The following is a 72089-nucleotide window of genomic DNA, read 5'->3' as shown; positions in this document are numbered from 1 at the left end:
TAGTCTGCACAGATTCAGACTTCACCATTGGCCTTCAGTGGCGTAACTTTCGGCGTTTCCCATGGACTACTGTCCATAGGCTCTAAGATACCCTGCTGAATCAGTTTATCCAGCTCTGCATCTATTTTTCCCTTTAAGGCAAAGGGCACCCTGTGTGGCTTGATTCTAATGGGGGCTATGGTTGGGTCTAGCCTCAGAGAAATAGGAGGGCCTTTGTAGGAGCCAAGTTCTGGACTAAACACATCTGCAAACTCCTTGCAGACCCCAGCCAGGCCTGTTGTTTGCACGCTGTGTATTCCAGTCACCTGAATTCCCAGGGCCTCAAACCAGTCGAGTCCAATGAGACTCGTACGGTCTCCCCCAACCACAACTACATCCAGTAGCCCCTCAAAATTCCTACGCTGCACCTTGAGTGTGGCCTCCCCCCTCACGTTGACTCTGGAATTTTGGAAATCTGTGAGGATGAGGTTTGACGGCCTGAGTTTCACCCGTAGGCCGCTTCTGCTGCAGACCTTGTTAAAGGTGTCTAGGGAGATGATCGATAGAGCAGACCCAGTGTCCAGCTCCATCGACAAGGGGACCCCTTGCAACTTCACATTGATGTGAAGCTTCTTCCTAAGTGGCCTGTGGACCCCCGTTCTAAAAACGCTCCTACGTGACGTGCAGAAGCCCACCCTGTTCTGGCTGGGGACCCTGGTACCTTTCTGAGGCAATTCTTCTGGGTAACGTTCCTTCTGGCGACCCAAACAGACAGAGGCAATGTGGCCTTGCCTCCCACAGGCCCTGCAGATGGCGGAGCGGAAATGGCAGTCTGCACAGCGACGGCGGCCTCCACACCTGATGCACTGAGGGGATGGTGCTGGCTGGGGCCTTCTCCCTGGAGTCTGATGCAGCCAGTCCACTTTCAATTCTGGATCCTGTTTGGATTCTTTGTGAGCAACCTCTTGATGGATGGTGGCTGGAATTTGAGGGGGCTTAGTGAGCCGCAAGGCCTTCACAGCTTTGCCTGCTGCTTCTTTGGCTGAATCTTCCCTCAGGGCATCTTGGAACATGAGGCCTCCCTTCATGAAGAGTTTCTGCTGCAACTCCTGGCTTCGCAGGCCACAGACCAGCTGATCTCTCAGTCTCTCCTCCAAGTCTTTGAATTTGCAGGGCCTAGCTGCTTGTTGCAAGACCGCAACAAATTCTGCTGCAGACTCACCAGGCTTCTGGTCCCTCTGCTCGAACGCGTGTCGCCAGGCAATCACTGAGAGCTTGGGTTCAAAATGCTCTCGAAGCATCCTCTTCAATTCTGTGTAGATGATTGATTCCAGTGGTGCTGGGGTGACCAGATTCTCTGCAATCTTGAAGGTCTCTTGCCCACACACACACAGCAGCGTGGCAGCTTTGAGGTCATCTTCATGAATTTAATTCACTCGGAGGTAGCTCTCCACCTGGGCCACGTACAAGCTCCAGCGTTCTGGATGAGCTATGTCAAACTCTGAAAGCTGGCCTATCTTTGCCATCGTTTCAGCCCAGGAACTTCGTCCACGCCTGTTGCTGCAAGGATTGAGAAGGGGCCCCCTTTTCTGAGCTCACCTCCAGCATCTCAGTGCTGGCGGGCTAAGTCAATCTCCAGGAGCCACATTTCTCCGAGCTGCAAGCCCCCCTGTGGTGAGTCAGCTTGGCTTCTTAATCTGTTTGCCTTGCAGGCATCCCACCTTCGTCGCCAATGTTCTGTTTCAGGAAAAGAGGCATTGAGACGAAGCAATGAGTTCCAACAGTTCTCTTTTATTGCAAACACCAATAGAACAGGTTTTAAAATGGTGCGGCCCCCTTTTATAGCCCCCCTGCACAATACCTTGCTGGCCAATCATTGCAAAGGATCTTTTCCCGCCGTTCATGTGCACGCAAGGCTGGGAGCAGCCTTTCTTGTCCCAGGCATCCACGTGGTCTGCCCGGGCCAATCGCTGCAGCCTGTGCCTGCCGGCCCAGGACATAACAGCACCCATGTTCAGTGTTAAAATGTATTACTTATTTACTCAACCTATTTTGGGCTTTTGAGAAGAAAACAATTGCTGGCAGATGACCTCATTAGACCCCCTTATAGTTATGATAAGGGCAGGGGGAATTTCCAGAAGTGGAGTTCTTTCATCCCTAAAATGATAAACCTTGTCTGTCAAAACTCTCTCTGCTGTGTTGTTAAAGGTAATCAAAGCCTGCCCTTCCCTGCCTCTGTAATTTTTTCCCAGCTGGCAAATTAATACATTGATTTATTGCGAATATCAGCCAGTTATTGTGATCTTAGAGGAGGTATGATGGGGCTAGGAGTTCCAGGAGGAGAATGGGGCAAGGAAGACTAGCAGTGGAGCTACCCAGGCTGACTGGAGGAGCCCAACCAGGCCTGCTACTGTTTATCTACCTGATGAATGCATGTTATTTTGGAGCTTGGGAAGATACTAGGTATTGCACTAGTGCCCTAGTGTGGGCAAGGTGCCAGCAGTAAGGACCCAGTTATCATTGGTGAGATCCTGACCCCATGTTTGTTTGTATCCTAAAAGCAGAGGGGCTTGAGAAAGCATAGTCTAAAGTGAGAGCATAAGTTGGAGCAGATGCCTTTCCAATGAGCAGTGTGAGGGGGTGGTTTCATTGAATGGTTGTCGGATTTTTTGCTGTGGGATTGGAAGGCATATGGGTGGTTTGTGTATGCACTTGGAAGGCTTAGGGGGAAAAAAGGCCAACTGGTGGGTTGGCTTCCAGTTGATCGTTTGGCTGGAATTCTAAATAAATGTTTTTTAAAAAATGTATTTTGTTATTTGGGGTTATTACTTTTCAGTCTAATTCATTATATTTTTTTGGTCATTATTATTGGTTATTCTACTTCTCCCCATTGTGGGAGGTTAGACCATCAAGCTTGGGTGTGGTGTGTGCATGCAGGTGGGGGGAGCTATATTGATGCTAGTTGTCATGGGCTCAAGGAGATATGGCAGAGATTATTTGGCAAGCTGTTTTAGGGGATGGAGGATCCACAGTTTGTTATTTGTTATATCACTACCTCTGGCTCAATTTCTGGTAACCTTGGCCTCAAGCTTTTGATGGGAAATGCTGGCTTCATTTGTAGCAAGGCTCTTCTCATCCATGATTTAGTGGTTGATGAGCATATAGACCTGACATGTATTATCAAAACTGCTTGAGTGGGCACAACGATATAATCCTGTTAAGACATTTGTCCATCTTGATTCTAAAGTCCTTTACCAGCCTTATTGGCAAGGCTGGAGTGCAGCATAGTGTTGCTCTATAATGATATTTTGCTTGTGACTTGAGATTCTTCTGCTGAGGTAGCATGGTGCAAATGTTTGTATATTAAGTTGGGCCATAGAGACAAGATTTGAGATTCTGCTGGTATAATTGACCTACTGTTCAATACAATCCTTAAACTACTGGACCTGGTCTTGGGACTGGTGTTGCTGTCTCAAGGTCATTTGTCTTGGGCAATTGCAGGTTCCATTCCCTTGATCTAGGTGAGTTTAGTCTTTTATGGCATCCTTGGAAAACACAGGCTTGTCCCAGGTAAATTTGGGCCTAAAGTATGCAGCTGGCCACCTATTGGACCTCATTTTTAGCTCATAGGAGTTGTGCAATGATTTGGATATGGATGGTATAACATTTAGTCCTTTGCCATCATCAGATCACTCTTTTAGACGGCCACCTGAGTGACTGACACCTGAGACCTCTGTAGGAAGAACAGTATTATTTGCCCTTAGATATCTTATGGATCTGGATGGATTATCTGACAATAGAAAGCAACCCATATTGATCGGATTGGCTCTGAACAGCTTCCATCCCTGCTTCAGTCTTGGTTAGCCTCTTGGCTTATGGTGCATCTTTGAGATTTAGAGGCAGGAACAATGCCTGAAACAATGGTTCAGGAAAACAAAAAGTGAACCTGACCAAGCTGGGTACAAACTTTGATTTAAATTCCATCATGGCAAGAAGGGGGAAATGAAATGGCCTTGTTTAAAATTACAAGTTCCTTTTTAGGGCAGGTTGAATAGGTGGATTTCCTATCTGGCCACTGGAGTTCTTTTACACAATATTTGATTGATAAAGTCGCTCATATTTGTCAAAATCCTGATTCCTTATGGGCTGGCTCCCATAAAGTGTCTTGCACGTTACTTGGTATTCTTTTACTCCAGTGGACTCCAGTGGAGTGCAGTACTTTTTAGCACTGTTATCACATATGCCTTGGATTTCATACCTTTGGCTCCTTCAGGAAACAACTAAAGGTGTGGTTGGCTACATCCAGAAGATTGCCAATAGCTCTCTAGCTGGAGAGCATTCTGGCAGCATTCAGAGAGACTGTGGCACTCTCCCTCCTAAAGAGATACTTCCTGGAGTTAGCAATATTTTATAATTATAATGTTGGCAAATGTCCTAAAATAAATGATTACCCATTATAGTCATTTCTGTTGGGATTCAAGGCTAGGCATCAGATAGAAGTGCCATTGATCATATTGTTAGATTATCTTTACAGGTTCTAGGTGGAAGTAGTGCAGTCATTCTGGTCGTGATTGACCTTTTAGCAACCTTCAGTGTGATCAGCTATGATATCTTTGTGGATCCTCTGAATTAGTGGCAAGTGGCACTGCTTTATAGTGATTTTACTCTGCATAATTGAGGAACAAAAGTTGGCTTTGTAGGTCTTTGCATGTGAAGAATCTTAGAGATTAGTTTTATTTCAAATATCGTTAACTGTCAACATGAAATCACTGAAGAAAGTCATCCATCACTTAGGAGTACAATATCACCAATATACTGATGATGTCAACCTTGTTTTGCTACTCTAGCTGTATTGCTAATGCCACAGAAGTCTTATCTCAGTGTCCAGAGCCTGGATGGAAAAAAAAACTGGCTTAAATGAAACACAAACAATATGATGTTGCTGCTTGTTCATAAAGAATCTTGTTCAGTTCCAATGTTAACTCTCAAAAGGGTGGCACTGTTCCTAAGGGAAAAGAACCATGATTCAGGAATTCTCCTAAACCGGTTGCTTGGGCAAGTAGAGATCATGGCCTAAAGATTCCTTGATCAATTTCAGCTGATATGAAGGTTGCAGCCCTATCTAAACTGCAGGGATCTTGTAACAGTAGCTGGTACCTTTAAGGACTAAACTGCTGGTGTGTGTTCTACATGTGACAGGCTCAGAAGACCATACATACCATAGGTATTGTATGTATGGTCTACTGCAACGCGCTCTACATGGGGCTACCCTTGAAAAGTATTCGGAGACTACAGTTGGTCCAGAATGCAGCCGCGCGAGTGATAGTGGGTGCTCCTCGATACACCCACGTTACACCTATCCTCTGTGAGCTGCACTGGTTGCCTATTGGTCTTCGGGTCCAATTCAAGGTGTTGGTCATTACCTTTAAAGTCCTATATGGCTCAGGGCCAGGCTATTTGCGAGACCGCCTACTACCTCAAAGTTCCCTACGTCCGGTTAGATCCCACAGGCTGGGCCTCCTTCAGGCCCCGTCGGCCAAGCAGTGCCATTTGGCGGGGCCGCGGAGGAGGGCCTTCTCTGTGATGGCGCCCACGCTTTGGAACCAGCTTGCCCGCGGAGATTAGGACCGCTCCCACCCTGTTGGTCTTCTGTAAGCTACTTAAGACCTGGCTTTTCTGGCAGGCCTGGGGTTTATAAAACCTGACCCCTGGATGACTGTCTTTGCATTGTTTGTTTTGTTATGTTTTATGTGTTTTTTATTGTTAGCCGCCCAGAGTCCTTCGGGAGTGGGGCGGCTTATAAATTTTAAAAATAAAATAAAATAAAATAGGTTCTCAATTGATGCAAAATAAAATAGCCTGATTATTGGTGGATGTTGCTTAACAAAAATATTATTACCTTTGCATTTTAGGTCCTGCATTGGTTGCCATTAGGTTTCTAGGTATATTTCAAAGCACTGCTGGTTTAACTTATAAAGTCTTATATGGCTTGACACAAGGTACCTGCAGGATCATTTTCACTTTTTGAATCAGCGTATCCGGGAGAATATTTTATTTATTTCCACCTCTGTAAAGTTATAGAGATTCCATTTCTCCATTGCTGCATCAGACTTGCGGAAAATTCTCCTCATGAAATAAGGACCTGCATCCTTCCTCTCAATATTTTGGAAGCTGTTTAGGATGGAACTTGTTCTATTTTAGAATCAGAGACATCGAAGCGAGGCAGGAGTAACAAAACACAACTTCTTTATTGAGATCACAAACAGAACAGAACAGCAAACAAAATGGTGCTGGCTCTTTTATACTTCCCTTGCAGGGACAGCATCAGCCTATCAAAGCAAGGCTAGTCTCCCACCATGCACATGCTCACAAGGCTGGAGACAGCCTGTTTGGTCCCGGGCAACCATGTGGTCTGCCCGGGCCTTCTGCAGCCTCCTGAGCCTGCTGAGTCATTCAGCAGGTCCAGGACACAACACCCCTCCCCCCTTGGATAAAACAATAAGTGAATACTTACTGTTTTATAGCAGCATACATATACATGTGTTCAATTAAGCATGTTATTTCTAAACACAGTTATGCCTGCAAGCAGACAGACCCAGTCATTACATTTCTCATATTTACATGAATACCACATATTGTTTAATACTATCAAACAAAACACCCCAACTCTGAGTGTGCCCTGAGTTCAAGAGAACTATTCAGCCTCCCTTACATACATTCTATTTTTTTCACAAGACTATTAGGCCTTTCCTGGACTTGACAAGAACCTTACATAGTCTTGTAAATGCTTGGGGGGACCCCTTGTTCACTCTGATCTTCTTAGAGCTGTTGTGGGCGCTTGGCCTGCGAGCTTGCCTGCCAGGCTTGGCAGACCAGGACGTAGATGCCCCCTTGAATCCGGCGATCCTCCATCTTACTGACTGGCCGGTGCCTGTAACCCCAGACCAGAATTCCTTGGTGTGGTGGAATTCCCTGAGTCCACAATGGACCCCTCTTGGGAGCACTGTCCCGTGAGCCCAAGACCAGCAGATGGAGAAGCCTGTAGTGCCAGTTGATTGGCCAAATCCATAGACCCATTTCCCGAATCAGGAGCTGCTTCGTAGGTAGAACCCCCTTCTGGAGCCAGTGTATCCTCACTTTCACGGAGAGACTGTGGTCCATGATCATAATCGTGGTCTTCCTCCCCCCCCCCCCCGAGAGCAGAGCCAGGAGTGGAAGTGTTGCTGGGCAGCCTCCAGCGTAGTTGATCGATGTGCTGCCTTAACACATGACCATCGTCCAAGGCCCCTTCATATGACAGTGGCCCAGAGACCTTGCATACCACTGTGGTCACCAGAGATGTCCAGGTCCATAGTTCCTTGCCCAGACTGGATCGCCCACCTGTAGTCTCCTAGGTGCCCGCGGCTGTGACACCTGTGAAGCCACCCGGTCTGGGTGCAACCTGTCCAGTTTGGTAATGAGTCTGTGACTCCAGCGGAGTTCAGCTGGGCTCTTCCCAGTGGCAGTACAAGGTGTGGTGCAGTGGCAAAGAAGAAAGTCAGCTAACCTGTGATGCCAGTTGCCATGAGTAATTCTCTTTAAAGCATCTTTGGTAGTATGCACCATACGCTCAGCCTGGTTGTTGGAAGCTGGATGGAACGATACAGATGTGGCATGCTGGATCAAGTTGGCTTGAAGAAAAGCCTGAAACTCAAAAGACATGAATTGGGGTCTGTTGTCAGAGACAAGGACATCTGGAAGACCATGTGAAGCGAAGATTCCTCTCAGCACCTGCATGGTCCTAGCAGTACTAGTAGAGGAGACAGTAATTCAGTGGAGGTAACTCCAATCTTACATTTGTCTTGCTTCAGTTTCAGCCCTGCTTGGCGGAAATGCAGCAAGACAGCCCTTAGCCTTTCAGCTAAATTCCCAGATGACTCCCCAGCAATGAGGATGTTATCAAAGTAGGGACAGTCCCCAGGAATACCATGGACCATTTGCTCCATCATACTTTGGAATATTCCAAGGGGCCACATTAACCCCAAACTGCAGCTTTTTACCTTAAAGGCTCCCCGGTGCATCACAATTGTTTGGGCCTCAGCTGTTGCCTCATCAACAGGTAGCTGTTGATAGGCCTGAGCCAAATCAAGCTTTGCAAAGATTTGCCCCCCCTTGAGTGAGGCCAGAATGTGGCTCACCACAGATACCGGGTAGGCATGCTGCTGCAATGCCTTATTAAGTGTACATTTATAGTCTGCACAAATTCAGACTTCTCCATTGGCCTTCAGTGGCGTGACTATAGGGGTTTCCTATGGACTAGAGTCTACAGGTTCTAAGATGCCCTGCTGGTGCAGCTTGTCCAGCTCTGCATCTATTTTGTTCTTTAGGGCAAAAGGCACCCTTCGGGGCTTCATCCTGATGGGTGTGATGGCTGGGTCTAAACGTAAAGCAATGGAAGGCCCCTTGTACGAGCCAAGTTCTGAACTTAACACATCAGCAAACTCCTTGCAAACTTCTGCAAGGTCTGACGTTTGCAGATTGTGACGTCCAGTCACTTGAATTCCAAGGGCCTCGAACCAATCGAGTCCAATAAGACTCGTAAGATCACCCCCAAGTACCACCACATCTAGCAGCCCTTCCAAACTCCTACGCTGCACCTTGAGCTTGGCCTCCCCCTTCACGCTGACTCTGGAATTCGGGAAGTCAGTAAGGATTAAATTTGAAGGCCTGAGTTTAACTCATAGGCCACTTCTGCTGCAAATCTTTTTAAAAGTGTCTAAGGAAATGATCGATAGAGCAGACCCTGTGTCCAACTCCATCGACAAGGGAACCCCTTGCAACTTCACGTCAATGTGAAGCTTCTTTTTAAGTGGCCTGTGAACCCCGGTTTTGAAAATGGCCCTACAAGACGCGCAGAAGCCCACTCTGTTTTGGCTGGGGACATTGGTACCTTTCAGAGGCAATTCTTCTGGAGACCATTTCTTCTGGCGACCCAAACAGACGGAGGCAATGTGGCCTTGCCTTCCACATGCCCACAGATAGCAGAGTGGAACTGGCAGTCAGCACTTATGGTGTCCTCCACACCCGAAATACCAAGGGAATGAGCTTGTCTGTTGTCTACCTTCCTGAGGCCTTCTTTTTGCTTGCTGCTGAAGCCTGTCTACTTCCAACTCTGGATCCTTTTCTGGAATCTCCCGAGTGACCTTGTGATGGACGGTGCTAGGCTTGGGGGGTTCTTGGCAAGCTGCACGGCCTTCACAGTTCCTCCCGCTGCTTCCTCAGCTGCAAGCTCTCTCAAAGCATCTTGAAATGAGACATCTTCTTTTGCGAAACGTTTCTGTTGCAGCTCATGACTGGGTCACTCAGCAGGCCCAGGACATAACAGAACTCTTCTATGAGCATCTGGTGACTAGTTGTTGGTTGTTGGTTTTTTTGGTTTGAGTATTTATATCATTGTATTTTCATTTTGCTTTGTATTTGTTTGTGTTATTTGTTGTTGTTTTTTAAATAATTTTTTATTAGTAATACAAAATTAAAAACACATTGGACATAGATATGACGTCACTGGTTCCATACATCTTCCAACATTTTACAATAGTATTAGTACTCATATAGACATATAGTTCTTGAACTTTGCTCACTATTTATAATATACTATTAACATTTTTCCCTTATTTCTATATATCTATTTATCTTTTAAATATACATTTGTCTATAATCTATATTTTATTCTAGAAATATACATTTATCTTGGCTACCCTCATTGTCTATCCATACTGTTGTTAATCCATATTTATTGTTGTTAATCCATACTGATTGCATTTTTTACTTTAATGATGCTTACCATGTATGCTTAACTTGCTTGTAAATTTTTACTGGATTCCTATAAACTACTACAAGTCTTTATTGATTTGATGGCATCGAAATAGAGCAAATAAATAAGAACAGGGGAAGTGGGACAGACAATAAACTTCTAAAGATTTTTCAAGGAGTGCTCCCTGTTGAAGAAAAGAAGATACAGTAGAGAACGGGGTCTAATGGGACTTTTAAAAGTCTGTAAGATTCATCTTTTACTACCTCCTACTTTAGATGGTTGTAATGCTGGGAAAGGTGGGAGGAGAGAGAAGAAGAGGGTAATCAGCAGCAAGGTGGATGAACTCGTTACAGTGATGGTGAATGCACAGTTGGAAGATCTGAAATACTTAGTTAGCAATAGATGACAATCAAGAAGAAAGTTTGCCTATTGTCCTTGGTTGCTAGAAGTCAACAACAATTGCATGGCAAGTAATTGTGGCATATGTGTTTCAGAGGTAATCAGTACTGTAATAAATAATGAGTCCAGACGGCATTTTATAAATAGGACAAATTCCATGGATGACTATTTTCCTTCAATAATAATTAACCTAGGGCAGTGTATGCCCACAGAGATGAAGCTAGAACGAGATCCCTGAAAACAAGAGGAAAGTATGAGCATGTTTAGAAGATTTATAAAAGTAATAGTAATAGTAGTAAAGTTGGAAGGGACCTTGGAGGTCATCTAGTCCAACCCCCTGCTCAGGCAGGAAACCCTACACCATTTCGGACAAATGGCTGTCCAGTCTCTTCTTAAAAACCTCCAGTGTTGGAGCATTTACTGCTTCTGGAGGCAGGCTGTTCCACTGATTAATTGTTCTCACTGTCAGGAAGTTTCTCCTTAGTTCTGTGTTGCTTCTCTCCTTGATTAGTTTCCACCCGTTGCTTCTTGTCCTGCCTTCAGGAGCCTTGGAAAATAGCTTGATTCCTCTTCTTTGTGGCAGCCCCTGAGATATTGGAACACTGCTATCATGTCCCCCCTTGTCCTTCTCTTCGTTAAACTAGATATACCCAATTCTAGCAACCATTCCTTATATGTTTTAGCCTCCAGTCTCCTAATCATCTTTGTTGCTCTTCTCTGTACTCTTTCTAGAGTCTCAACATCTTTTTTACATCGTGGTGACCAAACTGGATGCAGTATTCCAAGTGTGGCCTTACCAAGGCATTGAAGAGTGGTATTAATACTTCACGTGATCTTGATTCTATCCCTCTGTTAATGCAGCCTAGCACTGTGTTGGCCTTTTTGGCAGCTGCAGCACACTGCTGGCTCATATTTAGGTGATTGTCCACTAGGACTCCGAGGTCCCTCTCACAGTTACTACTGTTGAGCATGGTGCCACCTATACTGTACTTGTGCATTTGGTTTTTCTTGCCTAAATGTAGAACCTTGCTTTTTATCTCAAAATACAATCCAAGAAGTATGGAACATATTTAATTGGCATACAAGGTTGATGAGAAGTCTTGGATGAGTTGCCTATATCTTCCAAATGTTGCTGAACAATGGCTGCCATAATTTCTCTCCACCGGCTATGCTGTTGGGGATTGCTAGAGTTGGAATTTCTCCATCCGACTATACAGATTCTAAATAAGAGTAGTGCAGGCATACATAGAATTAGCTGGAAGCTTTAATATATCTCCTTCTGGAAGCTAAGGCTCACATTGCCACATTTTGATGCAGTTTTCTTGTTTCTATCAATAGTGTTTAGCCTTGAAAATTACATGAAAGCAGAAATACTGGCCAACAAAGGGGACAAAAAGGATTCTTAGCAGCATTCCTTCACTGAAAACACTTGGAGACACTCATCATGCTATTAGGAAGCATGTCTAAAACATTAGAAAAAAGGCAAAAACAATTTAAAATTCCTGGAAAGATTTATTGGTTTGCTTTTTGTAGCAATTCCTGGAAAAATTGTGTTAATTTTTAATTAACTGCAAATGAGGGCAGCAACAGAGACCAACTTTTTTCCTTTCTTAATGAACTTCTAATTCTGAGACTCTCCAAGGATATTTTTTTAAAATGCAGGAGCCACTTGATATATGGAATAAATGCTCCTTCAAGTGCTTGGGTTTTAGAGCAGTTAGAGGTTTAAAAAGTGGAATGCACCCGTAAGAGGATATCCAGCCTTGTCAATAAAGTGCTTTTAAAATAGATATAGGAGCATGAACCTAGAAACATACCAGTTAAAAGCCTAGCTGCCATCTTGTGCAAAAATTAAACTTTCAAGTCATCTTCAAAGGCAATCTTGCATTATAACACATGCCAGTAATCCACCTGGAATAACTGTGCCAAACACTAATAGCAAACCAATATTAAAGCACACAGGAACCTTATCCCTGTATTGAAGTTTCCCAGATTTAATGGGATCACACATCCTGATATTTCCAACCTCAATATACCTGAAAAGTGCTACTTTGGAGAAGGCAGCTAAATAAATACCACTTTATAGAAGTACTAAAACCATTAGAGTTGGCTCTATTCTTTGAACTGCACAGACGTTATTAACTGTGGGTGCCAATCTTCCAGACTTTTCCCTGCATTCCACTCTGCTCTGGAAGTTCTGGTTCCCAACAGAAGGCAGGTCGGGAAGCAAAGAATCCTAAATGATTCCATGATGAGGACTAGTTGAGATCACTACCCTTTGGGAAGATTTACAATAAGAACAATAAAGGTGAATTTCAGCACACCTGCCTAACCTCTGGAATGTTCATAAAACAGTTGCCAAGGTGTGGTACATGGTTGCTAGGTGGTGCTGAGTACAGGTGGAGCCCAGTGAATCATGTGACAGACGGTGAATAAGCTCAAGTGCTGTGGGGCCAAAGGGTTTCGGGGAAAAGTGGGTGAGGCCCATGGGCGAAACTGGAAGAGTGGGAGAGAAAGCATCAGGCAGCAGTTACTTGTGTGAGAAAGTGGGAAAGAAAGTGTTTTTCAGTGATTTTCCAGGAAGAGACCAGCTTAATAAATAAGAGAATGTATCTATGCTGAGTATGAACTTAGTGACAAATATTGGTTTGCTTGTTTGTTATTTTGTTAGCTTGTTATTCCAAATCCTAATTCTATGTGTATGCTTATGTACACCTAATGGCCACTTGATTTTCTTATATTCCATTCTGTATTGCCACTGAAAAGAATTAATGTATTTGGCTGACCTGAAAATCTTTTCTGACCTGGCACTTCCTTATACCAATAAACTTTTGATGTTAGTGTCATTGGGAAATGATTAATCTCTAGCAGCTTACCCAGCCATGGCCATTTTAAGATAAGTGGCATGAGTGAGCCTCGATGGGGTGTGTCATACTGAAGGCAGCTAATGGACTAAGAGAAGATTCTACCTCCTCTCTTCCTTGCCATATTTGTAAATTTTGTAAATTTTGATGTTAATATTTATTATCATAATATTTTAATATTTTAGTCTGGGGCTTTTAACTTGTAAACCATCTAGAATTGCTTCTAGGCGTGATGGGCAGCATATAAATGTAATAATAAAATAAATAGAATTCATTTCATCCAGAATTCCAGGAGTTAAAGTCCACGCATCTTAAAATGGCCTGAAGTTGATAAACACTGACCTATTGTACAAACCAGTCTGTTTGTCAACAACATGCCATTATTATTCCTTTGTGCTTACTGACCTTTATTCAATTATGCAGGTGTTCCTTGCCTAACAGCAATTATTCAGCAATGTTAAAATTTGGGATGATGCTAATCCAAACTGGTCCTCATACTTATGTGGTCACAGCATCCCTCATGATCACAATTTTGGGATCTTTGCCAGTTTTCTGCAAGTAGTCAGTGAAGAAGCTGACAGGAGGTCACAAGATGGTCACCAGCAGACGTCCTTGCTTAACACCCCTGGGCCATTCACTAACAACAGCAGTGGAAAGGCCAGAATTTCCCGCAGTAAGCGGCATAGCCATGTGACTTCATGCCTTCCGACAACATTGTTGCTGTTAACAGAGGACTAGCTGTATTCATCTTGGATAATATGCATTATAAGCTGTACCACTCTCATGTCCTGTTCCAGGAAAGTGTTCAGGAAAGCTGGTAAGTTCTGAGAGCAGGAGGGAGTGTCAGTGATTCATATGTGGCATGACTGCTATGGGATTGCTGCTGGAAAGGGAAAGACAAAAGTCTTTCTGTGAACTTCCTTAAGTTAACTTATCAACTGATATGGTTTCGTCACAACTTTGCTGTGTTTGTGGTGTGCTCTCCTCCTCCTGCTATGGAAGACCATGCAAGATGGATATCTTCGAACAAATATTTCCTCCTTCCTAGCATTTTCACATCTCAAATCTGATGCAGATGGCTAAACAGGCATGTGGATTAGAATGCCACAGGCATCTTTTGGAAAAAGAACCATCCCACCAATCTGAATCCAGTTTGCAGCCACATCTGGAACAAAAATGAGGCTGTGAAATTTTTTGCTCCCACCATGCCAGAAATTTAGTCTAGAAATATTTAGCTCTTGACAGTTAAACACTACATGTAATAGCTTTCATAACTGGCTTATGTAAAGCCCAAACCTGCCACCTACTGGAAAATTCAGACTGTTGCATTAAAAAAGCAGGAAGGCCAGTTAGAAAATGAAGAATGAAGAAAAAGCAATGGTGGCATCATGACTAGGGTCGTATGTGTACTGAACATACAAAATTGTCATCTTCTCTCTTTCATTTCTGAGTCAACCATAACAATTTATTTCTGAAGCTTCATTCCTGCTGCTGCAACTAGTTGCCTTGCTCAAGCTAAAGCTCAGAATGTATGCAGATCACATACTACTAAAGCATCCTTCAACAGCCTTCTGAAGTACTGGGGTACAATTCCTTGCCTGCTTACCAGGAATCCAAGAACATCTAGTGGATAGTAGGATGGGAAGACCAATAAAATGAAATGCTCTCTAAATAGGAAAGAGAACACGAAGCTCTTGATGTAAATGGCATCTGTCTGGTCTCAATGCTCATGAATTCCAAACAGCTATTTTATTTTCCTGGACTCCAAGATCACCGCAGATGGGGACTGCAGCCAAGAAATTAAAAGACGCTTGCTCCTGGGGAGGAAAGCTATGGCAAATCTAGACAGCATACTAAAAAGCAGAGACACCACCCTGCCAACAAAAGTGCGTATAGTCAAGGCCATGGTTTTCCCAGTTGCAATGTATGGCTGTGAAAGTTGGACCATAAGAAAGGCTGAGCACCAAAGAATTGAGGCTTTTGAACTATGGTGCTGGAGAAGACTCCTGCGAGTCCCTTGGACTGCAAGGTGCTCAAACCAGTCAGTCCTAGAGGAGATCAACCCTGACTGCCCTTTAGAAGGCCGAATCCTGAAGTTGAAACTCAAATACTTTGGCCACCTAATGAGAAGGAAGGACTCATTAGAGAAGAGCCTAATGCTGGGAAAGATTGAGGGCAATGGAAGAAAGGAACGACAGAGAATGAGGTGGCTGAATGGAGTCACTGAAGCAGTAGGCATGAGCTTAAATGGACTCCAGAAGATGGTAGAAGACAGGAAGACCTGGAGGAACATTGTCCATGGGGTCACGATGAGTCGGACACGACTTCGCAACTAACAACAACAATCTATATTGACTAATGTGAATTTCTGTAATTCTTAAGCTGGTTCACAAATACATGCATCTTAATTACTCCGTTTAGCATATGGTATTTTTCAGATAGTTGTATAGCTGGGTCTGCAAGCAGATGTTTAAAAATCCATAAAACATCCCAAAGCAATTTAGAGCCATGATAAGAAGCTAAACTGATGACTCCAAGCTGCCTACTTCTGCAACAGAATAAACTTACTGTGAGTCAATAAAATTGGAGGGGAACACCAGTGAGCTCATCAGATGTGGAACCATCTCTGTCTCTTTCTATATCTATCACTCAATGACTCAAGGGTGAATATAGAGATTATTATTGAGAAATATTATGTAGTAGGTAGAAAATTTGTGGCTGAATCCAGACTTGGTCACAGAAAATGCTCAGTGAAACTAGAAAAGTCATTACTTAATTCCAAGTTTCATTGATTTCACTGTCAATTCCAAATACAAAGCTGCATCCAATCAGCTAACCATAGCATTGGATAGATAATTTACTACTTTTATGTAGTAATATTGAAATTATTTAAAGAACAATGGTGCTTTTCCCAAAAGGCAACTGGACTTTCTGGGACTTTTCTTCTCTGAAAATGTTTTGTTTCTATCCAAAAAGCTTTTTCCATTCTTTTTGAATGGGAAGTGAAATATTTTCATAGAAAAAAGAAATCAAGAAAATCCAATTGCCTTTTGGAAAAAGTACTTTTGGGACAACCATGACCTGGATGATTGAGAATGTCATAGACATTAAAGAAAAGTTGTAATGGTATTGATCATGAGTTTAAAACAATCCAATTCACAAACCCACAGGGATAATACTTTGAGGGTGAAAGTTCATTCTCCAAACTATCCTAAGCTCCACTTAAGATGCTACTTAGCCTGGCAACGAAACTTTCAATCCACAAGCTTGGAGAACGAACCTTCCCCCTCATCCTACATCTGAGCTACAGATATTTGCCACTGTAACACTTTTTATTATGGCCCCCATAATTTTGTAATTGCAATCTTTCAAGCTTTTCTGAACATTTCTTCAAATAAAATGATAAATACATAGAAAAAGAGGAGGAAATATATTAAACTGGCATGAATACCTGTTGCAATTTTCTCTGTTTTTCTAGATTTTTGTCATTTTGCTTAAGGATGGGTTCTGAGACCACCTAAAGTCTGCAGATGATAACTGACCAATTAAGGCAATACCATTTTTAACTTAGCAGGTAGCCAAATGATTTTGTTCCAATATAGTTTAAAATATACTGCGTCTGAGGTTTCCCCATCCAATTAATTATTATGGTTCATCGCACAGTCAACCAGATGTTCAGACTGGATTTGGCATTTTTGTCCACATATTGAGTCCTTCCCAAGGAACTGAGATAAGCAGATATGGATGTTTGGTGGTGTTACAGATATTGTTGCAGGATGTAAACTGTTTTGAATAAAGCTGCCTTTTGTAATTGACTGATGGTGAATCTGTCAATGCTGATGGTATCTAAGTGATGCTCCAATTATTTCAGGATTGTACTCAACATACCTATTACTATTGGTAATGACCTTTGCTTTTTTTTTTGCCAGAGTCGTTCTATTTCTATTTGCAGGTCTTTGTATTTTGCTATCTTCTCCAATTCTTTCCCTTCTATTCTGCTGTCTCCAGGTATTAAATTTGCCATCTTTGTCATCATGAATAGTTGTCCATGTGCAGACTGACATTCTCCAAATGTTACTAGACCAGCATCCAGAGTTTCCCAGCCAAAACTGTTCCTTTTTCAGGAATTACAAAGGCATGCTTTCTCAATATCTCAAGGAAGAAAATATCACAGATTTTGGATGACAGCAGCAAAAACTTACCCTGAAGACAGACAGACTAGGAGAGATTTTTTATTAAAATATAGCTATAACTAATAAAAAAATCTGTACAAAATAAAATGTTTAAATTAACTGAAAAACAAAGGCAGCTCTTTGAATGTAAAAAAGAAAACACTTGATGAAATTGTTTTAAAATACCACTGCTTTCAGAAAAGCTAACGAATAGCCCATTAACTGCAGGTTCTCAGTGCACACGTGGGGAGAACATGAGCGTCTTGGGAGTCTGATTCTTGAAAAGCTCCAAGGCAAGGTTGAACACAAGGAAAGCCTGGGATGTGTTAGAAGATTTGCAGCTGACCTACAAGCATTTTCACCCTCATTAAAAAAAATAGTAACAGTAGAAAGAACTATTGCCCAGTTTTGTGGGATGAGTGACATACATAAAATTTTATGGATAAGTAAAAGATAGGAGTAAAACCTGCACATGAATGACATTAAAGCAACTCTAGTCCTGAAAGCTAATTATTGAGCTGAACATGTCCCCAGTTCTAAAAGTGCAGAGCCCTCATCCTCAGACCATTTTTCTCCATGCTCACTTTTCATGTTTCTTGTGTAAGAAACTGACTCCTACTTTCAGAGGAAAGATCTGACTGTTTGAACTTTATTTACTTAAAAGGAAATTAATCTTTAATTTAGAATGATTTGCTCCCTGGACACAAAAGGGAAAGTAATACACACAAACACATACACACATACACACAATTTTTGCAAAGGTCCCCTATCTGGCCTGTCTCCTATTCATCTATACACCTACATGTGAAAGCATGTAACTGTGCTTGGGTGTATACACACAGATCAAAAGTTGCTCCAAAGAAATTTAGGGCTAGAACTACAAAATAAATTATCAGTTAAATTGCTAACTACTTTAGTCAAGTAAAATAATATATTATAACATTAATTCATTTCCTATATGCATATGACGACCATTCTATTTTTTCACACCAACCACTCTCATATGCAGAACCACATAAACCACATTTACACCTCCCTTTTTCCAACAGTAACAGGAAAGACAGAAAACGATGGTAAGATGGGAAGGGAAAAGAAAGAAAAAGAGAAGATCAGAACTGCAGAGGGGAAAGATCCTGCCTTCCCAAAATGAGCCCTCCCAATAAGGCAGGAGAAGGCATGCCATTGCTTTTGTCTGAGAGCAATTATACTATGAATATTTGTGTATGTTGTCTAGGGACCTATGTTGTTGTTAGCTCTTTTGTGTTTGTAGTCCATTAAATTGGGTATAGTGAAAAGAATCCATGATGTTGCAGATAGATTATAAGTTCTCTGCTATTGTTGTTGTTGTTAATTGCGAAGTCGTGTCCGACCCATCGCGACCCCATGGACAACGTTCCTCCAGGTCTCTGCTATACACAGACTTAAAAGTTAATTATTGGGATTGTCCTCCCTTTGGGCAAACAGGGTGTTTAATCCCATGAAAATCTGGAATATGGAAAATCCAGTTATGCACATACTACTTGTGGGTGCTTTCATAGATGGGTAAGAACTTTGGTTCCCAACATATACAAGGTCACAAAGCAAAATATATAAAACCAGAAATAAGTGTAGCATCAGCTTTTTCTTAGTCCTTTGTGTTGAGATTTTTTTTTTATTCCAAGCCCATTCACAGTACTTTTTAGAAATGAGGTTCCACTGGGAAGTGGGAAGGCTCCCTGGATTAGCTCAGAGCTGTTCTTGTTTTACCAACCCACTTGCAGGAGAGGAAGTGGATCTAAATATTCTGCAGAGATGTTCTGCTGGTGGAACTTTCCCAGTCTTTGGAGATATTAAGGTACGTGAGGTTCAAAAGACACAGAAAATGTTGGAATCATATCAAAATGCATCTTGCCAGTTCAAAGTCTACTTTGGTAGGTCCAAGAAATCAACAGTGCCTTCCCTTCATCTGCAGATATTATGGGAAGCATATTGCTCAATCAAGTCTCTCTGTGAACAAAGAACAAAGAAGATTAAAAAACATTTTTGCAGCCGTTCTACAGGGACAGTGTGTGGATTATCTTTTCCAGGTATTATCCACCACTAGGGGTTGGAAAATCAATGAAAAAACTTAATTTGCTCACTGCTGCTCCTGCAGGAACCATATAGCATTCACAACAATAAATTGCAAATTACAGAACATTGAAAGAGGAAGAAGACAAGAGGAGAAACAGTTGTGCATACATGAAATTTGAAAAAAAGTTGAACTGAGCTCCTGCAGCCAAAAGGTCAGACAGACACACTTCAATATAAGCAAACTAAAGACAGACATGCAAGGGAAATGAGACAACAAACAGCGATGAAACCCAATGTAGGGGATATAGGCAAGAATGAGCAATGGAAGGTGAACAATCAGTCCTTCAGTTTTGTGGTCAATTACCTTCGTCACCTTTGTCTCCTTTTGATCTGGGCTCCTGCCACCATTCAGACAAAAAACCCTCTTCATAGTCACCAATGTCTTCAAACTCGGCATCAGATGGCAATGCTGGTTCTTTTACCCCATTGACTCTTTCATCGACCTCTCCCTGAAGCAGGACAGAAGAACTAGTCAGAAGCAAAGCAATCAAGAACCTAGACTCTTCTATCTTCTGTAGATGGACTGTTTCAGATGGATTATTTGGTACAGAATCCAACATTTTAAAAAATAACCATTTACAAGTTTCTAGTCTTTCTAGTCTTTATTTTCCCTTTATGGATTACTGCCTTGTCGTGGCGAAGGGACTTGCGTAACTCAATGAAGCTATAACCTATGCCGTGTAGGGCCACCCAAGACGGACAGGTCATAGCAGAGAGTTCTGACAAAATGTGATCCACTGGAGAAGGAAATGGCAAACCACTCCAGTATCTTTGCCATGAAAACCCCATGGACAGTAAAAGGCAAAAAGATATGACGCTGGAAGATGAGCCCCTCAGGTCGGAAGGTGTCCAATATGCTACTGGGGAAGAGCAGAGGGCTAGTACTAGAAGCGCCAGAAAGAATGAAGCGACTGGGCCAAAGCCGAAAGGACGCTCAGTTGTGGATATATCTGGTGGTGAAAGGAAAGTCCGATGCTGTAAAGATTTTTTCTCTATAGGAACCTGGAATGTAAGATCCATGAATCAAGGCAAGCTAGACGTAGTCAAAAAAGAGATGACAAGACTGAACATCGACATCTTAGGAATCAGCGAACGAAAATGGACAGGAATGGGTGAATTTAACTCAGATGACCATCAGGTATACTACTGTGGGCAAGAATCCCTCAGAAGAAATGGAGTAGCCTCCATAGTCAATAAAAGAATAGGAAAAGCAATACTGGGATACAATCCCCAAAATGACAGAATGATCTCAATTCGAATCCAAGGCAAACCATTCAATATCACAATAGTCCAAATCTATGCCCCAACCACTAGTGCTGAGGAGGATGAAATTGACCGGTTCTATGAAGCCCTACAGCACCTTATAGAATTAACACCAAAAAATGATGTCCTTATCATCATGGGGGATTGGAATGCTAAGGTAGGAAGCCAAAAGATAACCAGAATAACAGGCAAGTTTGGCCTTGGAGTACAAAATGAAGCAGGGCACAGGCTGATAGAATTTTGTCAAGAGAATACAATGGTCATAACAAACACTCTTTTCCAACAACCTAAGAGATGGCTCTACACATGGACATCACCAGACGGTCAACATAGAAATCAGATTGACTATGTGCTCTGCAACCAAAGATGGAGAAGCTCTATACAGTCAGTAAAAACAAGATCAGGAGCTGACTGTGGCTCAGATCATGAGCTTCTTGTTGCAAAATTTAGGCTTAAATTGAAACAAGTAGGGAAAAGCACTAGGCCACTCAGGTATGAACTAAATCATATCCCTGATGAATATACAGTAGAGGTGACAAATAGATTTAAGGAATTAGATCTGATAGACAGAGTACCTGAAGAACTATGGATGGAAGTTCGCAACATTGTACAAGAGGTAGCAACTGAAACCATCCCAAAGAAAAAGAAATGCAAGAAAGCAAAGTGGATGTCTGAGGAAGCATTGCAAATAGCTGAGGAAAGAAGGAAAGTGAAAGGCAAAGGAGAAAGAGAAAGATACACCCAATTGAATGCAGAATTCCAGAGAGTAGCTAGAAGAGATAAGAATGCCTTCTTAAATGAACAGTGCAAAGAAATAGAAGAAAACAACAGAATAGGGAGGACCAGAGATCTCTTCAAGAAAATTGGAGATATGAAGGGAATGTTTCATGCAAAGTTGGGCATGATAAAGGACCAAAATGGCAGGGACCTAACAGATGCAGAAGAGATTAAGAGGAGATGGCAAAACTACACAGAAGAACTATACAAGAATGAGCTTAACATCCCAGATAACCACAATGAGATGGTCACTGACCTCGAACCAGACATCCTAGAATGTGAAGTGAAATGGGCCTTAGAAAATCTGAGCAACAACAAAGCTAGTGGAGGTGACAGTATTCCAGTATTCAAAATCTTAAAAGACGATGCAGTAAAAGTGCTACACTCAATTTGCCAGCAAATTTGGAAAACTCAACAGTGGCCACAGGATTGGAAAAAGTCAGTTTACATCCCAATTCCAAAGAAAGGCAATACCAAAGAATGTTCAAACTATCGCACCATTACACTCATTTCACATGCTAGTAAAGGTATGCTTAAAATCCTACAAGCTAGACTCCAGCAGTATGTGGATCGAGAACTACCAGAAGTACAGGCAGGATTTCGAAGAGGCAGAGGAACTAGAGATCAAATTGCCAACATACGCTGGATCATGGAGAAAGCTAGGGAGTTCCAGAAAAACATCTACTTCTGCTTCATTGACTATGCAAAAGCCTTTGATTGTGTGGATCACAACAAATTGTGGCAAGTTCTTAAAGAGATGAGAGTACCAGACCATCTCATTTGTCTCTTGCGAAACCTATATGCGGGTCAAGAAGCAACAGTGAGAACTGGACACGGAACCACTGATTGGTTCAAAATTGGAAAAGGAGTCCGGCAAGGCTGTATACTGTCGCCCTGCCTACTTAACTTATATGCAGAGCACATCATGAGAGAGGCAGGGCTAGATGAATCAAAAGTTGGAATTAAGATTGCCGGAAGAAATATCAACAACCTAAGATATGCAGATGATACCACTCTAATGGCAGAAAGTGAAGAGGAACTAAAGAGCCTTTTGATGCGGGTGAAGAAGGAGAGTGCAAAAGTTGGCTTGAAACTCAACATTAAGAAAACCAAAATCATGGCATCCGGCCCTCTCAATTCCTGGCAAATAGATGGGGAAGAAATGGAGGTAGTGACCGATTTTATTTTTCTGGGCTCCAAGATCACCTCAGATGGGGACTGCAGCCAAGAAATTAAAAGACGCTTGCTCCTGGGGAGGAAAGCTATGGCAAATCTAGACAGCATACTAAAAAGCAGAGACATCACCCTGCCAACAAAAGTGCGTATAGTCCAGGCCATGGTTTTCCCAGTTGCAATGTATGGCTGTGAAAGTTGGACCATAAGAAAGGCTGAGCGCCAAAGAATTGAGGCCTTTGAACTATGGTGCTGGAGAAGACTCCTGCGAGTCCCTTGGACTGCAAGGCGTTCAAACCGGTCAGTCCTAGAAGAGATCAACCCCGACTGCTCTTTAGAAGGCCAGATCCTGAAGTTGAAACTCAAATACTTTGGCCACCTAATGAGAAGGAAGGACTCACTGGAGAAGGGCCTAATGCTGGGAAAGATTGAGGGCAATAGAAGAAGGGGACGACAGAGAATGAGATGGCTGGATGGAGTCACTGAAGCAGTAGGTGTGAACTTAAATGGACTCCGGAAGATGGTAGAGGACAGGAAGACCTGGAGGAACATTGTCCATAGGGTCGCGATGGGTCAGACACGACTTCGCAATTAACAATAACAAAGTCTTTATTTCTGAAAATAGAGGTATGGGTAATGCCAGGTAGAAGCTCAAAACCCTGATGGCAATCCTTAGGTAGCCAAATCTTTTCTTTCCAGCTGAGAAAATCTGAAAATAAAACATTTCCCTTTTGTCTTATAGATTTATCTAGAACTTGCCATCCTCAAAGTAATTTAGTGGGGCAAAGTTGGACTAAAGGAGACAAAAGCTAGCTCTTAATTTATCACATTTTTATCTGTCTCCCAAGTTCTCACCTCATCATCCGGCTGGAGATATTGCCTGGCAAACTCCAAGAGTTTCTTCTGTGTGGATGTCCAGTTATGGTAATGCAAGGCCTCCTAAGAATATCAGAGAGAAAACAATCAGCCAGAACAGGTGAGAGAACAATAAACAATATTTGTACTTTATACAATTGGAGCCTGTGTTGGTGCCAGCTACAATCTACCAAATAGACTCAAGCATGCAAACACTTGTCTAGCCTCCAAGTTAGAACAGCTCTAGACATTACTGCAGCTGCAAATCATGTGGTCTTAGGGCTTGGACACTTCCAGTTGTAAAGCTGCAGGAGCAATGAGGTCATTGCACTAGAAAAAGTAATTGAATAGTGGGAATGCATCTAACATGCACCCTTCTGACAAAGTTTCCATTTGATATAGCAGTATCAATATGGAACAAAAAAAATGAGAGGCCTTGGCAGACCATGTTTGCTGTCAGTTACTGAAATTTCAGTATCATTTTTTCTATTTATCTCAAATTTCGTATTTCCCACAACTATTAGTCTTCTTTCCTTTTGAGTGATAATCAAGTAATCAAACTTGTTTTGCTCACTTCCATCCTCTGGTACCCTTGTTTCTCTTTATTCTGCTATTGACTGCCATTCTAGCAATTTTCAAAAGCTCTTTGTGACAGGGGCTTGTTTTATTACAATAAGAACCATAGACAATGATGGCACTACAGGTTATACAAACTATCCAAAATCCAAAGTGGTTACTCTAAGCCATACTGTACAATCTACCTTGCTTTATCCCATTGAGGTGCACAAACATCAAGCCCCAATATCAGAAACTAGAAAATATGACCTGCAACATTTATGCAGCCCTCCCACCTTTCTGTAGACTCTCAATGCTTCAATCTCTCATCTTCCCCAGCTCCCATTGCATCCCTTTTACAGATTCTCAAATAACTAGATGAGAAGACTAATTGTTACAAGTTCAGGAGAGAGGTGAGATTGATACTAAGTTTTTTCCCCTGAGTTTGGAGCTATGTCTTTGACAATCAAGGGGAAAAAATCTAGAAAATCACATTGTCCCTGGAATGCTGTAAAAGGGTCCCAAAATACTGTAGCCAAAATATATAGCTGAAACAATATAGTAATTTTTAACCCGACCACCATTCCTGTTCGTACTGGTCGTGGGTTGAAGTCATCCTCTTCCAGATGCCAACGCTCACGGTAGAAACGATAATAAACCAGGTTTTGCTGCATGACTTCATCTCCAGGATCAAAGAGCATGTAGCTAGCTACACTCTGTACTGCATTCTTAATATCATTCACTGTGCAGAGAATAATACACCAGATTAGTGGGAGAGACACATCTTAAGCACAACATGAAAAAAAAGAAGGGAAGGAAAAAAAATCAGGAAAGATAGCTTTTTTCCCAAACAGTAAGTCTTTATAAATATAGCCTGAAAGTAATATTAACCTCTATTGGTCTTATCAAATTTTAATCACAATGTACTCAAAAAATTGCTGAATTTTCTTGAAAGAGGAAAAAAATGATTTAGTCTCTGTTTTTCCAGGTTAGGGGCTATGTGGCCATCCAGAAGTTTTGAACAAGTTTTGAAAGGGGATAGTTCACTAAGAGAATTTCTTTTTACAAGCTGAAAAAACAGGTACAGCTAGAAAAACTTTGAAATGTCGTTGTGAGATAGCATAGGTGAGGCCAGATGAAAAAGCACTCTGACTTTTTGGTTTCCAAGCCCCAGGTTTTATGTTCTTGCTACAGACAACATTATGTTGTTCAATTTGTAAAACAAAAACAAAAAAACAACCAAACCTAGAAATTCTTCTACTGTAGTAGGTAGGGGTTAGGAAGCAAAGGAGGATATTGGAAAAATGTCTACTGTCCCATCCTATCTCAAACCACCAGTAGATTTTGACCCAATGCTTCCACAAGATGGTACTGCTTCAAATCCTACCTCTCCTTAAATCAAGCCTCCAAAATCAAGTCAAGAACTCACATTTGTAGTATGCAAACTGAAGATAGTGATACATCGTAGCCACAAATTTCTCGACAAAATAGCCACCTACATTTGGGGTCAGGTCAACTTCACAGTCCACTTTACACTGCAGGACATAAACGAAATGATCTGGGAAGAAAGAAAGAAAGAGAGAGAGAGAGAGATAGGGAGGGAGGGAGAAAGAGAGAAAACCAAGTCACTAATCCATCATCACCGCTAGCAAAACAGCTTTTGCATCCCAGTTCCATTCATATTTACGTGGATTCAGTGATTAACGTATTCAATAGGGCTTCCATATAGAAGCAGCCATAATTTCTTGTTAGCTTCTCCAACAGCTTTGATGTTCTCACTAAACTTATTTCCAGTGTTTCCAAGTTCTTTTTATACATATTAATATACTGACTCTTATAAGACAAAATTGCATTTGCACACATTTATTAATATTATGAGGTTATCCCATTTTTTTTTCAGTGAATGCAACTGACCAGCCTCTTCTACACAGTTGATTAGGGATCTTGTTTTAGAAGTGAACACAAGGCTGTATTTATTTACAGAAAGAGGTGCTAGGACTGGTAAGGGAGAATTAGTAATATTTCAGAAGTACCTCTCTGAAAAAGCAACAGGTCAGGAGGGATAGGGGAGTATTGGAAATTTTGCAGATATGAAGATGATTGCCAAGGTCAAAATAAACAATGTAAATTTTTAAAATGTGTATCACTGAGAACAACTCTGTATGCAAATGAACTAAGAATGCTGTAGAAGTGGAAGTAATTCTCTTTTACTCTGTGCAATAGCTCTATATACTAAATCCTGCACCTGTGAAAATCCTTGTCCCACCCAAAACCAATTAAAATTAGGAGAAATAATTTTATTCATTTGCATAATTGACATTTCAAACTGTACACCAGCAACAAACTGGACAGTGGATCAGCATACGTATGATAGCTGATCTGTCCCTGGTGCCCTTACCTGCTATGGCTGGATAGAAATCCTTAAATTCACAGAGCTCATAGCTACCCTCGCAGCCAGCTAGGCAATTTTCATAGGCCTCGTAGTATTTGGACAGTGCATGCTCCATGTCAGCAATGCTACTCCTAAAATCTCCACTATTGTAAAGTTTCACTGCTCTGACAAAAACCGTCTGCAAAGAATAAATTGAAAGTAACAGGTTGAGTATATAGAGTTATGTTTTTATTTAACTCTTTAATCTTAAATTTAAATTAATAATTTTCCCCTTTCTAGTTCCTGAATTTCTTAAATTGACTTAACAAAGTCAATTTATTAACTTTTTAAAAATGCTGGCAGACTACATAAGGTTGCTTCATGGGCCACATGGAAAATCAGCAGCCCTCAGAACAATTTGCAGGAAAACCAGTAATCGACATTATCTAATCCCTTCTACTGATCATCAGCGCCATAAAATTGAATTGATTCATTCCTGAATATTTAGAGCAGCATTCCCCAATTTAGTACCTTTTACTTATGGTGATTGCAACTTCCACAACAGGAATTGCAATTCCAACTCTTTTGGAGGACATCAGGTTGAGGAAGACTGATATAGAGTGGAAGACATCAATTTAGCAAGCAAAGATTACTAAAATGACTTTTTCATATAGTACATGTGACAGAAAGAAAAGACATACAAAAAGAGCATTGAAGTGTAACCCTCCAACACCAGTCTGTTTCATGTTTAAAACACATTATTATCTTTACCAGGTTTTTGTTGATTTTGTTTGATGATTGCCGCAATCTTCTTTTTGGACTCTAAAAGATTTCAGGCAACATTATATGCTGAAGAAGGAGATTCTCGAGCCCCTAATTAGTTGGGCATGAGAAAGAATCTGTATTTGTGATGCTGGTTGATGGTGTTACTGGGATCTAGATATGGGGAGTGGATTCCTATTAGACCTCTTGACTGCTTTTGATACTATCAACCATGAAATCCTTCTAAACTATCTGTAAGGACTGGAGGCGCTATGTTTGAGTAGTTTCACTCCTTCCTTTGTAGCCAGTTCTAGTTGACAGGTGCAGAGGAAAAGTTGGCCCCAGTGGCTTACATGTGGAATACATAGAAGGCTTGATACTGTTGCCACTACTTTTTAATGTTTACACAAAGTACTTGGGATTAATTATCCATTAGTTCAGGTGAGGTATAATCACTCTGGGCCACTCTGACAATGCAGCTGAAATCTCATTCGAATATCAGAAAGTTCCAAGAGTATAGATAGGTAGGAACAGGCTGGAGTGAAATCCAAGTATGTGCAAATTACCATTTCTTCCCTGCTAGCTCCGATAATGTTGCCTGGAGGGATGGAATTACTCCTGGAGCATGTCCATGATTTGAGGGTCCTTCCCACAACTACTGCTAAATAGGTAGGTGGAGGCCATAGCCAGAAGGCATTTTACTAACCTACCTGAAATAGCAGAGTCTCACAATTTTAACCTATCGCTACCTGGTTGGACTATTGAAATGTGCTCTAGACAGGTTTGCCTTTGAAAACGACAAAGAAACTATTACAAAATATAGTGATCCACATGCTAGCTTACAGCTAGACTCTATAAGCATATTACAACTGGGCTCTCAGTCAGTAGCTTGCTTCGGTTTAAAGTAATGTTGCTATGGTTTAAAGTGCTGTTCTTAGATTATCAAGGTCTATATGGTTTCAGGGCAATCTCCTTCAACCAAAATGAACCCATTCAATATAAAACTCAGGAATTTTCTTTAGTAGTTCTCCAGTATTGTGAAATTAGGTGGGCTTAAGCTAGAAGGAGATGTTGTGGTTTCCATTTTGTAGTACAATTTTTCAATGGATATTACATTACCCCAAATCTGCTGATTTTCTGGTAGCAGATTAAAAGAGAGTGCTTCTAGATACCATTATATTATTATATCATGGGTATTTAATAATTTATTAATTAGTTGACTATGGCAGTCTAAAACTAATTAATTAACAAAATATTTACTACAAAGAGACCTGCAGACCCTATAGAGCTAATTGATCTAGCAACTCTTTAAAGCTTTCAACTGTAGCCCCATCAGGGGGATAAATTTTCCTCTCTATAATACTCCAAATAGGTACCTCATATGGTTGTGCTTCCAAGTCTACAAGGTACTCATCTACATCCACCATAGTCTTGTAATAATTGAGGTACTTTTGGGTCATCTCATGCTTGGGATTCTTCTGTAGGAATGTGTGAGCAGCTGATACAGCTTTCTCAACCTTATTTGCCTGGAAAAAAAATATATACATATATATATATATATATATTAAAAAAATAGAAAGTAGGACTAGGCACACTTTAGGCTTCTGGAACCCACTTTATTCTTTTGTTTCTACCAGAACTCAATAGAGTCTTTTGCAAAGGCATATGTTTAGAGTTAAAGAACTTTAATTGCAAGTGCTTTTTCTGAGTTCCAGAAACCAAATTGTTCAGCACAAATATCCACTACTGGTTACCACAAGTATTTTAGCAGCGAGCCACGTGAACTCACAAATCAATCAAATGATCTAGGCTTAGTCCAGTACACACTTTGTCTGAATATCCGAATGAGAGTAGAGGAGCTTGCTTAAATAAAATGTATTTAAAACAGAGATATTAAGTTGCTTTTAATAATTGCAACAGTTTTGAAGATACATATTTAATATATCATCATCATCATCATCATTATTTAAATCAATCAATTAATTAATGCACCTGAAATCTCTTTCGAATATCAGAAAATTCCAAGACTATAGATAGGTAGGAACAGGCTGGAGTGAAATCTAAGTATGTGCAATTACTATTTCTTCCCTGCTAGCTCCGATAATGCTGCCTGAAGGGATAGAATTACTCCTGGAGCATGTCCATGATTTGAGGGTCCTTCCCACAACTATTGCTAAATAGGTAGGTGGAGGCCATAGCCAGAAGGCATTTTTACTAACCTACTTGAAATAGCAGAGTCTCACAATTTTAACCTATCGCTACCTGGTTGGACTATTGAAATGTGCTCTAGACAGGTTTGCCTTTGAAAACGACACAGAAACTATTACAAAATATAGTGATCCACATGCTAGCTTACAGCTAGACTCTATAACAGTGGTTCTCAATCTTTTTAATGCCGTGACTCCCAACCGGTCATAAGTCGAGGACTACTCAACCGGTCGTATGTCGAGGACTACTCAACTGATGCAGCACCGTTTGCAGAATGGGACTTTTGGTGGGCTCAGCAGGGCAGAGACAGCCTGGACAATTCCTATTGTCTTTTGAAAGCCAATAGAATTAGACTCTATTCAAGAGAGTCTATTCTATTGGCTTTCAAAAGCCAATAGAATAAAAGGGAGTAACACAGCTAAGGAAAAGGGGAAAAAAATGGTGGACTGCATTGTTTGGCGACCCCCGTGAAATGGTCGTTCAACCCCAAATGGGGTCCCGACCCACAGGTTGAGAACCACTGCTCTATAAGCATATTACAACTGGGCTCTGGGTTAGTAGCTTGCTTCGGTTTAAAGTAATGTTGCTATGGTTTAAGTGCTGTTCTTAGATTATCAAGGCCTATATGGTTTCAGGGCCATAATAATAATGTTGGAAGGGACCTTAGAGGTCTTCTAGTCTAACCCCCTGCTCAGGCAGGGAAACCCTATATCATTTCAGACAATGGTTGTCCAGTCTCTTAAAAAATTCTAGTGTTGAAGTATTCACAACTTCCGGAGGTAAGTTGTTCCATTGAGTAATTATTCTAACTGTCAGGAAATTTCTTCTTAGTTCTTTATTGCTTCTCTCCTTGATTAGTTTCCATCCGTTGCTTCTTGTCCTGCCTTTAGGTGCTTTGACTCCCTTTTCTTTGTGGCAACCCCTGAGATATTGGAACACTGCTATCAAGTCACCCCTAGTCGTTCTTTTCACTAAACTAGACATACCCAGTTCCTGCAACCATTCTTCATATATTTTAGCCTCCACTTTCCTAATCCCCTAATTTCAGAAATGAAAGTTTACCTTGGGCTATTTAACAGGATTATTGTGAGGGAAAATGGGAGAGCACTATATGCTGCCTTGAGCTGCTGGATAAAAAATGCATGGATAATATTTTGTTTCACACCTCAAAGTTTAATCACTACCAACTGCACATTCAAAAAGTGAAAATTTGACCAGGTTTGCATAAGGTATGATCTATTAAACTGAGTTTAGCCTATTAGCCATAGGCTTACATAAATAGGACATTTTTGACTGCTGTCTGCAACTGTCAAACATTCATTTAATCAATGAATCTTTCACACTTTGTGCAATTTTAGAGAAGGCTTTTTATATTCATCAAGCTGACTTTCATCCCTTTTCCACCCTCATTCGCCTCCTCTCTGAAACTGAAAACAGAAAATAAAATTGGAGCTATGTATGCATACTTATGTCAATTGCCTTGACCTTTTTGATTGTGGTGAGATGGACATGTAACATTTATAATTTATAAAGCTATAGAGGGATCCACAGCTGGTAGATGCTATGTTGCTTTGAATAAAATATTCAAAACAAGAGGTTATAAAAATATAAAAGGGCAATTCAGAAAGATGGGGGGACTGAAATATTAATATTGAACTTAAGTTTAACCTTATCAATTTTAATAAAAGGCAAATGTGTGGGACAAAATGGAGCTATGCTGTAAATCCACAGTACAGAGAAATAAGGAGGGAGAACCATAATATTGGAATTTTGGATTCAAACAAGAAGGAGCTATTTAGTTTTTCAGAGCCATCTAGTCAGCAAGTTTTTAACTAGCCTATCTAACCTACAGTAATCTGGTTTTGTTCTGATCATATCAACACCTACTAAAATTTCAGCAGCAAGACAAGTAGATTTTAAAAGGGAAAAAGTCTTTGTTCTAATTTTGGGGATTTTCCTAGATAATCCTCAAATATTATTTCTTTTTCAGGTGAGCATTGGCATTATACTCTTTCTTTAAAGTGAAAGACTGCCAATCTTTGCAGGCACAAAGGATATTACAGGGGATCTCTCAAAAAGATTGTTGTGGGGAAAAGGCAAGTAGGAAGATTTCAAAAAGATGACTTGGCTGCAGTCATCCACTGTTCCTATTTTTTAAATAATATTTAGAGATTTGTTTATTTATATATCATATTTCCAAAAAAATAAAAAAAGATTTTGAGATAAGTGCCCCTAACTATAACGTATAAATATAAATAATTATATATTATACTCCGTAATCAAAGTTAAGCACACTTTTAACATAATTAGAATAAAATAAATTAAAACATTGAAAAAATAAAATACAATATTGAAATAAACTTCAAGAAACAACATTAATTTACAATAAATAAATGGATAAGAATACTGTACTGCAAATTATTGAAAACAAACTTTAGTAAAATATTTACATTTAATTTCATCCAATAACCAATGCTAAAGCACAATTCTAAAATAATTAGAATTAAATTACAGACATCTGAAAAGATTGAAGAGCATGAAATTAACAGACTAACACAAAAAAATCTAAATGTACAATAGAATATTGAACAATACAAAAACTGAAACTGAACAAAGCTTTAGAACAGTGTTTCTCAACCTTGACAAGGTTGGACAAAAGTCCACATGCCTTAAAATTGTCAAAGTTGAGAAACACTGCTTTAGAACCTGATGGCTTCTCTAAAATATACCATAAGAACTGTCAATATATTTTGATTAAACCAGTAACCCAGGCAATAAATTAGATACAGCAACATGATGAAGGAAAGAACATTTCATCCCTCTGATCTACAGAGAGGGGGACAACTCAATCCACCATATAGACCTATTGTCTTATTAAATGTAGATTTCTTTTTTACAGTAATGCTTGCAGAGAAGAAATGATATTCCAATCCTGGTCAGATTGGAATTGTTCCAAAGAGATGTATAACATACTCTATTAGAAATATCTTGAATGTTATTGACAAACAAGAGGGCAACAATAATGTTATTTAATGTGAAGAAAACTTTTGATAATTTGGAATTGGTCTTTCAGTCTTACGATTCTGAAGAAAATGAATTGTAGTTCAAATTTATTTCATATGGATACAGAGAATTTATGAAGAAAAAAATCCAAGATGATTGTAAATGTGCAGGAGGGGTATTACAAAAATATATTATAATGAAGAGAAGTTTGTGTTGTCTCTTTCTTTATTCTTATCTGTAGTCATTGGCAAAGAAGATGTTTAAAGAAAACAAAATTTCAGGAACTAAATTAGCAAATTAAGAAAATAAACTAAAACTATTTGCAATTGACATTGCAAATAATAATAAAGATTTATTTAAAGATTTTCTCTTCCAAATGATTCCAATCAAAATATAAAATATGTGACTGGCAGAAACAATTAACACACTTTACATGGTGCAGATAGTAAAAGAACAAGGTAGCCTGATAGTTCTGAATTTCAAATTATATTAATTACTTAATCAAAATTACAAATTGGATTGTATCACTTTATTATTCATTTATTTCTGCTGAGAAAGCAGATCTCCCAAATGATTTGCACAAATAAATGAGGATTGATACAGACAAAAATATACAGCTCAATAAGCAGCCCATTGATCATTTGAATAAATACAGGAAAAAAATAGCTGAAACTTAAAACATCCAACCTCAGGACTAAGTATTTATTTTCATAAAGAGGAAAGCACAAAGAAATTCACTCAGTGTAAAGACGGCAAAGATTACAATATTTAATTGCTGACAATATGAAGATGAAATTATTTTCTCTTTAGACTAATCATAACTAATTGAATGATTTCAACACTTCCCAAAGAATTAATAAAAAAGGGGACCACTCAGAGATCTGACTGAATCTGAAAAATCTTATAACACAAAACTTGGAGCATTTACTGAACCTAATAAATAGTAAAGAACTATTTAATAATAATATTTACATCAAAATCATTCTGCTTTTCTAGACCTCATTTGATAATTATTTTGTTTTACCTTACCTTTATGCCTTGTTTTACCTTACTTTTATTGAAAATGTAGAATTTAAACACAATAATTGATATACAATGTGAGATTTTCAAAGGAAGAAAACATTAAATATATACTAAATATTATATGATATATTTATTATTGCTGATATATATTGCTGATATATTTAGTATTGATTACTAAAATGAAAACTCCTGAAAACTGAACTGTCAGGAGCAACTGTCATTGCTTTTTCATATGTTGTGACAATTTTGGAAAATGATTTATAAACAAAATCTAAGAGTTGAATTTCCTTTCCAACTTATTTCTTAATTAAATATCGCTAAGCAAAATATAACATATGTGCCAAATGCATTTTATATGTGGTTACTGCCACAAGTCATTTTATGCTTCTTATTGGAAAGTACACTGTAGGCATAATTCCTTTGTAGATGAATGGCTAATTAAGGTTATGGAAGTATGCCTTAATCCAGCAGTCCCCAACCTTTCTGGCTTTGTGGACTGATGGGGGGGAGGGGATAGTTCCATGCAAGTGGTGGACGAGCGTACACAATTCCATTTGTGCAAGCAGTGTGTTCGTGTGCCTACCCCTTGCACAAATGGAACTGTGCATGTGTTCGCTTGCTTGCTACTTGCAACAAATGGAGCTGCTCGTGCGTGCTCATCTACCACTTTCGCAGCCCAGTTCCAAACATGCCACAGCCCAAGGGTTGGGCCTTGATCCAAAATAACTTCATATTCAATCTGGCACAGACTTTAATTCAATTGGAAAACCATTTTTGAATTATACTTCTATATATGGGCTTGTACCACACCCCAAATCTATGTTTCTCTTAATATAAAGTCTTAACATGCTAATGTTTCAATGATCTGTTAAATAACAATGGATCTTCAAGTGTTTGAACAGAAGGTAACTATAATTCCTTATTGTACATATATGATTTATACTAGTGAAAAGTGCTGTATTTGCAGTTTTTCAAAATTTATATGCAGTCATAAGGAATATTGGCTGGCAGGGACTAGAAGCGACTTCTCTCTCGTAGCCCCTGTCCTGTGGACATTCTCCCTTCAGAACTAAAGATGACCTCGATCCTGTTGGCCTTTTGCAAGGTTTTAAAGATCTGGTTTTGTGTTGGGGCCTGGGATCCCAAGTGCGTGAAGAGCCTGTTTCCTTAACTAGACATTTTTTGTTAGCTGCCGTATATATTTATTTTTGTACCATGTCACAATTATTTCTACAGTAATTGTTTTATGACTGTTCACTTCCTAAAGTCACTTGTTTGAGACAGGCAGCTATAGAAATGAAAAATAAAATAAAAATATCTTAACTATTGAAGTATTGAAAATTCTTATGTAATAAATCTAATTCTGTATAATTTCATGTTGTTTGCATATATTCATGTTGTACAAATTAAATTAAATTGTGACTAGGTTTCTAAGAATTCTAAGTGATGGCTGCTGGAAGATAAACAGTAATAACTTAGCACAATATTTCTATACAATCATCATTTTACAATTTTGTCTGCAGGGGCCACAAGAGTTCTGTTGAATTGGAACAGCATATATACCACAGTAAAAAGAAGGATAAATAAACTAAAAAGGGGAAAACTAGGCTATAGGTAGACCTTGACTTATGACAATTGAACCCAAAATTTCTGTTGCTAAGCAAGATAGTTGTTAAATGAATTTTGCCAAATTTTACAATCTTTCTTGCCACACTTGTTAAGACAGTGAATCACTGCAGTTGTTAAGTTAGTCACATGGTTGTTAAGTGAATCTTGTTTCCCCTTTGGTTTTGCTTGTCAGAAAGTCACAAAAGGGGATCATTGTGACTCCAGGACACTGCAACAGTCCTAAATATGAGTCAGTTGCCAAGTGTCTGAATTTTGATCATGTGACCCTAGGGTTGCTGCAACATCCTAAGTGTGAAAAATGGTCATAAGTCACTTTTTTCAGTGCCATTGTAATTTCGAATGCTCACTAAACGAACTGCTGTAAGTCGAGAACTAACTGCAGACTGCTTTGTGGCAGACTTTGATCAAACAGACTTTGGCAACTTAACTGGAGATCATTCCTAAGAGGTCTGCTTAAGACCAGAAGAATAAGACTGGCATCTATTATGCACTGCCTAGTAATTAAATGGTCTGTAATTAAACCTCTGCACTAGCTTGAATAAACAAGATAGTGAAGAAGGACACTGGAGTAAAGTGACCATAAGCAACATACTGCCTCCTTCCTTTGAAAAAATAAATGGGGGCAAACACAGATTCTCAGAATGCAAAATTCAATAAGTAATAGTAATACAGTGCAATACATTCCAGGAACCATCCTGATACTCTGGCCTTTTCACCAGCTGACTTGTTTCTCCATTAACACTGAGAACCTCTGAGGCAGTATCATGAGTCAAAATATCTATGACTGAAGTCATCTGCCTGCTACCAAAATTTGCTTTGCAGTCTCTCCTAGACATGTTGGAGAAATATTTGCCTCTAATGAATTATCTCACCAGTAAAGCTTCTCCAGCCCCCACCAATGTCTGTTTCTGTCATCATCGTTTAGAATTTCAGGGTGCTATGCTCTTTGCGGAAAGGAAGGCTTGTGTCTGGAAGTCTCTCATTTGCTCCAGGCTAAGAAAGAAACTACTGTCCTGAGTAGAGCAGAGCATAGAGGCAGCCTTCTATCTGCTGACCTGTTTTCCGTCAACCATGCAAGGGAGGCTGGGAAGGGTTTTGTAAATACGGTATGTGCACATCAGTCCTTCCTTAGCTATCTCTTCTACTGAAGTCCTAGTCATACCAATATTCATGGATTTCTTGACAACAATTTATGTCAAAGGTGATAGAACTAGAAATATATCTTAATCATTGAGACTTCCCTTAAGACCACTCTTTTGTAATCATGGCTTTGAATTCCTCATCAGAGGGTGGCTTCCTAAAACATTATAGGACTGTCATGCACCCAATCTATCATGAGGCAAAATTTGAGTAAAAGATACTAATTTCAGGTATGGCTGAAATTATTACTTTTCTAAGATTAAAGCTGGGCATCAAGATCTTTAAAGGTAATATGAGTCAGGGTTTTTTAAAAAATTAAATATTTTAATTTATTTCCTTCTCTTCCTTCCAAGCATTTAAAAAATGTTCATCTGTATTGTTTTAGGTGCTTTAAAATGCTTTCCAAACATTTTAAATACCTTCCTCTATCTTGTATTAGTCTGCTTCCCCCCCCCCAAATTCATCATTATGTGCATTCAACAGATTATGAACATGGCGAGAAAGTCAAATAAATTTACCTTTTATCAGAATGACTCAGTATTAAACCACAGCTTTGAAGAAAAAAGGAGACATTTCCCTCTTTGTATATTGCAAAATGTGCTCATATATTTATGTGAGTGTATGGAAATTTTATCAAAAATATGAAACAGAGGTTCTCTGTATGGTCATAAACTAGACCAGTATTGTTTAACATAGTGCTTCCAGATGTCTGATGTTTCAATTCATACTATTTTAGTAGATATGTTGCTGACATTCATGAAGTCCATAGAAATCTATTTTAAATTTTGAATGCGTATCAGCTTGTACTCTGGCTTGTAGGACATGTATGTTGGCTTGCTAGACAATTTCTAAATTAGAGATCCTGGCTTGCACAGAATAGCATGAGCATGCATTGGGTTTTGATAGTACTTATTACATACTGGCCAAATTATGCCCAAATGTATCAGCTTTGCCCTTACAACTAATAGGAAACACTATAGGTGGATGGTTACTATTAAGGCTGGTAACTTAAATCTATTCATTCTATTTCCAAAAAACATTATGTGAAAGCATTGACTGACCAAGGCGTGATAGGTGGTACATGACAATTAAAGATAAATCTGATGATGGCACACTAATATATACCTTTGGCAAATATCTGGCTAGACAGATGTAATATGCTCTACTTGGGGCTGCACTTAAAAATTACTCAGAAAATATAATTGGTAAAAATACAATGGTATATGTATATTCTGGCTCCTAGCGTTGAGAGCATATGGCCAATGAATTTCTGGATACAAAATAAAATGTTGGTTTTGATTGATATTATCCTTTATGATTTGCAGTTACCTACATGATCATCTATTCCAATTAACACTAATGTGACTTTCATGTCAACAAGAGAAAATAGTAGAACCAATGCCATAGCACAGAAAGAGATTAAGGTAGACCCCCCCCCTTTGCTGATGTTCTAAAAATGACTGAAGTCATTTTTTGAGAGTCTTTCCCTGATTTTAAAATGTCATTTTTAGTTTTCATTTTCATATTTTTATGAATAGAATAGAATAGAATAACAGACTTCGAAAGGACCTGGGAGGTCTTCTAGTCCAACCCCTGCTTAGGTAGAAACCCTATACCATTTCAGACAAATGGTTGTCCAATCTCGTCTTAAAAACTTCCAGTATTGGAGCATTCACAATTTCTGAAGGCACGTTGTTCCAGTGTTTAATTGTTTTAACCATCAGGAAATGTGCTTTGGAGAATAGCTTGATTCCCTCTTCTTTGTGGCAGCCCCTGAGATATTGGAACACTGCTATCATGTCATCCTAGTCCTTCTCTTCATTAAACTAGACATGCCGAATTCCAGCAACCGTTCTTTATATATTTTAGCCTCCAGTCCCCTAATCATCTTTGTTGCTTTTCTCTGCACTCTTTCTAGAGTCTCAAGATCTTTTTTACACCGTGGTGACCAAAACTTTAGGCAGTATTCCAAGGGTGGCCTTACCAAGGCATTATAAAGTGATATTAACACCTCACATCATCTTGACTCTATCCCTCTGTTAATGCAGTCTGGAATTGTGCTGGCTTTTTTGATAGCTGCAGCACACTGCTGGCTCATATTTAAGCGATTGTCCACTAGGACTCCGAGATCCCTCTCATAGTTACTACTATTGGGCAAGGTACCACCTATACTGTACCTGTGCATTTGCTTTTTCTTGCCTAAATGTAGCTTAATTTTTTCACCATTGAATTTCATTTTGTTAGATAGCGCTCAAAGTTCAAGCCTGTCAAGATCCTTCTGTATATTAAGCTTATCTTCTGAGTGCTGGCTATTCCTGCCAGCTTGCTGTCATCTGCAGACTTGATGACTTCCCCATCTATCCCCTCATCCAAATCATTGATGAAGATGTTGAAGAGTACTGGGCCTAAAACAGAGCCTTGGGATACCCCACTGCATACTTCCCTCCATGTAGATGCAATTCCATTGAGGATTACACCACCATCTGGTGATGATATTGTCTAACCCATATTTTTCTATCTTAGAGAGTTTTCTATCTAGTAGTAGGTTGTGGTCTACTTTATCAAATGCCTTACTGAAGTCCAAGTAAATTATATTCACAGCATTTCTCTGGTGCACTAATTTTTTCATCTTGTCAAAGAATGCAATAAGATTTGTCTGGCATGATTTGTTTTTGACAACCTATGTTGGCTTTTGGTTATGACTTTGTTTGCCTCTAGGTGTTTACTGATCTGTTACTTGTTTGCCTCTAGATATTCACTTGATATTCGTTGCTTGATTATCTTTTCTAGAATCTTCCCAGATATTGAGGTCAGGCTGATAGGTCTGCATTTCTTGGATCTATTTTTTCCCCTTTTTTTTGAAGATGGGAAATACATCAGCTCTTTTCCAGTCCTCTGGTAGTTTCCCAGTGCTCCAGGATCTTTGAAAGATATAGTTCAGTGGTTCTGAGATCACGCCTGCCAGTTTCTTCAGAACCTTGGGGTGGAAGCCATCTGGTTTGATGCTGTTCTTATTTTTATTTATGAAGTTCTTACATTGTTTGTATCCTTGTACTGTTTTATGAGACTTTCAATAAGATTGTATGTGAACACTATCTGATAATTTTAAACTTTATACCATAAACATTGAGTAGGAGCTTTTTTTAAAATTGATGTACTCAGCATTAATATCGGCTGTGACAAACTAAGTTATTGCAGAAGTGTGGTATGCTGATAACAAAGAATGAAAATTAAGCATGGAACTCTCAGCATATTATTTTAGCTTTCCCAATCATAATATAGACAACCAGTTAGTAAAACTGAGAGCATTTACTGCAAAAAGATGGAAGAATTATTAAGAATATAATGTGAAAAAATGCTTGTTTCAGTATTTACATTATCGAAATAGTCTCATATGAAGTGGCTATTGTTGACTGGACTAGGGCCAGAATCTGGAGTAGCAAAAGAGAGGGGAAGCCAACCCAAAATCACAGATTTGTTTTTCCTTACAAGATCCTTACCTGAGAGTCTCAGCTCACTGAGATCTTCACCTAACTGAGAGCCAATTTGGCCTAGAGATTAAAGCATTAGGCTAGATTGCAGGAGATTGTGGGTTCAAGTCCCACTTTAGCCATGAAAGCCAGGTGGATTACTTTGGACTTTACATCCCAGGGTTGTTTTGTAGAGAAAGTAGGAGGAATGTGTGTTGGATATGTTTGCTGCCTTGATTATTTGTAAAAATAATGCAGGCAGGATACAAATAAATAAAATTAATGAATTTTCTTTTAGACAATGCTAAATTGTCCCAAGTGAAGATCCTATATAGTGCTGTCACCCACAGCTGATCATTAGTACTCCACTGTATGTTTACCACAGAGCCAATTGAAACTGGATTAATCTAGCCAAAGAGTTTGCCTGCATGGATCAATAATCATATATACATATATATATATATACGATTAAAAAGGTTAAAAATATGAACCCTGGGGGTATACATGGTGAAGAAATAAAATGAACACCAGGGTAATAAAAACTATAAACGTTTTTAATTAATTAAAACTATAAAAGTTTAATTAAAAGCGCCAAGCTTTCGCCGTCACCTGCCGGCATCTTCAGGGCTAGCGCGCCAGAGAATGAGGAAGTCCTTTATAGGCGTATCAAGGTTTGCGCCCGGCTCCTTGATCTTGTTATCAGGCCTGATTGATTCAATTGCGTACGGTTAACCTGTTTTTCCTTTCTCTTTTTGGTTACATTTCTATCTTCATCCATCCTTATTTCTCTCAACCTTGGGGTGGTTGGGTGGCAACTCCAGTTGTTTCAGTTGTCTTTGCATTCTGACCTCCCCCCAGGTTCAGGTGGTAGTGCACATTCCACGTTCCTTTCACAGCCATGTCCTACCCAATTGTTCCTTTTAGAGTAACTTTCCTTTTTAGTCCCAATACTTTCATTTTTGGTGCGCCCGTCATCCGGATGGTCTTGCGAGCTGTTACGAGTCAAATAGGGCATGGGGGGGTGTTCAGCAGGGTGGAGGGGTCGTTTCCTGGTCATCGCCATACCCAGCTGTCCTGCGCGCGTCCTGCTTCGGGTACTCGGTCCGGGGTGTATGTGTGTGGTAGTCGAATCACGCTCCTTCTGGCTGTCATAACGTTCCTCTTCAGCTCTCCCCCTTTCTGCACTGTTGGTGTTCGTGTGCGTTCCATGGGAGTCCTCGGGATCGTCAGGTAGGGGGCATGACGACTCAATCCCTCGCACTCCACCGCTCTCTGATCTTCTCCCCTCCTCCCTGGCGGTGCTCGGGGGTTCGTCGTTGGCCATGTCCCGTGATCTATCCCCCCTGGATCCGATCGCTCTGGCTGCGCGAGGGGGTCTTCTCCTCCCTTCCGGACCGGCCACGATGTTTCTTTTAGCGCGCAGGCGAGCTGTTGCGTTTGGCGATTCCCCCGCGCCTCCACCTGCCGTATCCTCCTTCGTCTCGTTCTCACTATCAGAACTCCAGATCTCAGTTTCCACCACCCCCCTAGTCCTCTGGGATTGCGGTAGCCTCACTGGGGTGGTCGGGGTGTCCCGTAGTTGCCCTTCCTCCTCCAGATTGCACCAGGTCTGTTGGACAGTTTGCCCTTCCTCTTTGGTATTACCGGGATTATTATTAAGCCATCGGGGGTGTTGCCGCTGATTATTAATACTCCATGATCTTAAAGCCACGTATGCCGGTATACCCAGACATCCAATTTACTCTGGAAGAGGAAGATCAGGGTAGTTTGGCATTCCTGGATGTATTGGTGCAGCGCCAGGTGGATGGATGTCTGGCCACCAGGGTGTACCGAAAACCAACATGCACGGACAGGATTCTCCACTTTGGGAGTAATCATCCGATGGCCCATAAAGTCAGCTGTGTCAGGACATTATTTAAACGGGTGGAGACACACTGCAGCACCGTCAGAGCCAAGAAGGAAGAGAGAAACCACCTCTTCCAAATGTGTAGACGTAATGGTTACCCGGTAAAGCTTATCAATCAGTTCAGTAAACCACCTGGACCCCGGGGTAACCTTACATCCCAAGAATCCATACCTCAGGCAACCACACGTATCACCCTCCCCTATATTCATAATGTATCAGAAGCCACAGCGAGGATCCTGGCACCGTATAACATACAGGTGGCCCATAGACCAAACCAAACACTGCGGGCGGCTATAATGCGCCCCAAGGACCCGCTCCCCAACACTGAAAGATCGGCAGCCGTTTATAGGATTGATTGCATGGACTGCCAGTGCAATTACATTGGGGAGACTGCTAAACGGATCAAGACCAGGGTCCACGAACACAGATTGGCAGTGAGAAGGGGAGATTGTTACTCCCAGATATGGGCACACACGGTAGATCTGGGTCATAGGTTTAATTTTAGTGGCGTCAGCGTATTGGCGAATGATAACACCAAAGGGGGCCGCCTGCTTAGGGAGGCATGGCTCTCGGATAATAGATCTATTAATAGACATGTCGACCTATGCCCGGCATACGTGGCTTTAAGATCATGGAGTATTAATAATCAGCGGCAACACCCCCGATGGCTTAATAATAATCCCGGTGATACCAAAGAGGAAGGGCAAACTGCCCAACAGACCTGGTGCAATCCGGAGGAGGAAGGGCAACTGCGGGACACCCCGACCACCCCAGTGAGGCTACCGCAATCCCAGAGGACTAGGGGGGTGGTGGAAACTGAGATCTGGAGTTCTGATAGTGAGAACGAGACGAAGGAGGATACGGCAGGTGGAGGCGCGGGGGAATCGCCAAACGCAACAGCTCGCCTGCGCGCTAAAAGAAACATCGTGGCCGGTCCGGAAGGGAGGAGAAGACCCCCTCGCGCAGCCAGAGCGATCGGATCCAGGGGGGATAGATCACGGGATATGGCCAACGACGAACCCCCGAGCACCGCCAGGGAGGAGGGGAGAAGATCAGAGAGCGGTGGAGTGCGAGGGATTGAGTCGTCACGCCCCCTACCCGACGATCCCGAGGACTCCCATGGAATGCACACGAACACCAACAGTGCAGAAAGGGGGAGAGCCGAAGAGAAACGTTATGACAGCCAGAAGGAGCGTGATTCGACTACCACACACACACACCCCGGACCGAGTACCCGAAGCAGGACGCGCGCAAGACAGCTGGGTATGGCGATGACCAGGAAACGACCCCTCCACCTTGCTGAACACCCCCCCACGCCGTATTTGACTCGTAACAGCTCGCAAGACCACCCGGATGACGGGCGCACCAAAAATGAAAGTATTGGGACTAAAAAGGAAAGTTACTTTAAAAGGAACAATTGGGTAGGATATGGCTGTGAAAGGAACGTGGAATGTGCACTACCACCTGAACCTGGGGGGAGGTCAGAATGCAAAGACAACCGAAACAACTGGAGTTGCCACCCAACCACCCCAAGGTTGAGAGAAATAAGGATGGATGAAGATAGAAATGTAACCAAAAAGAGAAAGGAAAAACAGGTTAACCGTACGCAATTGAATCAATCAGGCCCGATAACAAGATCAAGGAGCCGGGCGCAAACCTTGACACGCCTATAAAGGACTTCCTCATTCTCTGGCGCGCTAGCCCTGAAGATGCCGGCAGGTGACGGCGAAAGCTTGGCGCTTTTAATTAAACTTTTATAGTTTTAATTAATTAAAAACTTTTATAGTTTTTATTACCCTGGTGTTCATTTTATTTCTTCACCATGTATACCCCCAGGGTTCATATTTTTAACCTTTTTAATCGTGAATATAGTAGAGCAGTTCTGCTCAGAGCCAGAAAATGGGAGAAATCCGCACGGCGCGTCTCAACCAACTACTGCAAACTAGCATTTCTTCATAGCTGTATTAAGGAGAATTTAACGCCGAACTCATTAAGAAGAAAACCAACGGTGGACTCCTTGGAATGCCGGCAAGCAGTCCGTCAATTCCAACGACGCACATTATATGCGCTGGTCAATGACCAACATAGGAGAATACGGAACCTAAAGAGATGGATCCAAGATTATCGGGACTTTTGCAGTACAGAACTGAGTAACCAGCATTTTAGGATGCTAGACCAACATATCCGGCAAACTATGGTCCGGGTGACTCAGCATATGACGAGAGTATTCCTGAAAAGACTGAATTCGCTACGTGAGTCTTGTAATAACAACTTACCGGGAGTGGTGCACAATCTATCTTCAAGGGTGTTAAGTCAGCCACAACTATCCGTGTTACAACGGGATACAGGGTACAACCTTACTGATGCGAACACGCTGGACTTTGTGGCAGCATTAGAGCCCGCCCTACACCGCACTGGGGCAGGGGAAGAAGCCAAGAACGTGGTCAGGCAACAGGTTACGAGCCTAGTCATGAGCCACAGACGCTGCCAAACGCTATCGGCAAAGCAAAGGGTGGCTTTAAGCCAACTTAGAAAGGATGACACTATTGTCATCCTCCCAGCCGATAAGGGGAGGGCAACTGTTGTTTTAGACAAAGAGGTGTATGTAAGCAAGGTATTGGATTTACTTCAGGACGGTGCTGCGTATAGAGTGGTTAGTAAAGATCCCTCCACCACGTTGAGAAACCGTACGAACAGACTTCTTGATGACCTAAAACGTAAGGGGAGGATGGGGGAAGAGGTGCTAAGAAAGATACGCCCTGGCGACTCAGCGCTCGCCAGATTTTACGGCTTACCAAAAATACATAAGCCCAATGTCCCCCTCCGCCCCATTGTAGCATTTAGGGGTACCCCTATCTCTGAACTTGCCAAGTGGCTGAGCACACGCATCAGCCACTTGGCAAATAACAGCAATACCACTGTGAGATCGGCGGAAGAATTCCTCAATAGAATTAAAACCCTGAGGGTGGAAGAAGATGAGCTCATGGTCTCCTTTGATGTAGTTTCGCTGTTTACTTCCATCCCGCAGGAACTTGCGGTTACGGTCCTAAGAGACCGGTTAAATCAAGGAGACCATGAGCAGCGCCAAGACTCCCTTCAAACGGAAGATCTTGTAAAGTTGATGGGAGTATGCCTCAACACCTATTTCACCTTCCAGGGTACTATATACGAACAAATTAAAGGAACACCAATGGGGTCGCCGATCTCCAGTGTGGTTGCAGAGATAGTACTCCAACAGTTGGAACACGTAGCGATGGCCCGGTATCAACCAAAGTTCTGGGCCCGCTATGTGGACGATACGTTTGCGGTCATCAAGAAGCGACACAAGACTGACTTTATGGGCATTTTGAATTCGGTATACCCAGACATCCAATTTACTATGGAAGAGGAAGATCAGGGCAGTTTGGCATTCCTGGATGTATTGGTGCAGCGCCAGGTGGATGGATGTCTGGCCACCAGGGTGTACCGAAAACCAACATGCACGGACAGGATTCTCCACTTTGGGAGTAATCATCCGATGGCCCATAAAGTCAGCTGTGTCAGGACATTATTTAAACGGGTGGAGACACACTGCAGCACCGTCAGAGCCAAGAAGGAAGAGAGAAACCACCTCTTCCAAATGTGTAGACGTAATGGTTACCCGGTAAAGCTTATCAATCAGTTCAGTAAACCACCTGGACCCCGGGGTAACCTTACATCCCAAGAATCCATACCTCAGGCAACCACACGTATCACCCTCCCCTATATTCATAATGTATCAGAAGCCACAGCGAGGATCCTGGCACCGTATAACATACAGGTGGCCCATAGACCAAACCAAACACTGCGGGCGGCTATAATGCGCCCCAAGGACCCGCTCCCCAACACTGAAAGATCGGCAGCCGTTTATAGGATTGATTGCATGGACTGCCAGTGCAATTACGTTGGGGAGACTGCTAAACGGATCAAGACCAGGGTCCACGAACACAGATTGGCAGTGAGAAGGGGAGATTGTTACTCCCAGATATGGGCACACACGGTAGATCTGGGTCATAGGTTTAATTTTAGTGGCGTCAGCGTATTGGCGAATGATAACACCAAAGGGGGCCGCCTGCTTAGGGAGGCATGGCTCTCGGATAATAGATCTATTAATAGACATGTCGACCTATGCCCGGCATACGTGGCTTTAAGATCATGGAGTATTAATAATCAGCGGCAACACCCCCGATGGCTTAATAATAATCCCGGTGATACCAAAGAGGAAGGGCAAACTGCCCAACAGACCTGGTGCAATCCGGAGGAGGAAGGGCAACTACGGGACACCCCGACCACCCCAGTGAGGCTACCGCAATCCCAGAGGACTAGGGGGGTGGTGGAAACTGAGATCTGGAGTTCTGATAGTGAGAACGAGACGAAGGAGGATACGGCAGGTGGAGGCGCGGGGGAATCGCCAAACGCAACAGCTCGCCTGCGAGCTAAAAGAAACATCGTGGCCGGTCCGGAAGGGAGGAGAAGACCCCCTCGCGCAGCCAGAGCGATCGGATCCAGGGGGGATAGATCACGGGACATGGCCAACGACGAACCCCCGAGCACCGCCAGGGAGGAGGGGAGAAGATCAGAGAGCGGTGGAGTGCGAGGGATTGAGTCGTCACGCCCCCTACCTGACGATCCCGAGGACTCCCATGGAATGCACACGAACACCAACAGTGCAGAAAGGGGCAGAGCTGAAGAGGAACGTTATGACAGCCAGAAGGAGCGTGATTCGACTACCACACACACACACCCCGGACCGAGTACCCGAAGCAGGACGCGCGCAGGACAGCTGGGTATGGCGATGACCAGGAAACGACCCCTCCACCCTGCTGAACACCCCCCACGCCCTATTTGACTCGTAACAGCTCGCAAGACCATCAGGATGACGGGCGCACCAAAAATGAAAGTATTGGGACTAAAAAGGAAAGTTACTCTAAAAGGAACAATTGGGTAGGACATGGCTGTGAAAGGAACGTGGAATGTGCACTACCACCTGAACCTGGGGGGAGGTCAGAATGCAAAGACAACCGAAACAACTGGAGTTGCCACCCAACCACCCCAAGGTTGAGAGAAATAAGGATGGATGAAGATAGAAATGTAACCAAAAAGAGAAAGGAAAAACAGGTTAACCGTACGCAATTGAATCAATCAGGCCCGATAACAAGATCAAGGAGCCGGGCGCAAACCTTGACACGCCTATAAAGGACTTCCTCATTCTCTGGCGCGCTAGCCCTGAAGATGCCGGCAGGTGACGGCGAAAGCTTGGCGCTTTTAATTAAACTTTTATAGTTTTAATTAATTAAAAACTTTTATAGTTTTTATTACCCTGGTGTTCATTTTATTTCTTCACCATGTATACCCCCAGGGTTCATATTTTTAACCTTTTTAATCGTGAATATAGTAGAGCAGTTCTGCTCAGAGCCAGAAAATGGGAGAAATCCGCACGGCGCGTCTCAACCAACTACCGCAAACTAGCATTTCTTCATAGCTGTATTAAGGAGAATTTAACGCCGAACTCATTAAGAAGAAAACCAACGGTGGACTCCTTGGAATGCCGGCAAGCAGTCCGTCAATTCCAACGACGCACATTATATGCGCTGGTCAATGACCAACATAGGAGAATACGGAACCTAAAGAGATGGATCCAAGATTATCGGGACTTTTGCAGTACAGAACTGAGTAACCAGCATTTTAGGATGCTAGACCAACATATCCGGCAAACTATGGTCCGGGTGACTCAGCATATGACGAGAGTATTCCTGAAAAGACTGAATTCGCTACGTGAGTCTTGTAATAACAACTTACCGGGAGTGGTGCACAATCTATCTTCAAGGGTGTTAAGTCAGCCACAACTATCCGTGTTACAACGGGATACAGGGTACAACCTTACTGATGCGAACACGCTGGACTTTGTGGCAGCATTAGAGCCCGCCCTACACCGCACTGGGGCAGGGGAAGAAGCCAAGAACGTGGTCAGGCAACAGGTTACGAGCCTAGTCATGAGCCACAGACGCTGCCAAACGCTATCGGCAAAGCAAAGGGTGGCTTTAAGCCAACTTAGAAAGGATGACACTATTGTCATCCTCCCAGCCGATAAGGGGAGGGCAACTGTTGTTTTAGACAAAGAGGTGTATGTAAGCAAGGTATTGGATTTACTTCAGGACGGTGCTGCGTATAGAGTGGTTAGTAAAGATCCCTCCACCACGTTGAGAAACCGTACGAACAGACTTCTTGATGACCTAAAACGTAAGGGGAGGATGGGGGAAGAGGTGCTAAGAAAGATACGCCCTGGCGACTCAGCGCTCGCCAGATTTTACGGCTTACCAAAAATACATAAGCCCAATGTCCCCCTCCGCCCCATTGTAGCATTTAGGGGTACCCCTATCTCTGAACTTGCCAAGTGGCTGAGCACGCATCAGCCACTTGGCAAATAACAGCAATACCACTGTGAGATCGGCAGAAGAATTCCTCAGTAGAATTAAAACCCTGAGGGTGGAAGAAGATGAGCTCATGGTCTCCTTTGATGTAGTTTCGCTGTTTACTTCCATCCCGCAGGAACTTGCGGTTACGGTCCTAAGAGACCGGTTAAATCAAGGAGACCATGAGCAGCGCCAAGACTCCCTTCAAACGGAAGATCTTGTAAAGTTGATGGGAGTATGCCTCAACACCTATTTCACCTTCCAGGGTACTATATACGAACAAATTAAAGGAACACCAATGGGGTCGCCGATCTCCAGTGTGGTTGCAGAGATAGTACTCCAACAGTTGGAACACGTAGCGATGGCCCGGTATCAACCAAAGTTCTGGGCCCGCTATGTGGACGATACGTTTGCGGTCATCAAGAAGCGACACAAGACTGACTTTATGGGCATTTTGAATTCGGTATACCCAGACATCCAATTTACTATGGAAGAGGAAGATCAGGGCAGTTTGGCATTCCTGGATGTATTAGTGCAGCGCCAGGTGGATGGATGTCTGGCCACCAGGGTGTACCGAAAACCAACATGCACGGACAGGATTCTCCACTTTGGGAGTAATCATCCGATGGCCCATAAAGTCAGCTGTGTCAGGACATTATTTAAACGGGTGGAGACACACTGCAGCACCGTCAGAGCCAAGAAGGAAGAGAGAAACCACCTCTTCCAAATGTGTAGACGTAATGGTTACCCGGTAAAGCTTATCAATCAGTTCAGTAAACCACCTGGACCCCGGGGTAACCTTACATCCCAAGAATCCATACCTCAGGCAACTACACGTATCACCCTCCCCTATATTCATAATGTATCAGAAGCCACAGCGAGGATCCTGGCACCGTATAACATACAGGTGGCCCATAGACCAAACCAAACACTGCGGGCGGCTATAATGCGCCCCAAGGACCCGCTCCCCAACACTGAAAGATCGGCAGCCGTTTATAGGATTGATTGCATGGACTGCCAGTGCAATTACGTTGGGGAGACTGCTAAACGGATCAAGACCAGGGTCCACGAACACAGATTGGCAGTGAGAAGGGGAGATTGTTACTCCCAGATATGGGCACACACGGTAGATCTGGGTCATAGGTTTAATTTTAGTGGCGTCAGCGTATTGGCGAATGATAACACCAAAGGGGGCCGCCTGCTTAGGGAGGCATGGCTCTCGGATAATAGATCTATTAATAGACATGTCGACCTATGCCCGGCATACGTGGCTTTAAGATCATGGAGTATTAATAATCAGCGGCAACACCCCGATGGCTTAATAATAATCCCGGTGATACCAAAGAGGAAGGGCAAACTGCCCAACAGACCTGGTGCAATCCGGAGGAGGAAGGGCAACTGCGGGACACCCCGACCACCCCAGTGAGGCTACCGCAATCCCAGAGGACTAGGGGGGTGGTGGAAACTGAGATCTGGAGTTCTGATAGTGAGAACGAGACGAAGGAGGATACGGCAGGTGGAGGCGCGGGGGAATCGCCAAACGCAACAGCTCGCCTGCGCGCTAAAAGAAACATCGTGGCCGGTCCGGAAGGGAGGAGAAGACCCCCTCGCGCAGCCAGAGCGATCGGATCCAGGGGGGATAGATCACGGGACATGGCCAACGACGAACCCCCGAGCACCGCCAGGGAGGAGGGGAGAAGATCAGAGAGCGGTGGAGTGCGAGGGATTGAGTCGTCACGCCCCCTACCCGACGATCCCGAGGACTCCCATGGAATGCACACGAACACCAACAGTGCAGAAAGGGGAGAGCTGAAGAGGAACGTTATGATAGCCGGAAGGAGCGGGATTCGACTGCCACACACACACCCCCCGGACCGAGTACCCGAAGCAGGACGCGCGCAAGACAGCTGAGTATGGCGATGACCAGGAAACGACCCCTCCACCCTGCTGAACACCCCCCCACACCGTACTTGACTCGTAACAGCTTGCAAGACCATCCGGATGACGAGCGCACAAAAATGAAAGTATTGGGACTAAAAAGGAAAGTTACTTTAAAAGGAACAATTGGGTAGGACATGGCTGTGAAAGGAATGTGGAATGTGCACTACCACCTGAACCTGGGGGGAGGTTAGAATGCAAAGACAACCGAAACAACTGGAGTTGCCACCCAACCACCCCAAGGTTGAGAGAAATAAGGATGGATGAAGATAGAAATGTAACCAAAAAGAGAAAGGAAAAACAGGTTAACCGTACGCAATTGAATCAATCAGGCCCGATAACAAGATCAAGGAGCCGGGCGCAAACCTTGACACGCCTATAAAGGACTTCCTCATTCTCTGGCGCGCTAGCCCTGAAGATGCCGGCAGGTGACGGCGAAAGCTTGGCGCTTTTAATTAAACTTTTATAGTTTTAATTAATTAAAAACTTTTATAGTTTTTATTACCCTGGTGTTCATTTTATATTTCTTACCATGTATACCCCCAGGGTTCATATTTTTAACTTTTTAATCATGAATATAGTAGAGCAGTTCTGCTCAGAGCCAGAAAATGGGAGAAATCCGCACGGCGCGTCTCAACCAACTACTGCAAACTAGCATTTCTTCATAGCTGTATTAAGGAGAATCTAACGCCGAATTCACTAAGAAGAAGACCAACGGTGGACTCCTTGGAATGCCGGCAAGCAGTTCCCAATTCCAACGGCGTACGCTATATGCGCTGGTCAATGACCAACATAGGAGAATACGGAACCTAAAGAGGTGGATCCAAGACTATCGGGACTTTGTAATACAGAACTGAGTAACCAACATTTCAGGATGCTGGACCAACATATCCGGCAAACTATGGCCCGGATGACTCAGCATATGACGGGGATATTCTTGAAGAGACTGAATTTGTTACGTGAGTCCTGTAATAATAACCTACCGGGGGGAGTGTGCACAATCTATCTTCAAGGGTGTTAAGTCAGCCACAACTCTCCGTATTACAGCGAGATACAGGTATAACCTCACAGATGCGAACACGCTGGATTTGTGGCAGCATTAGAGCCCGCCCTACATCGCACTGGGGCAGGGGAAGAAGCCAAGAACGTGGTCAGGCAACAGGTTACGAGCCTAGTCATGAGCCACAGACGCTGCCAAACGCTATCGGCAAAGCAAAGGGTGGCTTTAAGCCAACTTAGAAAGGATGACACTATTGTCATCCTCCCAGCCGATAAGGGGAGGGCAACTGTTGTTTTAGACAAAGAGGTGTATGTAAGCAAGGTATTGGATTTACTTCAGGACGGTGCTGCGTATAGAGTGGTTAGTAAAGATCCCTCCACCACGTTGAGAAACCGTACGAACAGACTTCTTGATGACCTAAAACGTAAGGGGAGGATGGGGGAAGAGGTGCTAAGAAAGATACGCCCTGGCGACTCAGCGCTCGCCAGATTTTACGGCTTACCAAAAATACATAAGCCCAATGTCCCCCTCCGCCCCATTGTAGCATTTAGGGGTACCCCTATCTCTGAACTTGCCAAGTGGCTGAGCACACGCATCAGCCACTTGGCAAATAACAGCAATACCACTGTGAGATCGGCGGAAGAATTCCTCAATAGAATTAAAACCCTGAGGGTGGAAGAAGATGAGCTCATGGTCTCCTTTGATGTAGTTTCGCTGTTTACTTCCATCCTGCAGGAACTTGCGGTTACGGTCCTAAGAGACCGGTTAAATCAAGGAGACCATGAGCAGCGCCAAGACTCCCTTCAAACGGAAGATCTTGTAAAGTTGATGGGAGTATGCCTCAACACCTATTTCACCTTCCAGGGTACTATATACGAACAAATTAAAGGAACACCAATGGGGTCGCCGATCTCCAGTGTGGTTGCAGAGATAGTACTCCAACAGTTGGAACACGTAGCGATGGCCCGGTATCAACCAAAGTTCTGGGCCCGCTATGTGGACGATACGTTTGCGGTCATCAAGAAGCGACACAAGACTGACTTTATGGGCATTTTGAATTCGGTATACCCAGACATCCAATTTACTATGGAAGAGGAAGATCAGGGCAGTTTGGCATTCCTGGATGTATTGGTGCAGCGCCAGGTAGATGGATGTCTGGCCACCAGGGTGTACCGAAAACCAACATGCACGGACAGGATTCTCCACTTTGGGAGTAATCATCCGATGGCCCATAAAGTCAGCTGTGTCAGGACATTATTTAAACGGGTGGAGACACACTGCAGCACCGTCAGAGCCAAGAAGGAAGAGAGAAACCACCTCTTCCAAATGTGTAGACGTAATGGTTACCCGGTAAAGCTTATCAATCAGTTCAGTAAACCACCTGGACCCCGGGGTAACCTTACATCCCAAGAATCCATACCTCAGGCAACCACACGTATCACCCTCCCCTATATTCATAATGTATCAGAAGCCACAGCGAGGATCCTGGCACCGTATAACATACAGGTGGCCCATAGACCAAACCAAACACTGCGGGCGGCTATAATGCGCCCCAAGGACCCGCTCCCCAACACTGAAAGATCGGCAGCCGTTTATAGGATTGATTGCATGGACTGCCAGTGCAATTACGTTGGGGAGACTGCTAAACGGATTAAGACCAGGGTCCACGAACACAGATTGGCAGTGAGAAGGGGAGATTGTTACTCCCAGATATGGGCACACACGGTAGATCTGGGTCATAGGTTTAATTTTAGTGGCGTCAGCGTATTGGCGAATGATAACACCAAAGGGGGCCGCCTGCTTAGGGAGGCATGGCTCTCGGATAATAGATCTATTAATAGACATGTCGACCTATGCCCGGCATACGTGGCTTTAAGATCATGGAGTATTAATAATCAGCGGCAACACCCCCGATGGCTTAATAATAATCCCGGTGATACCAAAGAGGAAGGGCAAACTGCCCAACAGACCTGGTGCAATCCGGAGGAGGAAGGGCAACTACGGGACACCCCGACCACCCCAGTGAGGCTACCGCAATCCCAGAGGACTAGGGGGGTGGTGGAAACTGAGATCTGGAGTTCTGATAGTGAGAACGAGACGAAGGAGGATACGGCAGGTGGAGGCGCGGGGGAATCGCCAAACGCAACAGCTCGCCTGCGAGCTAAAAGAAACATCGTGGCCGGTCCGGAAGGGAGGAGAAGACCCCCTCGCGCAGCCAGAGCGATCGGATCCAGGGGGGATAGATCACGGGACATGGCCAACGACGAACCCCCGAGCACCGCCAGGGAGGAGGGGAGAAGATCAGAGAGCGGTGGAGTGCGAGGGATTGAGTCGTCACGCCCCCTACCTGACGATCCCGAGGACTCCCATGGAACGCACACGAACACCAACAGTGCAGAAAGGGGCAGAGCTGAAGAGGAACGTTATGACAGCCAGAAGGAGCGTGATTCGACTACCACACACACACACCCCGGACCGAGTACCCGAAGCAGGACGCGCGCAGGACAGCTGGGTATGGCGATGACCAGGAAACGACCCCTCCACCCTGCTGAACACCCCCCCACGCCCTATTTGACTCGTAACAGCTCGCAAGACCATCCGGATGACGGGCGCACCAAAAATGAAAGTATTGGGACTAAAAAGGAAAGTTACTCTAAAAGGAACAATTGGGTAGGACATGGCTGTGAAAGGAACGTGGAATGTGCACTACCACCTGAACCTGGGGGGAGGTCAGAATGCAAAGACAACCGAAACAACTGGAGTTGCCACCCAACCACCCCAAGGTTGAGAGAAATAAGGATGGATGAAGATAGAAATGTAACCAAAAAGAGAAAGGAAAAACAGGTTAACCGTACGCAATTGAATCAATCAGGCCCGATAACAAGATCAAGGAGCCGGGCGCAAACCTTGACACGCCTATAAAGGACTTCCTCATTCTCTGGCGCGCTAGCCCTGAAGATGCCGGCAGATGACGGCGAAAGCTTGGCGCTTTTAATTAAACTTTTATAGTTTTAATTAATTAAAAACTTTTATAGTTTTTATTACCCTGGTGTTCATTTTATTTCTTCACCATGTATACCCCCAGGGTTCATATTTTTAACCTTTTTAATCGTGAATATAGTAGAGCAGTTCTGCTCAGAGCCAGAAAATGGGAGAAATCCGCACGGCGCGTCTCAACCAACTACCGCAAACTAGCATTTCTTCATAGCTGTATTAAGGAGAATTTAACGCCGAACTCATTAAGAAGAAAACCAACGGTGGACTCCTTGGAATGCCGGCAAGCAGTCCGTCAATTCCAACGACGCACATTTTATGCGCTGGTCAATGACCAACATAGGAGAATACGGAACCTAAAGAGATGGATCCAAGATTATCGGGACTTTTGCAGTACAGAACTGAGTAACCAGCATTTTAGGATGCTAGACCAACATATCCGGCAAACTATGGTCCGGGTGACTCAGCATATGACGAGAGTATTCCTGAAAAGACTGAATTCGCTACGTGAGTCTTGTAATAACAACTTACCGGGAGTGGTGCACAATCTATCTTCAAGGGTGTTAAGTCAGCCACAACTATCCGTGTTACAACGGGATACAGGGTACAACCTTACTGATGCGAACACGCTGGACTTTGTGGCAGCATTAGAGCCCGCCCTACACCGCACTGGGGCAGGGGAAGAAGCCAAGAACGTGGTCAGGCAACAGGTTACGAGCCTAGTCATGAGCCACAGACGCTGCCAAACGCTATCGGCAAAGCAAAGGGTGGCTTTAAGCCAACTTAGAAAGGATGACACTATTGTCATCCTCCCAGCCGATAAGGGGAGGGCAACTGTTGTTTTAGACAAAGAGGTGTATGTAAGCAAGGTATTGGATTTACTTCAGGACGGTGCTGCGTATAGAGTGGTTAGTAAAGATCCCTCCACCACGTTGAGAAACCGTACGAACAGACTTCTTGATGACCTAAAACGTAAGGGGAGGATGGGGGAAGAGGTGCTAAGAAAGATACGCCCTGGCAACTCAGCGCTCGCCAGATTTTACGGCTTACCAAAAATACATAAGCCCAATGTCCCCCTCCGCCCCATTGTAGCATTTAGGGGTACCCCTATCTCTGAACTTGCCAAGTGGCTGAGCACACGCATCAGCCACTTGGCAAATAACAGCAATACCACTGTGAGATCGGCGGAAGAATTCCTCAATAGAATTAAAACCCTGAGGGTGGAAGAAGATGAGCTCATGGTCTCCTTTGATGTAGTTTCGCTGTTTACTTCCATCCCGCAGGAACTTGCGGTTACGGTCCTAAGAGACCGGTTAAATCAAGGAGACCATGAGCAGCGCCAAGACTCCCTTCAAACGGAAGATCTTGTAAAGTTGATGGGAGTATGCCTCAACACCTATTTCACCTTCCAGGGTACTATATACGAACAAATTAAAGGAACACCAATGGGGTCGCCGATCTCCAGTGTGGTTGCAGAGATAGTACTCCAACAGTTGGAACACGTAGCGATAGCCCGGTATCAACCAAAGTTCTGGGCCCGCTATGTGGACGATACGTTTGCGGTCATCAAGAAGCGACACAAGACTGACTTTATGGGCATTTTGAATTCGGTATACCCAGACATCCAATTTACTATGGAAGAGGAAGATCAGGGCAGTTTGGCATTCCTGGATGTATTGGTGCAGCGCCAGGTGGATGGATGTCTGGCCACCAGGGTGTACCGAAAACCAACATGCACGGACAGGATTCTCCACTTTGGCCCATAAAGTCAGCTGTGTCAGGACATTATTTAAACGGGTGGAGACACACTGCAGCACTGTCAGAGCCAAGAAGGAAGAGAGAAACCACCTCTTCCAAATGTGTAGACGTAATGGTTACCCGGTAAAGCTTATCAATCAGTTCAGTAAACCACCTGGACCCCGGGGTAACCTTACATCCCAAGAATCCATACCTCAGGCAACCACACGTATCACCCTCCCCTATATTCATAATGTATCAGAAGCCACAGCGAGGATCCTGGCACCGTATAACATACAGGTGGCCCATAGACCAAACCAAACACTGCGGGCGGCTATAATGCGCCCCAAGGACCCGCTCCCCAACACTGAAAGATCGGCAGCCGTTTATAGGATTGATTGCATGGACTGCCAGTGCAATTACGTTGGGGAGACTGCTAAACGGATCAAGACCAGGGTCCACGAACACAGATTGGCAGTGAGAAGGGGAGATTGTTACTCCCAGATATGGGCACACACGGTAGATCTGGGTCATAGGTTTAATTTTAGTGGCGTCAGCGTATTGGCGAATGATAACACCAAAGGGGGCCGCCTGCTTAGGGAGGCATGGCTCTCGGATAATAGATCTATTAATAGACATGTCGACCTATGCCCGGCATACGTGGCTTTAAGATCATGGAGTATTAATAATCAGCGGCAACACCCCCGATGGCTTAATAATAATCCCGGTGATACCAAAGAGGAAGGGCAAACTGCCCAACAGACCTGGTGCAATCCGGAGGAGGAAGGGCAACTACGGGACACCCCGACCACCCCAGTGAGGCTACCGCAATCCCAGAGGACTAGGGGGGTGGTGGAAACTGAGATCTGGAGTTCTGATAGTGAGAACGAGACGAAGGAGGATACGGCAGGTGGAGGCGCGGGGGAATCGCCAAACGCAACAGCTCGCCTGCGAGCTAAAAGAAACATCGTGGCCGGTCCGGAAGGGAGGAGAAGACCCCCTCGCGCAGCCAGAGCGATCGGATCCAGGGGGGATAGATCACGGGACATGGCCAACGACGAACCCCCGAGCACCGCCAGGGAGGAGGGGAGAAGATCAGAGAGCGGTGGAGTGCGAGGGATTGAGTCGTCACGCCCCCTACCTGACGATCCCGAGGACTCCCATGGAACGCACACGAACACCAACAGTGCAGAAAGGGGCAGAGCTGAAGAGGAACGTTATGACAGCCAGAAGGAGCGTGATTCGACTACCACACACACACACCCCGGACCGAGTACCCGAAGCAGGACGCGCGCAGGACAGCTGGGTATGGCGATGACCAGGAAACGACCCCTCCACCCTGCTGAACACCCCCCCACGCCCTATTTGACTCGTAACAGCTCGCAAGACCATCAGGATGACGGGCGCACCAAAAATGAAAGTATTGGGACTAAAAAGGAAAGTTACTCTAAAAGGAACAATTGGGTAGGACATGGCTGTGAAAGGAACGTGGAATGTGCACTACCACCTGAACCTGGGGGGAGGTCAGAATGCAAAGACAACTGAAACAACTGGAGTTGCCACCCAACCACCCCAAGGTTGAGAGAAATAAGGATGGATGAAGATAGAAATGTAACCAAAAAGAGAAAGGAAAAACAGGTTAACCGTACGCAATTGAATCAATCAGGCCCGATAACAAGATCAAGGAGCCGGGCGCAAACCTTGACACGCCTATAAAGGACTTCCTCATTCTCTGGCGCGCTAGCCCTGAAGATGCCGGCAGGTGACGGCGAAAGCTTGGCGCTTTTAATTAAACTTTTATAGTTTTAATTAATTAAAAACTTTTATAGTTTTTATTACCCTGGTGTTCATTTTATTTCTTCACCATGTATACCCCCAGGGTTCATATTTTTAACCTTTTTAATCGTGAATATAGTAGAGCAGTTCTGCTCAGAGCCAGAAAATGGGAGAAATCCGCACGGCGCGTCTCAACCAACTACTGCAAACTAGCATTTCTTCATAGCTGTATTAAGGAGAATTTAACGCCGAACTCATTAAGAAGAAAACCAACGGTGGACTCCTTGGAATGCCGGCAAGCAGTCCGTCAATTCCAACGACGCACATTTTATGCGCTGGTCAATGACCAACATAGGAGAATACGGAACCTAAAGAGATGGATCCAAGATTATCGGGACTTTTGCAGTACAGAACTGAGTAACCAGCATTTTAGGATGCTAGACCAACATATCCGGCAAACTATGGTCCGGGTGACTCAGCATATGACGAGAGTATTCCTGAAAAGACTGAATTCGCTACGTGAGTCTTGTAATAACAACTTACCGGGAGTGGTGCACAATCTATCTTCAAGGGTGTTAAGTCAGCCACAACTATCCGTGTTACAACGGGATACAGGGTACAACCTTACTGATGCGAACACGCTGGACTTTGTGGCAGCATTAGAGCCCGCCCTACACCGCACTGGGGCAGGGGAAGAAGCCAAGAACGTGGTCAGGCAACAGGTTACGAGCCTAGTCATGAGCCACAGACGCTGCCAAACGCTATCGGCAAAGCAAAGGGTGGCTTTAAGCCAACTTAGAAAGGATGACACTATTGTCATCCTCCCAGCCGATAAGGGGAGGGCAACTGTTGTTTTAGACAAAGAGGTGTATGTAAGCAAGGTATTGGATTTACTTCAGGACGGTGCTGCGTATAGAGTGGTTAGTAAAGATCCCTCCACCACGTTGAGAAACCGTACGAACAGACTTCTTGATGACCTAAAACGTAAGGGGAGGATGGGGGAAGAGGTGCTAAGAAAGATACGCCCTGGCAACTCAGCGCTCGCCAGATTTTACGGCTTACCAAAAATACATAAGCCCAATGTCCCCCTCCGCCCCATTGTAGCATTTAGGGGTACCCCTATCTCTGAACTTGCCAAGTGGCTGAGCACACGCATCAGCCACTTGGCAAATAACAGCAATACCACTGTGAGATCGGCGGAAGAATTCCTCAATAGAATTAAAACCCTGAGGGTGGAAGAAGATGAGCTCATGGTCTCCTTTGATGTAGTTTCGCTGTTTACTTCCATCCCGCAGGAACTTGCGGTTACGGTCCTAAGAGACCGGTTAAATCAAGGAGACCATGAGCAGCGCCAAGACTCCCTTCAAACGGAAGATCTTGTAAAGTTGATGGGAGTATGCCTCAACACCTATTTCACCTTCCAGGGTACTATATACGAACAAATTAAAGGAACACCAATGGGGTCGCCGATCTCCAGTGTGGTTGCAGAGATAGTACTCCAACAGTTGGAACACGTAGCGATGGCCCGGTATCAACCAAAGTTCTGGGCCCGCTATGTGGACGATACGTTTGCGGTCATCAAGAAGCGACACAAGACTGACTTTATGGGCATTTTGAATTCGGTATACCCAGACATCCAATTTACTATGGAAGAGGAAGATCAGGGCAGTTTGGCATTCCTGGATGTATTAGTGCAGCGCCAGGTGGATGGATGTCTGGCCACCAGGGTGTACCGAAAACCAACATGCACGGACAGGATTCTCCACTTTGGGAGTAATCATCCGATGGCCCATAAAGTCAGCTGTGTCAGGACATTATTTAAACGGGTGGAGACACACTGCAGCACCGTCAGAGCCAAGAAGGAAGAGAGAAACCACCTCTTCCAAATGTGTAGACGTAATGGTTACCCGGTAAAACTTATCAATCAGTTCAGTAAACCACCTGGACCCCGGGGTAACCTTACATCCCAAGAATCCATACCTCAGGCAACCACACGTATCACCCTCCCCTATATTCATAATGTATCAGAAGCCACAGCGAGGATCCTGGCACCGTATAACATACAGGTGGCCCATAGACCAAACCAAACACTGCGGGCGGCTATAATGCGCCCCAAGGACCCGCTCCCCAACACTGAAAGATCGGCAGCCGTTTATAGGATTGATTGCATGGACTGCCAGTGCAATTACGTTGGGGAGACTGCTAAACGGATCAAGACCAGGGTCCACGAACACAGATTGGCAGTGAGAAGGGGAGATTGTTACTCCCAGATATGGGCACACACGGTAGATCTGGGTCATAGGTTTAATTTTAGTGGCGTCAGCGTATTGGCGAATGATAACACCAAAGGGGGCCGCCTGCTTAGGGAGGCATGGCTCTCGGATAATAGATCTATTAATAGACATGTCGACCTATGCCCGGCATACGTGGCTTTAAGATCATGGAGTATTAATAATCAGCGGCAACACCCCGATGGCTTAATAATAATCCCGGTGATACCAAAGAGGAAGGGCAAACTGCCCAACAGACCTGGTGCAATCCGGAGGAGGAAGGGCAACTACGGGACACCCCGACCATCCCAGTGAGGCTACCGCAATCCCAGAGGACTAGGGGGGTGGTGGAAACTGAGATCTGGAGTTCTGATAGTGAGAACGAGACGAAGGAGGATACGGCAGGTGGAGGCGTGGGGGAATCGCCAAACGCAACAGCTCGCCTGCGCGCTAAAAGAAACATCGTGGCCGGTCCGGAAGGGAGGAGAAGACCCCCTCGCGCAGCCAGAGCGATCGGATCCAGGGGGGATAGATCACGGGACATGGCCAACGACGAACCCCCAAGCACCGCCAGGGAGGAGGGGAGAAGATCAGAGAGCGGTGGAGTGCGAGGGATTGAGTCGTCACGCCCCCTACCTGACGATCCCGAGGACTCCCATGGAATGCACACGAACACCAACAGTGCAGAAAGGGGGAGAGCTGAAGAGGAACGTTATGACAGCCAGAAGGAGCGTGATTCGACTACCACACACACACCCCCCGGACCGAGTACCCGAAGCAGGACGCACGCAGGACAGCTGGGTATGGCGATGACCAGGAAACGACCCCTCCACCCTGCTGAACACCCCCCCATGCCCTATTTGACTCGTAACAGCTCGCAAGACCATCCGGATGACGGGCGCACCAAAAATGAAAGTATTGGGACTAAAAAGGAAAGTTACTCTAAAAGGAACAATTGGGTAGGACATGGCTGTGAAAGGAACGTGGAATGTGCACTACCACCTGAACCTGGGGGGAGGTCAGAATGCAAAGACAACCGAAACAACTGGAGTTGCCACCCAACCACCCCAAGGTTGAGAGAAATAAGGATGGATGAAGATAGAAATGTAACCAAAAAGAGAAAGGAAAAACAGGTTAACCGTACGCAATTGAATCAATCAGGCCCGATAACAAGATCAAGGAGCCGGGCGCAAACCTTGACACGCCTATAAAGGACTTCCTCATTCTCTGGCGCGCTAGCCCTGAAGATGCCGGCAGGTGACGGCGAAAGCTTGGCGCTTTTAATTAAACTTTTATAGTTTTAATTAATTAAAAACTTTTATAGTTTTTATTACCCTGGTGTTCATTTTATTTCTTCACCATATATATATATATATATATATATATATATATATATATATATATATATATATATATACACACACACACACACATATATATATATATATATATATATAGAAAATTTTTAGAAGTTTTTACAAAAAAAAAAAAACAACAACAAAAAAAACAAAACCACCCTCACCCGACCCCTCCCAAACCACCCCTCCATCCCCCCCCCCGAGCTTCCCAGAGCTGAATATAGGCTTAATTAAAATTTTAAAAATCCTAAAAAAAAGTTAAACAACTTATAAAATAATTAACAATAAGATATATATAACAAAAAAAACATAAGCATTAAAAAGAAAAAGTGCTTAAAAAAGAAGAAAAAAGAAAGAAGAGATAAAAAAAGAAAAAAGAGAAAAAATACAATCTATAAAATATCAAAGTTTATATACAAGTTATAAAAAGGCTAAATGGTATTTTTTTATATCCAATTTGTATTGTGTGAAATTTATCCATTTTTCCCATACGGCAAAAAATTTCTCTTGCGATTGCTCCTTTAAGAAAGCCGAAATCCTTGCCATTTCCGCCAGATAGGAAACTTTAAAAAGCCACTCTTGCAAGGTAGGCAAAGATTCCTTCTTCCAATATTGCCCTACTAACAGCCTTGCGGCTGTAATTAAGTTCAACATCAATATAACCTCCTTAGCATCACAATCAGTAACAATACCTAACAAAAACAATTGTGGAGTAAATTTTACCCTCTTTCTAAAAATTCTTTGAATATTCCACCGTATCTTAATCCAAAAACCTTTTATATTTTTACACGACCACCAAATATGATAATAAGTGGCGTCCAGGCAACCACATCTCCAACATTTAGGCTGTAAGTCAGGATACATAAGAGACATTTTTTGTGGATCAAGGTGCCATCTATAAAACATTTTATAAAAATTCTCCCTTAAGTTCTGGGCTTGTTTAAATTTGACATTCCTCACCCAGATAGTTTCCCAGGTATCCAGTAGAACTGGTTCACCAAAATTTTGTGCCCATTTAATCATACAGTCTTTGATTAGTTCTGATTCTGAATCCAGTTCCACTAGAATCCCATAAATTCTCTTAATGTGAGTTTGTCTTTGATCCTTTACTTGTTTAAAAAGATTTTCATCTTCTCTAAGCAAGCCCATATTACGATCCATCTTCCATCTATCCACTATTTGTCTATATTGAAACCATGAATAGGTAATATTTTCATGTAGTAAATCTTCCAAAGATTTTAACTGCCAATTTTGGCCATCCCATCTAAGTAGTTGTGTATAAGAAACCCTATCCATTTTAACTCCTCTCCTTATCCCCTCTATCGCATGCCAAGGAATAGCCCATAATGGTATTTTAAAATCACTTTTATAATATTTCCTCCAAACCCGAAGTAGAGAAATCCTTATAATATGAGATTTAAAAACCCAATCCACTTTTTTATTAAAAATTAAATAGGCATGCCATCCAAAAAGTAAATCCCAACCCTCCAGATGGAGTATTTCTACATTTGTTAAATTTACCCAATCACTAATTAATGTTAAAACCACAGCATCATAATATAATTTCAAATTCAGTACCTTGAGTCCACCTCTCTCACGGAAATCTTGCATAATTTTAAGCTTTACCCTTGGTTTTTTCCCTGCCCAAATAAATTTATTAATGCCTTTCTGCCATTCATTTACATTAACCTCATTCTTTAAAATAGGTAGCATTTGAAACAGAAAGAGAAATTTTGGCAGGACATTCATTTTAATCACTGCAATTCTTCCCATAAGAGATAACTGCAACTTCTCCCAATTCTTCAAGTCTTTCTGTACCCTGACCCACAGCCTTTCATAATTATTCTTATACAATTTTACATTAGAAACAGATAAATTAACCCCCAAATATTTTATCTTATCAACAACTTCAAAATCAGTCAAATTAACCAAAATCTGCTTATCCCGATTAGTCATGTTTTTAGATAATATTTTAGTCTTATTATTATTAATTTTAAAACCCGAGACCCGTCCGTATTGGTAAATCAGTTGTAGTAACTTTACTACAGAATAGGTAGGTTGAGACAAAATAACCACCAAGTCATCTGCAAAAGCTCTTAACTTATATTCTTTTTTGTTAACTTCTATTCCTTTTATTTCCTGCGACTCTCGAATTTTAATCAACAAAATTTCCAATGTTAAAACAAACAGTAACGGTGACAATGGACATCCCTGTCTTGTACCTTTTTCTATTGTAAAAACCTCTGACAAACCCTCATTAACAATAAGTTGTGCCGTTTGTTTTTGATATATAGCACCAAAAGCTTGTAATATTTTTTCTCCAAAATTCATCTCCTCAACTACTCTTAACATAAACTGCCAATTCAATTGATCAAAAGCTTTTTCAGCATCTAAAAATATCAGCCCTGCAGAGATTTGGTTATTCTTATCCAAATATTCTAATAAATTAATAATTTGTCTAGCATTATTTTTCATATACCTACCAGTTATAAAACCCGATTGATCCTTATGTATAAGCTGATGCATAACCATCATAAGCCTATTAGCTAAAATTTTTGCAAAGATCTTATAATCTACATTTAAGAGAGATATAGGCCTATAATTCTTTGGTAAAGTAAGATCTTGATCCTCTTTTGGAATCAAGGATATAAAAGCACTGCGCCATGACGGAGGAATCTCTGAGCCCTGTAATATATTATTAAAAAGCTCACATAAAGGCTGAATCATCTCTTCTACAAAGGTTTTATAATAAATGGATGTCAAACCATCCGTACCCGGCGTTTTACCTAATTTTAATTGCTTAATAACTGTCACAATTTCCTCATTGGTAATTAAACCATTAATTTCTTGTTTCTGATCTTCTGTTAGTTTAGGAAAATTAGCCTCACTTAGATAATTATTTATATCTAAAATATGTACATTGGTACTCTTATATAATTTTTGATAATAATCTAAAAAGATTTCTTAATCAACTCCTTCTGATAAACTAATTTACCATTATAATTTATTTTATCTATAATTCTCTGTCTCTGTTTCTTTCTTAATTGATAGGCCAACCATCTCCCTGGTTTATTAGCATTACAAAATGTATTTTGTTTCATAAACAATAAGTTAGTTGCGGTTTGATCAGCCATCAACATATTAAATTGTGTTTTTAGCAACTTTATAGATTCTTTAACCTTTTCATCTGAAGGATTTAGAATCAAAGACTTTTCTTTTAATTTAATCTCATCTTCCAGTCCTTGCGTTTCTGGATCTGCTTTTGTCTATGGACATTATTCATTTTTATCAGAATCCCACGCATGAAAGCTTTACCTGCGTCCCATACCATTGATATTGATGTTCCCTTATGCATATTTAAAGCAAAATAATCCTTTAAGCACTCCTTTAATTTTTGAACATTCCTTTCTTGTCTAAATAAGTTCTCATTCACCTTCCAGGATCTCCTCTCCTCTTTTTCATCAGCCATTTCCATCCAAACTGGACTATGATCCGTCAATGACCTAGGAAAATTTTTTACATTCTTTATCCTATTATATAAGTCAGTTGTAATCAAGAAAAAGTCAATTCTTGAAAAAGATTGATGTCTATCTGAGAAAAAGGTAAAGTCTCTCTCCTCTTGATTACGTTCACGCCAATAATCCCTCAGCTCCCAGTCCTCTTTCAGATCAAAAAAGGCTTTAGGTAATTTGGCCTGTTTAAAAAAGGTAGAAGAACCTTTTTTGTCCCTTTGTGTATCTAAGACACCATTCCAGTCTCCCATTAATATCACAGATCTATAGTCCAGCGAAGTTATTTTCTGATGTAACAATCTATAAAATTGTTCCTGTTGCTGGTTTGGTGCATACAGTCCCACTATAAGTATTTTCTTACCATATAAACCAAGTTCAATCATAACATATCTTCCTTGAGGATCTGATTCTACCAGACAAACTGGTAGACTTTGCTTAATGTAAATAACCACACCCCCTTTTTCCCCAGGGGCAGGAGATACAAAATGAGATCCCAGACGAGCATTAGCTAAATATTTTTGATCTTTGAGTAGAATATGAGTTTCCTGCAAACAAATAATATCATTATTATGTTGCTTTAGGTAATAAAAAAAATTCTTTCTTTTCTGAGGGGAGTTAAGGCCGTTAACATTCCAGGTCAGGAACTTTGCTATCTCCTTTGACCAGGAGCCTGGAGAAGACTGCCTGAAGATCTGCCATTGAAGAATGTGTTGCAGAACTCTTGGGTCTTGCTCCTCCCACCGGCAACGAGACACTTTCATAAGAAGATTCTTTAACTTCTTTCTTCTGTTGTTCCTTTTCCTTACGTCTATGTGCTGCACGAGTCATTCTCTGCTCTTTGACCTCTGCTTGGCGCGACCATTCCACCTGTAATTTTCCAGCAGCCATCAGACCTAATCCTTCAGACTGCTGTTCCACCTCTTTGCCGCCCAGAGCTTTCTGAATCATAGATGAAGATGAGCCTGCTCCCAGAACTGTATTATAAAACTCTTTGGCTTTAACAACCGTATTAAGTCTGTAACGTGTCCCCGCATGGCTCAAAACAATACCCATCGGAATCTCCCATCTGAATGGCATCAGTCTTGTTTTAAGTTCATTAGCAAGAAAGGCAAAGTCTTTTCTATTTCTTAAAATTTTGGATGGGATTTCCTTTAAAATAATGACATCTTGGGCAGCAATCTGGAATCTCTTATTATAAAAAGCTTGTATGATTTCGTTACGCAGAGATCTCTTTGCAAAGTAGATCACCACATCTCTTGGCAGATTCTTTTGTTTCGCAATCCAGGAATTAACTCTGTAAATTTTTTCCACTTCTCTTCGTAGTCCATCTTTGTCCCTATTCAGAACAACAGCTAGATCATTAAGCACCATCTCTGTCAAATCTTGATTCATATCTTCTTTCAGACCCCTAATTCTCAAAGCATACTCCATTTCCCTATACTGAGACATAAGAATATCCTCTTGTGAGGTTTCCATCTTTTTTTCCATATCTTGGAATTTATCTTCAAGGAGGTTTACTTTATCTGCAACCTCTTCCATTCTGGAATCCAGCTTCTCGACCATAGAAGCCAGGCCTGATAAAGCTGTTACTATGTCTTGCCTCAAGATAGTATTATTCTCCTCTAAAAGCTCCTTCATTTCCTCTTTACTTTCAGATTTATTCTGTTTATATAATAATCATATATATTGACAACAAATAATGCTCCATAGAGAGGAACTGTATTTCACTGAGAGGTGATGAGGCTACAGATATAAATGACCCTGCAACTCTAGACTCAATCACTGAACATTTTAATGAATCGTTTAATGTTTTATTGCTTTCTATGTAAGTCATAAGTTTTTATTTATTGTTGCAGGATAGAAATATGCTTAATAAATAAAAGATAAATCAACATGGAAGATTGACATGTTGAATGGAGTAAATGATAAAAAGCCCAAATTAATGAAAGAAGGAAATAAGTTTAAAGAGCAACATTTGAAGTGTGGATAGGCATAATAGAAGCAAGGATGGCTCGGGAAGATAAGAAAGCTTGGAAAGATATAATAGAAGTTTTAGTGTAAGCTAAATTTAGCTGCATTTCCTTTTTTTATCTCATGCCTTTAATTTATTTTGCCTACTAATTCTTACTGTCTTGCTGTGATTTGAATGTTTACCCCAAAAGGGAACAGTGGTCTCTCTCCCCCCCCCTGTGTTTTACACAGAGGAAGAAAGCAGAGTGTATCACAGATTCCAGAACTCTTTAAATATATAGTTTATATTAATATCCTGTAAACATATAAACTCTTTGTATATTCAACTTATGACTAGGAGGCATAGCAATTCAAGTAAAAATGATGGAGGGGGGAAATGCCTCATTTTCTTTTAAAGTGAGAATTTTCCCTGGTTTAGAGATGAGTTTTTCTCACCTGAAAATTTGACATTTCAAACTCATTTAAACCTCAATAACTTTTTTCTATGGCTATTAATCAATGCCCACTGACACATAAAATATTAAGAATGTCTCGCAAAAATTTGTGTAAGTTTAAAACTTTTAGAGCTAGCTAGGGGATATTTGTATTGTTATGGCTAGGCCCTACCAAAAGTGGCCCCTAGGTCTCGCATGGCAGCAAATAGCTTTTTACCCATTTAAAGTCTAAGAATAGATTGACATAGTTTCAGCTCCAAAACCTCTAACCTTGTTTGACTGAATAAAACTGCAGCAGCCTTATGCCCACAAGTGCCAGCTATCCTGAAAGAAACTTTGGAGTTATCAGTACTAGATGGTTTGACTAGTCTGTCATCCCTATACCCACATTGGATGACTGATTGGCATATCAGGCCTGCTGTAGACATTCACCAGAGTTTCCTCTAGCTTTGTCCTGCCCACACATAGTTCACCATTTTTTGGATTCCTCCACACACAGTCATGCTTCATCTCCCAGACAGGACAGGTGAGATGGGACGGTGATATGCCCTTTTCACTCAGCCAAACTATAATCAGTTTGATCTAGTGGTTAAGGCCTCCAGGCTAGACAGCAAAGACTGTGACTTCAATTATTATATTAGCCATGAAAACCAGCTGGATGACTTTGGACCTGTCATTCTCTTTCAGTTCAACTGACCTCACAGGGTTGATATTGTGGAGGAAACAGGAGGAAGATATGTTGGATATGTTCGCTGCCTTGAGTTATTTGTAAAAATAATAATAAAGGTGGTGTACAAATAAATAATATTGGCACAAACACATACACAATTGATGATGAGATAGCCACAGACCACCATATGCATCTAGGTGCAAAACAAAATTTACAGATCAGAGAATCTGATTCATATTTATATAGAAATTACTATCCATAATAGAACAAAAACAATAAACATTTCAAAGTAAGATGGAATTCCCCATAACCGTAACTCCATAATAATTCTCCAACAGCCATGGTGGCACAGTGATTAGATTGCAGGCTAATTCTGCTGACTGATTCTTCTGAGATTGGTAAAATGAGGACCCAGATTGTTGGGGGTCATATGCTGACTCTGTAAACTGCTTAGAGAGGGCTGCAAAGCACTGTGAAGCAGTATATAAGTCTAAGAGCTATTGCTAAAACCCCACATATTAATATGAATAAGAATAAATAAAGAACTTGGGTGGGAAAGACTAAGGAACAAGCAGTCCAACATGCACAAAACGACTGATTTTCATTGCTTTGCACACAAAAGCTATTTTCATCTCGCAGTTTCTTCCTTGGGGAAACCTCCTGCCTCATGTGCATTTAACACCCGTACAGGTAACTGTCGTATGATTTTCTGCTTAAAAAAAAAAAGAGTAAATGGCTTCAGAATTCAACAAAAATCACTTAACTTTACAAAGAGGGAGGGAGGGATCATATGAGTACGGAAAGTATTTGTTCATGCTCTCTCACTACGGTATGTCCATTTGAGAAAGTCAGGGATTTGTATACTAGAGAGACGTGGCATTAAATGCTTTTGGTATAGAAGAACTCCTGCATCAGGAAAGGAGGGAGGGAGGGAAGGAAGGAGGGAGGGAGGAAGAGACGGGGGAGGGGGGAGCAGGAGGGGGAGGGGAGAGAGAGGGAGGGAGGGGGGAAGCGTGAGGGAGGGAGAAGAAAACTGAAAAGACCAGTAACTTCTGGTCTCTCCAGATTTAAAGAGTCAGAGCTCTTCAAAATCACTTGAACTCAGAAGGTACCTTGATGGAAAAGAGCAAGGGGGGGGGGAAGAAAGCACCTATTCTGATTGGCAAATTAAGCTACACAAGAAGCTAGAAAGAGACAAGAAGAAAATGACTGCTTCACAGAGTCAAAGGAAAGGGCTTCAAACCCAACAAGTAAAACAGCCTGGGCTGACATAAGCATGACACCTCTGCTCCCCACCCCCATGTAGATCCTCAATTCCAGAGAAGTTTTCAGTTTCATTTGGAAAGCATGCTGGAAAGGCTATTCAATATGAAAGAAGTACATACTTTATGATCATCCCTCCATAAAACATGTATTTTGAAAGGGTCAGGGAGTTTGAAGAGATTTAAGTAAGGAAAAATGTATTATGTATGCTAAGAGCAAGCTCAGACTTGTTTCTCTAATGGCTGCCGAACAGGCTGATTAATATGGAATAATGTACTATATTCATATGCAGACTTTTGTGCACTGACAACAGAGCACTGTTAAGTCAGAATAACCTTGAGCCTCCTGGAGTTCACATTCTTTCTTTTTTAAATATTATTTATTATTTTATCATAAAAAATAAAATACAAGACAGTAAAACAAACAAACAAGATGAAACAAAACAAAAGCATACATTCAACCCTAATAACAACAAAAAAGAAAAAAATAGGAAGAAAAATTGATCACTGCTTTTTCTTTTCTTTCAGTACCCAGCCAGGGTGGATACCACATGTTAAATGGAGTTCACGTTTTTTCTGATCACTTTGCCCAAATCAGAATTACTGCATTATTTTTTTAAAGAGGTAAGAACTGGTTTAACACATCAGCTTTATTTTTCACAGTTTTTCACATTTGCAGCATCTCCATGATCATGTGATCAAAATTCAGATGCTTGGAAATTGGTTCAAATATGTAACTGTTTCTGTGTCCCAAGGTCATGTGATCCTCTTTTACAACCTTCTGACTGTCAATGGGGAAGCCAGATTTATTTACCAACCATATTACTAATTTACCAACTGCAGTGATTCACTTAACAGTGTGGCAAGGAAGGTCGTAAAATGCAGCAAAACTCATTTAATTGTCCCATTTAACAACAGAAATTTTGGGTGCAACTGTAGCCATAAGTCAAGGACTATCTGTAGTCACTCAATAAGATAGAAAATGGAGAACTCCAGGAGAACTTCTGTCTATTCTTAAATGATCCTAGTGCAGCAATCCTCACTTAACAAGTGCCTTTCTTAGCAATTATTTGAATTAAGATGATGTTGAAAAAGTAACATTATGACTGGCCTTCACATTTATGACTCTCTTAGCATTCCCACAGTCACACAGTGGAAATTTGGGTGCTTTGCAACCAGAAAGACTTTCACTCATGGCAGCTTTCTGCAGTCCCATCACTGCCACTTGCACATGTTACAGCCATCTTCTGACAACTGGAGCCAATGGGGAAGCCGGCAGTAAAATTGCAAGTCGCCATCATCAGATGTCATGCTTAAGGAGGACAAGGTCGTAAGCCCATGATGGCCACGTGGTGTCTTAAGGATTATGTTGCTTAGTTACGAAGTTGCCTGTTCCAATTATGGTCGTTAAGCTAGAGCACTGAAACTAAATGCCAAAGCATCTATTACAGGGGTTTTCAACCAGTGGTACGGGTACCACCTGTGGTACATTGGCACCTGGCAGGTGGTACGTGACCATCCTAGAAAAGTGGTAGTGGGGGAGGGGAATGAGCTGAACCGGTGGCAGCACCGCACAAGCCTGAGCAAGAGATGGCTGGAGCTGCAGGGCTGTCAGGGCTCAGCGGAAGCGCCAGGATCAGCACCAGGCTCCAGCTAGAGCTTGCACTGATCCTGGCGCTTCTGCTGAGCCCTGAAGAAGCACCAATCAGCTGGAATGTTGCAGCATCTCCAGGGTCTTGTGATTTACATTTAGATGCTTGGCAACCGATTCATATTTATGACGGTCACAGTGTCCTGGGGTCATGTGAAGTGACCAAAATCTGCTGCAACCACCCAGTAGACAGGGAATAAAAACCAACACCCCCCCCCCACCCCTGCTGCCAATCCTCAACAACAATGCTCACAACAATGACAACCTTGGACAGGAGGAAGAGCGTCGCCGGGCAGGCAGGCAGGTGTCTTGCTCGGCTGTGGCTTGGGGGGCACTTTTTTCAGTGCCATAGTAACTTAGAACAGTCACTAAGTGAACTTTTGTAAGTCGAGGATTATCTGTACTTTATCACTTTTTTCCTTTTGGGGGGGGTCATCAAGTTTTTGACACCTTGCTAGGCGACTGGTGGTACTTGGATGTTGCCATATCCTAAAAGTAGCACAATGGGTGAAAAGATTGAAAAGCCCTGATCTATTAAGCTCCGCCTACGGTATCATCAAGAATTAAGCAAATGCCTCATTGGAACGTCCATACTTATTACAATGCTTCTGCACGCGGGTACCGGAGCGCGCGCCCTACCTGTTCCCCGCTCACCTTGAAAAGCGCGTAGTGAAGGTACTGGTAAGGAATGCGCCGCTGAAAGTCTCGCAAAGTCTCGGTCGGCGGGTAGGTGAGCTGAAAGACAGGAAGATAGCCCTTACATCTCCGCAGGCAGGAGGCGCGCTGGAGGACGAGCCCGAAGAATTCCATTTCCTGGTCCTGGAGCCACTCGCCGGGCGTTCCCCCTGAGGCATTTACGCCGCATCCCGCGCTGTCTTCAACCTCTGCAAGTGAATCGCCTTTCAGAAGCCCCGACGGCGACGGGCCGGTCCACGCGCCCTTTGCAAGTTCTGCAAAAAGTGGGCCAGCGTCTAACTTTTCGCTCCCCGCGCATTCCTTATGGCAGTGCGCCTCACTGTCTTGGAGCAAGCGATGAAGGCGCAAACTCGCCTCCAAGTAGCGGATGCTCTCCCTCCAGTTCTCGCCCTCGTACTGCTCTAAGGCATAGGCGTATGCGCTCTGCAGAGGCATCAGCTCAGCTTCTGGAAAGCCGCGGAAGCTATATTTTTCGTATTGCGCGCCGACTGTAGGCGCCGACGCTATTAAGAGTAGGAGAGGCAGCAGGAACCCCCATCGTCTCCGCTCCATGCCGTCCCTGCGGCCGGCGACTCTGTTCCTCTGACCAGACCACCTATTTGGAGGCCCATCAGGAGTCTCTGGGAAGCAGGGGGAAGGCAGACGGGACAAACTCATTTGGATTCCGCAGGGTCTTAAGCGCGCTCTCATATAGTCCCTACGCTAAAAGAGGGACCCACATCCAGTAAAAGTGAAAAACGTCTGGTGTGTTTGTTTTTAATTCCATGAGTAAAACGAGGCAGGAAAAATGTGATTGTTTGGCTTCATTATGAGCCAAACCAAAATGCACTTTAATCCCAAATGCACTAAACTAAAAACCAACTTTCTTCAGGCCTCAGGGAAGACACACAAAATGTGTGAAATATCTATCACTTTTTCCAAAAAATCAAAATAAG

At 42.6% G+C, this 72089-nt stretch overlaps 1 protein-coding gene across 2 annotated transcripts; it reads right to left on the bottom strand.

Moving 5' to 3' along the window:
* Positions 1-15292: 15292 nt before the first annotated feature.
* Positions 15293-71802, bottom strand: P3H4 (prolyl 3-hydroxylase family member 4 (inactive)). 2 transcript variants are annotated; one of them, XM_039354010.1, is made up of 8 exons: positions 71113-71802; positions 28452-28601; positions 26341-26512; positions 25372-25500; positions 24539-24684; positions 23388-23471; positions 19624-19768; positions 15293-19193 (listed from the first exon to the last, which is right to left on the bottom strand). In XM_039354010.1, the coding sequence occupies exons 1-8, from the start codon at positions 71704-71706 to the stop codon at positions 19180-19182; spliced, it is 1434 nt and encodes a 477-aa protein (XP_039209944.1). In that variant the 5' UTR covers positions 71707-71802; the 3' UTR covers positions 15293-19179. The 2 variants fall into 2 exon arrangements, with proteins under 2 accessions (XP_039209944.1, XP_039209945.1); XM_039354011.1 differs by lacking the exon at positions 28452-28601.
* Positions 71803-72089: the final 287 nt, after the last annotated feature.

This window comes from Crotalus tigris, unplaced genomic scaffold (assembly GCF_016545835.1).
Source record: "Crotalus tigris isolate CLP2741 ecotype Arizona unplaced genomic scaffold, ASM1654583v1 scf7180000018544.1747854, whole genome shotgun sequence".
NCBI lineage: Eukaryota > Metazoa > Chordata > Lepidosauria > Squamata > Viperidae > Crotalus > Crotalus tigris.
Note: the sequence above shows the minus strand (reverse complement) of the source record. Positions and strands in the feature narration are given on the sequence as shown.

What these genes read in the sequence shown, in the direction of transcription:
- P3H4 (XM_039354010.1), bottom strand. Translation starts at nt 71,706, where the DNA reads ATGGAGCGGAGACGATGGGGGTTCCTGCTGCCTCTCCTACTCTTAATA. An exon ending in TGGAAGCACAACCATATGAG is followed by an intron (nt 26,513 to 28,451) that starts GTACCTATTTGG and finishes TATTCTTTGCAG; the next exon opens with ACGGTTTTTGTCAGAGCAGT. An exon ending in TTTCTATCCAGCCATAGCAG is followed by an intron (nt 25,501 to 26,340) that starts GTAAGGGCACCA and finishes CTTTCTTCCCAG; the next exon opens with ATCATTTCGTTTATGTCCTG.